Source organism: Lissotriton vulgaris, chromosome 8 (assembly GCF_964263255.1).
Source record: "Lissotriton vulgaris chromosome 8, aLisVul1.2, whole genome shotgun sequence".
Lineage (NCBI taxonomy): Eukaryota > Metazoa > Chordata > Amphibia > Caudata > Salamandridae > Lissotriton > Lissotriton vulgaris.
Genome location: NC_141696.1, coordinates 170,339,409 through 170,411,497, shown reverse-complemented (window position 1 = coordinate 170,411,497; position 72,089 = coordinate 170,339,409). Strand labels below are relative to the sequence as shown.

At 44.5% G+C, this 72,089-nt stretch overlaps 1 protein-coding gene across 1 annotated transcript; it reads left to right on the top strand.

The window, feature by feature from the left end:
- The first annotated feature begins 42,267 nt into the window (after positions 1-42,267).
- Positions 42,268-67,449, top strand: KCTD14 (potassium channel tetramerization domain containing 14). The gene is made up of 2 exons (XM_086933902.1): positions 42,268-42,462; positions 63,312-67,449. The coding sequence occupies exons 1-2, from the start codon at positions 42,403-42,405 to the stop codon at positions 63,981-63,983; spliced, it is 732 nt and encodes a 243-aa protein (XP_086790028.1). The 5' UTR covers positions 42,268-42,402; the 3' UTR covers positions 63,984-67,449.
- The last annotated feature ends 4,640 nt before the right edge of the window (positions 67,450-72,089 follow it).

Sequence of the window (72,089 nt, the reverse complement as noted above, 5' to 3'; positions counted from 1 at the left end):
TAAGTACTGGCTGGGATGGAAGTCGGAGAGGCAAAATGGTTGGAATAGAGTAACTACTCAGGCATTTAAAATTAGAATTTATTATTGGTATTTTAACGACGCAGCTTGAATCTGGACTACTGGCTCATTAATGTTCTTAATGTTAGCACAAAATAAATTGGCAATTTAATATAAAATTCCTTTTGAGATCTGAAGTCTTGAAGGTCACGAGTACTAGTCCTAATGAATTTGATCAGTTGGTTATTCATCTGTTGCAAGGACTTGCAAGTAACCTGCAAAGCAAATGTGGAAGGTCGTGTGTTCTTGAGAGTATGTTAAAATTAGTTCGGTTTAATATTTCATGCTTGGTGTAGGTGAGTACGTAAATGGTAATTGTTTGATTAAATTGCACACACGGACGGGCGTGGTTTATTTTTTTAAAGTGCAGGGATAGTAAAACACTAAAATTTGCCTCCTTGGGTGATGGGAGGCCAGGTGGGAACCTGGATCCAAGGGATGGGGGAATGTGAGGGGGTGGGCTCGCGGGTTGGGAGAGGACTGTTACCATTCCGTTGACATCTGATTTCCTATGATTACTTTGATGTATGAGATATACCGTCCTCTCACTGCTACCTGATGTGTCTCATGATGGAATTGTTTTCTTTCAATAAAAAGATTTAAAAAAAATAATTTGCCTCCTTTCTTGGTTAACTGTTGAAGTTAAGCACAGGCTGTACTTGGAATTAATTCCCATAATAGGCGACTGAATCTGACGATATTGCTTTACAGTGCAGCTCTGGTTTATTGTGACTGATGACAGACTGGGTAGAACTGTGGCAGAAGCAACCCATGAAAGTGGCATTTGCAACTTGGTCACAAATCCTCCTCTATGCTGCTATGCTCCATAGACCAACAAGAGCCCGGTGAAGTAATGGGGAGGAGGGGTGTGTGTGTGTGCCTGCGCCTGCGTGTGTGTGTGTATGTGTGCTTCCGTGAGCGTTTGATTTCGTAGAGTGGTGTTACCTTTTCACTGTGTTGCAAAGGATGGGCTTCCCACCTATATTTCTCGTGGGGTGCAACTATCTATACTACTATTATAAAGAACTGTGTCCTTTGAGCCAGGTAAACTCAAAAAGTACACCACCAATCGCAACACCCAATACAGCGTTGGAAAGGGGAGGTCCAGGAGATGGACATAGGCTATATAAAAAAAAACGTAATTAAAAAAATTTACCATAAATAAAGTAGTCCCTTGAAAGTAGCGCCGGCCGCAAGGTGCGTCATGACATCAGGAGCGAGGGTAGGAGCGGCGTACGCTGACGTCCGAGCATTGATTGCAAAGAGCGGAGACTGGAGGACTGGTGAGACACGATTGGAGCAACCAACGCTGACATCCGAGCATTGATTGCAAAGAGCGGAGACTGGAGGACTGGTGAGACGTGATTGGAGCAACCGAGAGGCGAAGAAAGGAGAACCCGATAAACGAGAGACGTGTGGCGAGTAGCAGAGAGGGTCAGGAAAGGGGTCACTCACTTGTGTGATAGTCACAAGACAACAGCGCTAGGAAGGGGGCAGAGTGACGTGATGCTGAGGCGGCCAGGGAGCAGGTATTTAGGTACAAAGACCGAGCGCACGGGAAGGGGTGCTGTGACAAGGTGTAGTAGATGCCGCGTGGGAAGGGAACAGGTGACAAGGTGTAGTAGATGCTGCGTGGGAAGGGAACAGGTATGATGTATACAGCCAGCTGGAGCGCAAGGGATATGGCAGAAGGCTTGAGAGGGCTGGTATGCGTAGAGAGAACCAAATAGCGGCTTTTGCAGTACGATCATCCTTCAGCACAGTCAGAAAGTCAGTGAGCAAATTAACAAGAGTGGATATGATGCAGATGTGTCTACAGAAGTCGAAAGAATGCTGCCCTAGCATCTAAAAAGGTGACCAGGAGGTGGAAAAGTGGGCTCTTATGCAAACCCAAAACAGGGTCTGAAAGAAAAGGTTTATATACACCCAGAGCCTAACCGATCCCTTTTTCTACGTGCAGGCGGGGCTCTGGAGCCTAATTGCTCCCGGACAACATCGGGACGGGCTCCTAGTTATATAATAAACCGACTGCCAGAATACTGTTGAATGGTCGCCTCTCAACCACGGTGTCTATAACCAGAGGCACTTGGCAGGGGTGCCCGCTATCCCCCCTTCTCTTCGCCATTGCAATAGAACCTCTGGCCTGCAGAATACAGCAATTACATAGGGACAGTGCATTCCGATGCCTCCAACGACAGGTCTCGATCTCGCTATACGCGGATGACGTGATGCTGTATGTCACTAATCCGCAACACAGACTGAACGCCTTATTGAGGGAATTCTTAGTTTTTGGCAGACTGTCAGGCATCACTGTGAATTGGAGCAAATTGCAGATTTTTCCACTGACTCCAGCAGTGTCCGAATTTCCATTAGATTATCCTATTGAATGGTGCCATTCCGACCTTAAATACCTGGGGATCCGGGTTTCAAGAGACAAGAATGAGACGTTACGGATGAACTATGGCACGGCTATGATGAAGCTTAAGGACACCATTACCCACTGGAATGCGCTACCCTTATCTATGTCAGGAAGAGCCTTGCTAATTAAAATGGTTTTGCTAACTAGGTTCTTGTACTTTTTCCTTAATATACCGTACCACCCCGGGCTTTCTTTTTCAAAACTACGAAATCAGAATTGATCAGGCTGGTCTGGGGAGGGAAGCAACCGAGGCTCCAATGGGCGGTTATGGCACAGCCGTATAGCAAAGGGGGCTTTGATATCCCTGATTTTGAGGCATATTATCTGAGCGCATTATCTCTATCACTGGGTCAAGCCCACGCGGTATATGCCGCAATTAGCAGCTGAAGACTGGATTGTACAACCTTTGCCACTAAGCGGGATCGTTCACGACCCACCAATGTGCTTGAGACACCGCCAACCACTGTGTCGTGCACTATCGAGGCTTGGCAGAGGATATTGCACAAGTTGCGGATTCTCCTGCTGTATGCGCCGCGTATGCCATTGACGTATCACCCCAAAGTGACTGTGATACAAGAAACTGGCTTCCAAAAAATGTGCAAACGTCTTCGATGGTCAACATGGGGAGACTTGTTTGTAAATGTAGAGCTTCGGACTAAGGAACAATTCTTTTGAGATAATGTTCATAGTCCCCCTAGACCTCTTTTATTATATAGAGTTACGGGAGGGCATGAAGACTCTCCTCTCCAATGACCCACGGGAGCCGGACGGTATACCGCCCCTGAACGTCCTGTTGGGTAGCACTGATGGCACGCACCTTGTCTCTGGAATATATGGTAGTCTCCATACTCACACCCCAGAGGTGACGGGTTCGGCCAGGCGACACTGGAGTGAACACCTGGGGCGAGAGATAACGGATGACCAATGGGAGTACTGGTGTGAAATAACGGGACGTATCACTTCCAGAAGTCGATTTAAGATTATACATTATAAATTCTTGCACAGAGTTTATTACACGCCAGCCAGGAAGAATAGATTCAAGCTATCTGACACAGATCATTGTGAAAGATGCAAACGGCCGGGGGCTGGATTTTATCACCTAACCTGGGAGTGTCCACTGATATGGCAATACTGGGAGCAGATACATGAAGCACTGACGAACATGTTGAATGTTTGCTTTGAGAAAGCCCCTCTCATTATGCTCCTAGGCTACATGGCACATACACCAACAGGCAGCAGGAAATTCATGGATGTCGCTCTACTGTTAGCTAAACGAAAAATTGCATGCAGATGGGGGAGGGGGAGAGCCCCTAAGTTCAAGGAATGGTTACGGGATATGACACATTGTCAGAAACAGGTTGGAATACATGCTGAAACACAACCAGTGAACTCGAGGCCCAAAGACATATGGGGGCCACTACAGGCCTACATGCTACAACAGGGACACGCTGACGAAAAGGGAGGGGGAGGGGAAGGTGAAGCTGGGGATGCCAATGATTTGCACTGCAGAGTACCTGATCATCGTTCTGATTGTTAAAGTTAGGGATGAGCGCTAGGGCTGATACCTGATGATCTTTTATGTTGGAAAAGAATGAGCCAATACATTGTGCATAATGTGATATTATTTGCAGCACGTCTCCAATTCAAGGACCCTGTAGGAATTGCTTATGATATAAGTATGTAACTACCATGTATAACGAATTACCACTCTGCTCACAATCAGTTGAGAAAGTACCAGATATTGTACTGAGATTTCTATGTGTTGATCGCGCTGTTATTTTGTAATGTAACTGAAAAAGTTCGAAAATAATGTTTAAAAAAAAAAAGTATGGTATGGTGTGATGCGCTGTGGAGTTTTGTTTTTATACATATATGATATAATGGAATGTAAAGTAATGCAGAGTACCCTTTGCTTCCATTTCCTTTTAACCTATTGATAAATTCGTTTTTATAAGATACTGGAACTCCCAGAACCATTTTATGCTTAAAATATGCAAATCTACCAATCTATCAGCAGCCCCCCAGGTGCATGTTACCAAATGGTTTGAGATTCTGGAGGAGCTGATGACATGGAAGAACCCCCTAAACATGAAGGGCTCTGAAACACATCTTATTGTTGGGCCCAAACCAAATTCTATCATTATTTGGCAAAGTGGGATCTCACCCTAATACATTTGGTATTCTTACTACATTGCCCTAAATAGACTCAGTACTTGGGATCAATTTGAAATTATGAAGTAAGTTGTGATGTCTATATTTAGTGAGTGGTTGAGTCCAGGTTCTTTCATCCATGTCTCCTAAAAACGGGATTATTCACAGGCCAACATAATTTTGTGTTGAGAACTCTGCAAAAGATCTGTTTGGGGGCTGTCAGAGCATCAGTGAATAGGCATGTACAAAACTCTACATGTCTCATCTCTGATGGTGAAACATGATAATGTCTCCTACTTACACTGGCATCCTATGATGATGAGAAGTATCTCTAACACGTTAGTTTGACATTTAACTGTCTACATGGATGATCACCAATAAACTACAGGCTAGCATTCCAGTTTGGGCTACCTGAGATCAGTGCTCGCTTCTTCAATTCTTGAAGTTCAAAAAGAGCAGAGGAGCTTTCAAAAATGCAGCTTTTTAGCTTAAAGATTATGAAACATTATTTCTCATGAAAGCAGATGGATCCCTAATCTTTTATCCTTTCATCGAGGAGTTAAGACTGTTAGTTCTCAGGAATAGTCAACCTCTCCTCTAACTGGACTCATTCCACCAGCTCTGTCTCTTTGTCAGCCTTCTTCTCATACCGAGAGAGAATTTAATTTACAGTAATGTCTTATACATATAGAGGGATATGTTGTGGTGTGATGTTGAATGGTGAGGTGTGTTGTCTGAACTAGCATGTGTTTGGATGATGTGTTGGTACACTGTATCCAAGAAAGTGGCGTGGCACAATGTGATGCTAAGGCAATGTGTTGTGGCGTTGTTGCTGAGATGGTTCCAGTCTAGCAACAAAAAATCAGTGGGGGTTCACCGTTTGCAGCGCATCCATTTTAGGAGTTCTGTAGATTTTAGTACTTGCTCCATGTGCTCAGGGCTGTTTGATTTTATTTTTAATCCAACAATGACGAGCAGTTTATGTTGATCATGTATTTACTTACTTATATACTATTGCGTGACCTCCTCTGACGTGTCTGTAAAACGTACCTTTTGTCCGGAATTTTTGTCCTGAATTTTGACTTTCTGTCCTGAATTTTGTCCTGAATTTTGACCCTTTGTCCTGAATTTTTACACTCACCGTCCTGAATTTGCACCCATGCCAGTTGGTCACCCTACGGTGGGCCCCACCTGCAACTGCCGACTCTAATTAAGCACTCCTTGCGGAGCTGTACCAAACAGTGAAATCCCAGTATTGATAACTTGGGGGAAATTGGTGGTAGTGATATGACCTGATCATGTTGTGAAAAACTGTTCACCTGTAGTTTACAAGTTAAATCCCAATACAGTAGTTCAAGGGGTTTAATATCCAGGGAAAGAGATGTAGGTAAAACCTGCATGCGAGAGGCTGCATTAAAGAATAAAACAGCTTGTGCAGTTAATGTGTGTACTGCTGAAATGCCTGTGTCCACAGCGTACAGACGCATACACAAGGAACTTTATGTTGCCCTCTCACAAGAGTCACTCAAACCCGTTGAAGCAGATCGGAAAACATGGCAGTCGGCGAGTAGCGGGTCATGGGAGAGTACCCAGAGCGTTGATGGCTTACAACGAAAATGAGTGAAGGAACTCCTATTTTCTAAATATATCGTCTAAAGGCGCAGACACATGGATGGAAATTGAACTGCTGTGCCTCAGTAATTCAGTTTGCCAACACTTTTTGTTCGTGGTGTGGAGGCAGTCAGAGGCAAGACGGCGACAGAGCAGGCGTGGAGCAGAGCAGCCCTGGAGCTCCGCAGGGGGAAAGGTGTGGCCGCATGAATTCCCTTTTGGGGGAAAAGAGGACGTGGAAGCTGCAGCGGTGAGATTGCTGCCAAGAGCATTTCCAGGAAGGAGGAGTAGCTGGACGAGATCAGGACCAGCTAGAAGACAGGCAAAGTCGAGTCTTCCACCTGAAAGGAAAGAAAGGAGAGCTTGGTCAAGTGGACAGCCCCGATTTGGAAACCAGCGGTGAGACTGATAAAGGTAGGAGGAAGGTGGCTAGGGGGAGTGCTTTAGCAGAGGGGATTTCGAAATACGCGCTTCAGAGCTTGGGGAAGGGAAAAAATTGGGTGGCCCTGGAACCTTCAACCCCTTGGGAGTTTGTTTTGAAAGGAGAGAATAGGGTGAAGGAGGAGGAAGAGGATGGGGTCTCTGAGGGTCCAGGCACTACTTTTGAAAAATTAAACAAAATGGTGAAGCGATTATCACCTTTTCAGCCTAAAGTCAAGCAAAATAAGAAGATATTGATAAAAAAGCATACTCCGGAGCTAAAGGTTAAAATTACTCAATCTCTTAAGACTTATATCAAAGTATTACCTAAAACGCTGATTTTGGGTGATCGTAAAATGGCTGGGACAAATAGTCGCCAAGAGAAAGATATAAAAATGGTGATAACTCCCGACGGATCAGACGTGTTGGACAAGACGGATTGTGGGAAAGATATGTCCCCAAATAGGTATCAAATCTTACCTACACGCCCCCCTGATGATTGTGCGGGTAAGCAACAAACTCTAGGAAAGGCAAAAGGCCTAGATTCTAACACAAAGGACCCAGAGCAGAACTTAAAGCATTTTGAGAAGGAGAACCCATCAGTCGGATCACTCCTAGTAGCCTTAACCGCTGAAATTTAAAATAGATTTGAGATATCAGAGGTAAATAAGATGGAGATAAGGAATGCTTGTGAAGTACTGGAAAGGAAGATGAACAATCTCAGTAATAGAACAACAAGGTTAGAAAGCGAGGTTAAAGAGCTTCGGGAAACTGTACAGGCAAATTGCGCTGAAATAGACAAATTAAAATCAGTAGAAAGGGAGCAGCAAGACAGAGTCGAAAGATTGGAAAACTTGCGGAGATGGAACAATTTGAATATCTTGAAAGTTCCGGAAGGCAGAGAGGGGGACAACATAAAAGCTTACGTAGTCACACTGATCAAGAATGAGCTACAGATGGAAGAGTCAGAAGAAGAGATTGAGAAAGACATATAGCGGGTTCATAGAGATACTTTCAGACTATATACTAATAGGTCGAAGCCCAGGAAAATCATACTCAATTTTCTAACATATGTGCTAAAAGAGAAAATTCTGTCCAAAGCTTTGGGTATGAAATCAATTGAGGTAGATGGAATTTAATATGAGTTCAGGCCAGATGTCTCTATTGCTACCTCCAACAGTCAATGGGAGCTGGGGCAAAGGATTGATACACTGACAAGATTGGGCGCACCAGTCCAGCTGAGATTTCCGGTATTTCTGAAAGTGATGTTAAATAACGAGATGCACATCTTCCACTCAGGTGAAAAGGTAGATGACTTTATCAAGAGCCTGCAACCTCGAGGCTAGTCACTTGTTAATAGGATTGAGGGCATTCCTTCTTTACTATTACTATCACAATTAATACTACATTACTACTGATTGGGCATGGAAAAGCTACCCTAATTTTAGGGTGTTTAATAAAAGTAAACAATTGTGTTAAAAACATTTCTTAGGGCATTTCACTCATGTACAAATATACATTAGGTTTACACATTTCCTCTGGGGGGGGGGGACACCATTATGGCCTTGAGCCATGAAGAGTTAGGGAAGAGTTTTTCGTGGGAGGGGGGCAGTGGTTAGAAAAAAGAAAAACAAGATCCTCTAAAACCTCTAAAGCCTCAGTAATGCAGTTGTGGAGCCTATTTTTAGTCCCTAAATGGTATGGGTAAGAAGCGAGAGAATATAATAAAAATCCTCTCGTGGAATGTTAATGGCCTTAGGGAATGTGGAAGACGGATAAGAATATTACAATATTTAAAGGACTGTACGGCCCAGATTATTATTGGGCAGGAAACGCACTTGACAGAGAAGGAAGGTTTGGAACTATTTAAGGCCAAAAAGTGGATTGCCCAAGCAGTATGCACAACCCAATCAGCCGTAACAAAGGGGTGGAGATTTTAGTGAAGAGAAGGACACAAATTAGTATAGAAGACTATGTCTCAGATAAAGCTGGAAGATGGCTAGTGGCTAAACTAAAGCTATTAGGTCGTGGTTTTACTTTAGCTGGATATTATGCATGGGATTGAGCCAGCTTTTCACAGTCATTACAGTAAAGTCCACCAAGAAGAGCTAAAACCTACTGAGGAAGAGGTGGGAGTATGGCTAGGGCAAGGCTGCACTAACCCCCTTTCATCAGATAAGAGTAGGCAGCTGAACGGGGAGATTAATGCGAAGGAAGTTGATCTCGCTATAAGAGAGGCTAAGAGGGAGAAGGCTCCCGGACCCGATGGCTTGCCCCATGAAGTATACAAAGCTTTGGCATATGTAATAATACCTAATATAGTAAACATTTTAACAGCTTGTATGTTGAAGGGGCCAAGATGCTGGTCTCTTGGATGGATGCTACTATCTCGCTAATTTTGAAGCCAGAAAAGTGTCCCAAAAGTTGCGATTCCTATCGGCCAATATCGCTTTTAAATTGGGACTACAAGATCTTCGAAAAAGTCTTGGCTGATAGGATAAATGGGTCAATGACTGAGCTGGTGCATGAAGACCAAAAAGGGTTTATACTCGGTAGATCCCTGAAAGAACTGACCTATACATTGATAGGCTCCATAGACCTGGCGACTGTTTATGAGCTCCCGCTTGCCATGGTGGCACTGGATGCCACTAAGGCATTTGACTGGGTTAACTGGGTCTCCCTACAAGGAGTGGTAAAGTCTCTAAATCTTGGGCTAGATTTCTGTAGGGCTTTGGCGGGTTTCTATGCGGCACCAGAAGCTACAGTCCTGGTCAATGGCTCTTTGACTGATCCTGTCCTTATCATTAAGGGAACGAGACAGGGTTGTCCCTTATCACCGCTCTTATTCAATCTTTATATTCAGCCCCTTGAGGTAATATAAATTTCTATAGTCAATTGTGTCCCCTAACGTGAACCCCACCGTCTCCATGTACGAGCTTAAAGTGCATGTAACTTCCCTCCTCGACCTGCTATGAAGACGCAAATACATTTGCGTCCAACGTTAACATGTCCTCTTTCAGATCCACCATGAATGGATCGATAATTCAGTTCCTAAGTATGCCTTGCCAACGTCTTTTTATGGTGCACTTCCACGTTTTTCCTAGCCCTGCAGAACTAGGCCCTGATTTCTGCCGTCAAGCCCTTTCTGTTCTCTGCCTCCTGAAAAGCTGCAACGTGGGATGCCTCCCTGACCTCTGTCCTACTCCCTGCGCGGCGAGCGGTGCCCGGCTCGGCCTGCTTGCCTGCCAAAGACAGTATTTTGCCTTCAAGTTATCAGTATAGCCGAGTTCAGCTCCTCGAAAACACATTCCAGTCTAGCAGAATAGATAAACATTTCCCCGGCTGCGGAGCAAAGGGCCCGGCCTCTCTGTCTCCATGCAAGTAATTCATTGCTCCTGTTACCATGGTCGGCCCATGGCCCCTCGCATTACACGTAGACACGTAGTCACATATACACGCATTAATAGTCAGTATAGAGTAGCCTCTGCCCAAGAGACCTTTCCTTCTAGATAATATAGTTCCCCAAACACAAGATATCAGATATGATTTAGGAACGAGTTGATCTGACATGCCAGACTTCTGTCTCTTTCCTCTAGTGCTAAATGTCAAGTCCCCTGCACCCTCCAGCCTCACGTCAGTCACAGGTCATGCTGCTGCGCGCGCATCCTTGCTATAGATTTCTGCTGACACTGCAAGATTCCACTAGGTATCCACCCACCTGTGACACCTTCATGTGACGTTTCTAGCACACACCTCTGTGTACGCCCTAGTGCACGCCTTCTGATTACGTATTGCTACGCACATGTGTTCTTATCTCGTTTCTCTCAGCTGTTACGCCTTCTGTAATTCATCGCCATTCTATGCATTAACTATAAAAGTTGTACTCTGTCAATAAAGTATGCTCTATCCCTTCCTGATCCTGCATGGTGAAAGGAACATGATATCCTGGTTCGAACCATTCCATTTTATGGAATAAAACCCATTTTGAAACTCAGCTGCCACAGACTTTGTCTTTTTATTTTCGATTGAGTTATTTATATTGAACTTTACCGCATAGAAATTCCGACGGTAAATTACTATTTACCACATTAATTTGGCGCCCGAATAGGGACCCCTCCCCCACCCCACGCGCCGGTAGGTGCGTTGCAGGCTTTGCCCCCTGCCCCAGCCAAGACGGACAATTACGCGTACCCGCAGGATTTCCTGTATCTCCCTCAGGCCTACGGAGGTGACGGAGACTACGATCAGCACCCAGACGAGGCGGTGAGGAGTGTGGAGGATCCCGACCAGAGCCCAGCCAAAGAGAACAAGGTCCGAGGTATCTAGAGGCCCACCAGTTCCGAATTATCTACGTCACGAGTCGAGTCCAGTCCGGTCCAGTCCAGTCGAGTTTCCGAGGCCTTCCGTTCCGTGCTTCCCGGTGAGTACCGTTGCTGGGGACGCATCTAGACGGGTGCATTACTATGTATCCAGTAAAGACGGGTTTGGGTACACAAGCCCGGTCTGCACTGTTTTAGCAGTGTATCTGTACTGTTTAGCAGTATATCAAGACATTCAAGGGTTCGATTTTTTTTTTGTTCTCGTTTTAGAATTCAAGGGTAGTCAATATGTGTTCAAAATGTTTTTATGTGATTAATGTCGTGGTATGAGTGACTGTTTGATATACATTACTGTGTTTCTGTGTTAAAAGTGTGTTCAGGTTCAAGTAAGTATCAAGTACCGAATAACAAGATGCCATTATTCAGCAAATTAAGACAGATAGGAACTAGGAAAGGGATACTAGAGGAAGCAATTCCTGTCCCACCTAGGGACACTCCCGGAAATTTTATGTACCATAAACATGGCTTCGAGGCCATACTGTACCTAGATTTATGGGCCGATTATACTAAGAACCTAGAAGAGAAATATAGATGGCCCGTTACAGGGACATGGGATGCAGATTGCATCATGAGAGTAGAAGAAGCGCTATGGAAAAAGAAAGCCAGACAATCTCAGAAAGATGCCATAGAATTGTGGCGTAAAGAATCGCATAAAAGAACAGAAAAAGAATTCAGAAAAGCAGAAAAACATAGGGAAGACTCAGAAAAAGCCAGAGAAAATGAATTAGTCGAGGAAGGTATACGAGTCAAAGCAGAGCAAGTAGACCGACAGCGGAATACTCTTGCGAATGGTATGTATCCTCTTTTGGCCGAGGGTTTACCTAAGGCCACCCCGGAAGTACCAAAAGATCTGCCCCCTCCATTAGTTCCGACTAAATTACGCCACAAGACCGCAAAGGACATATTCCTTTCTTCCTATTTAGACGACGTATGTCCCGCATATACAAATCCACGTGTCCATGCACCACCTGCTGACGGCACCCCGCCCCGAAATAATCTACCACTTCCGCAACAACAAACTCCTCCTCCCGTTCCACATCCTGCGCCTATTCCCCCAGCCCTTCCTGCACCTATTATTCCTGGCATTAATCCACTAAATCCTTTCAGACCTGGCACCTCAGGAGGTGCGACAGGAGGTTTTCAAACGCCGCCACAAACACATCGATTGACTTATAGGGATTTAGCACAACAACGTACACCTCAAACGGCGAGTTACAACATACTTAAAGAACCTCTCACAGACTGTAGATATGATCCAGTACCCGGTAAAGACGACAGAATGATGCTAGCGTCAGTACGTTTACGACGAGTTGCAAACTATTTAATGTTACTACCAGGAATGATTGATCATCTAGACAGAATATATCATTTTGTCCAAACGGGGGAAGGTCCTGAAAGTATTGGCGAGGCCATGGCATACCAGAAAGTTGACACTCAAAGTATGATATTACGTTTCTTCATAAACTGCTTGATAAGAGATCAAGATAGGCCCGGTGTAGACAAGGAAGAAATGAACGCACTTAATAAATGGGGTCAGAATATAGCAGACGGAAAGCATGATAAACAGAATTGTATAGAAAACATGTACAGAAGGATCCGAAAGGTAGTAGTAAAAATACACGAAAGAAGACAGCTTGAAAGAGAATTAGATACAGACAAGAATGAATCCTCGGAGGAGGACGATCAACCAGAAACAACAGCAGAAACATTGCAATTACCAGCTAAAGAAACGATAGCATATGTAGGTAAGGGAAGACCCTTTAATAATATAATGCGTCCGGTACGTCCAGAAAGTAAGAGACTTTTTCAAGCAGCCATGTCAAATCCGAGGACTCCTGAACATTTGTTTCAGGCTACCGATAAAATACTTCAAGATCGAATGGGGTACCATGTACTCAATTCCATGGATGAACAAGAACTAGCCCGGTCCGCCGTACAATGGGCTGACAATTCTAGTACGTATAATGATGATGCGGTAGCTCAGACGTTTTTTAGCCTTTCCCCTGATGAACAAAAATTAGCTAGTGTATACATGATTCAGCATCTCATTACGTTGTTTAAGAGCCAACATTCTGATCCAGGTCCCTTACCGGATATATTAATAGAACTGCTCTCTAATAGATGGAGAGGCCTAGGTACTGATTTAATTAAAGAAATTCTAGAACATAGACACAAGTATAATACTTTTCTGAAACCACAGTTTATGTCAGCTCCACCACCCCCAGAAAGAAAAATGTTTTATTTCGACAGACAGAATCCCTTACGAGAAGTACATCCAGTAAGAAAAGAAGATGACACACTAGAACGTGTATATGTATATACACCCCTCACTAAAATAGAATTGCTAGAAATTAAGAAACTAGTACCCTGTCACGATAAAGACCCTGCAGGTTTTCACCGAGAAATTAAAGATATGCTACTCATGGGTGATTACACGTACTCAGATATTATGAAAATGTTAAAAGTACTGTTGCCAGCTGGCATTTACGAGAAACTCAAAGAGAAAGAATGGGAGGTGGGAGATAAAAAGATTAATTGGACCGAAATAGAAGACGAGGAAAATGGTCGTACTCCAGGGTTAGGCCTTGGGGAAAAAGCTAAAGCATTACCAGGATTAATTGTGCAGGTTTTACCAAGATTATTGACAACGAAAAAGGAAGTCTGGGACGCAATCTCAGCCTGTAAACAGAAACACGATGAAGACACTAGTGATTATTATTCTAGATTCGAGAAATGTTTTATTATTAATAGTGGCCTGAAACCAAGTAGTGAGTCATACCCGCACCTTTTTGTAACCAAATTAGTCGAGAATTCCCTGCCCCAGGTTAAGAACCGTGTATATAAAGTCGAGAGTACTTGGCAAGCAAACTCACCATCCCAAATGTTACAAATGTTGCAGTACCACCAGAACAGAATTAGAGAAGAACAAGATCACGAACAAAGGCGTATGAAAGATACGAAAATGAAAATGTTAGTAGCTCAGTCAGTCCCAGCTGACGGTCAGAAAAGGGGTATGACACAGTCTAATAATTCGGCGGCTCCCGTTAAAGGGACATGCAACTACTGTAAACAGCCAGGTCACTATGTAAATGAATGTGCTGTCCTGAAACACAACATATCCACAGGTAAAACTAAAGAGAGACCCCGTCAGCCTAGACAGGACCAGATTCAACATCAGGTCCAGCAACATGTTCCACAGAACACCCAGCCAATGCATGCTCCACAACAGACAGTACAGACAGTAGCGGCACCACAGCCACAGCCTATTGCCGCGGCACAGCAAGTTTCACAACAGATGTACCAGTATGCACAATCTGATTACCCCGATTATCAGCGATACACATGAAACAGCCTAGAGAGGGAAGTTGGCTTGCCTCTTATTGAAATTCCTGTAGATCAAGAGGGTCCTTATGTACATAGTCAAGTATTAGGAAAGGATAGAAAGTTTCTGATTGACACAGGGGCAAGTCGAACAACAATAAGTCACAATGAGGTTCCAGGGGCACCCCTCTCAGGCTCACAGAATGTTTCCCTTGGTTTTTCAGGACAGCCTATTGTTAATGAAGTATCGAAACCTGTTCCCCTAGCAGTTGGTCCATTGTCACGCACTACAGACTTACTACTCACGAAGTCATGTCCAGAAAACTTGTTAGGTATCAAGACACTGAAAGCTCTAGGAGCAGTGATATGTTGTTCTCCGGAAGGAGTTAGACTATTTCTACGTGACTTTAAAGGTCACTATGTGTTACGAGATTTTGATGACAGATTGAAAAATGTACCAAAGCATTTGTGGGCGAAAGGCCCAACTGATGTAGGTTGTATGCACATTACACCATACCGTGTTACACTCAAGCCAGGAGTTGTACTGCCCCGAATCAGACAATACAAATTACCACCCGATGCTGTAGTGGCTTTACTGGAAATCATTGAAGAGCTCATTGCACAGGGAGTGGTTGTCGAAACCGACTCCAATCTATGTAATTCCCCTATCATTCCGATTCTTAAACGTACTGACCCAAATGCACCACCAGTTTATCGGTTGGTGATTGATCTGCGAGAGCTAAATAAATGCATTGTGCCACAGTACCCTGTGGTCCCCGACATCTCATCCTTATTGACTGCTATTGATTCAGAGGCGACGTTCTTTACTGTAATTGACCTCAAGAACGCCTTCTTCAGTGTCCCCATTGATCCGGAAAGCCAATATCTCTTCGGCTTCTGTTTAAATGGCCGAAGCTTCAAATTTGCACGCGCACCTCAAGGATTCACAGAAAGCCCCAGCATCTACAGCCAAGCATTGAAAAGACAACTTGACAGTATTCAAATGCCAGTTAACACTGCCCTGCTGCAGTACGTCGATGATCTGCTGATCACCGCTCGTAGCGAACCTGAATGTGAACACGCATCACTGACAGTCTTGCATTTTCTGGCTGACAAGGGACACAAGGTTTCCCCTTCAAAGTTACAATTCTGTGTTCAGCAAGTGGTGTACCTTGGGCACTTGCTGTCCAAGAGGGGGAGACAGCTAACACCTGACCGCATCGAGTTAATTGCACACTTACCGCAACCTACGACACAAAAGGAAGTGCGGGCCTTCATTGGCCTCACCTCTTACTGCAGGCAATGGATTCCCCAGTACGCATTTCTAGCCAAGCCACTTATACAGTTGACAACACAGGAGGCAGCGACTTCGACTGTCCTCCCTTGGACTCAGGAACACACACAGGCTTTTGATGAATTAAAGAAAGCATTATGTCAAGCACCAGTTTTAGCAACACCATGTTACAGCAAACCTTTTACACTCTTTGTTACAGAACGTGATGTTACAGCATTGTCTGTCCTCACACAAGATCAAGCAGGTTCACATAAGCCTTGTGCTTATTTTTCAAGTACATTAGACCCAGTAGCCCAGGCTCTGCCTGCGTGCTTAAAATCAGTTGCAGCAACAGCCTTAGCAATCCGACAAAGTGATTCCATAGTGTTAGGACATCCCCTGACAGTACAAGTTCCACACTCTGGGGAATTTCTTTTAAACCGAACACAGACTCAACACTTGACTATAGCACGATTGACAGGTTATGAATTGACATTGTTCCAGCCACACATAGAAATCAGACGCTGTAACATACTCAATCCTGCCACATTGTTACCCTCGAACATTACAGATCCAGCTCCACATGACTGTATAGAGATCATTAATGCAGTAACAAAGCCCCGACGAGACTTGACAGATGTTGCACTGACAAACCCAGACCTGACACTTTACGTGGATGGTTCATGTATGAGAACAAGCACAGGCAAATTAGTGGCCGCATATGCAGTGACCACTGAAACTGAAGTCAAAGAAACACACCGTATTGATACACTGTCTGCTCAAGCTGCAGAGCTCATCGCTCTGACCCGAGCCTGTATAATAGCCAAAAACAGGAATGTTAACATATACACAGATTCACGTTATGCATTTGGAGTCGTACACGACTTCGGTGTACTCTGGCAGGAAAGAGGTTTCTTGACCTCTCACGGAGCCAAAATACAACATGGTCCCCTCATTCAAGCACTGTTAGAAGCAATACATCTGCCTTCAGCCATAGCCATCATGAAGTGTAAAGCACATACTAAAGTTACCGATACCATTTCCCAGGGTAACGACCTGGCAGATCAAACCGCGAAACACACAGCTTTGACTCATATACCTGCAGCTGACATGACAAAGACAATAGTTCCGACACCGACACATTGCATGACAGTTAAGGATCCCACACTAGATGTACTTGACATACAGACACATGCTACTCCAGACGAAATAAAGAAATGGACTGAACTAGGAGGGGTCCAGACAGATCAGGGATGTAGTTGTTTGTGCACTTTCCCGTTGGACAGAAGCATATCCAGTCCCAGATTACACTGCTCCGACCACTGCCAAGCAGCTGGTTCGTGAATTCTTCCCACGGTACGGTTTGCCTCGTGTCGTGTACTCAGATAACGGCCAACCATTCTCGTCCGAATTAATGAAGCAGGTTTCACTCTTGCTAGGATATCAGTGGAAATTCCACTGAGTCCGACATCCTGAGGCAGCAGGTCTCGTGGAACGCCACAATCAGACACTGAAAACACGTCTTGCTAAAATTTGTGCCGAGAAAGGGGTCGACTGGATAGTCGCTTTACCAGTTGCATTGTTTTACATGAGAATGGTTGCACACTCCAGAACAGGGCTATCCCGCACGAGGTGGTCTTTGGTAGGCCACCGAATATGTGGGGGACGCCTCTGCCTCGTAAAATTACAGATGTTGATAGTAACATGTTGACAGATTACCTTGCCTCCTTGATGTCTGCACTACAATCTTGTCGTTCACAGGTAGCTGCAGCCTTTCCCGACAACACCGAGGTGAAGCCGCACGAGATTACACCAGGAAACTTCGTTTTTGTGCGCAATTTCGACAGGAGAAGTCCGCTGGAGCCCCGCTGGCAGGAGCCGAAGCTCGTCTTATTGACCACGAGGACGGCAGTTAAGTTGGAGGGCCGAAAAGGATGGGTCCACATGAGTCATGTTAAAAAACTTTACGGATCGCCGCCAGAGACTGACTCTTCCTCCCCCTCTAAGGACTGCCCAGATTCCAGTGACTCTAAACTTCCCCTGGTAGAGAAAACTCCTCAACAAGAGTATAAATTAAAGCTGAGGTCTAGCAAGTCAGACAGTTTAATTGTTTAAGTCCTCCCCTAGGTGAATCGGTTAGACAGTTTCTGACATGTACCCGTTAGACCCCAATAGAGAGAGAGATAGACAGAAACAGCTCAAGAAACGAGAATATTGTAAATCTCTTCGTAGTCACTGTATTGTGACATTATTGATTATGTTTTTTCTGAGTCTTACGATTATTGCTGCAAGTATTCTGCTCCACATGTATTTCCCTCTCTCTATACATGCACATTTCTTTTCAAACAGTACTGTCGAGCATACCTTCAGTGAACTACCCCCGCATGAGTTAGCTTACCGACTTGCGCTGCGCAACAATACTTTTATCAGTATGTTACATCATTCTCATCAGACCAGCAATGCTACCAATTGTTGGATATGTGGCCGACTTCCTCCCTATCAGAAATACAAGGGAGTCTTGCCCCTCTTCCCGTATCCGTTCACACATAATGGTTCCTGTGGTGCCTGGTTTAGTTTAATAAATTCTTTAGACTCTGAGTCCATAGTCTACAAAGGCAGTTGGATATGGGGAAATCTGAACACAGTTCTGCATAAAGCATGTTACCCTAACAAGGAGGGTCTTCCACAAAGGACAGGGACCGATCTAGAAAATGAAGTATATGGATTAGGTAATTATACACTCAACCTCATGATTCTGAATGTTCAGTCTGATACAGGACCAGACTTACCCTCTATGTCAGTATTACCCGTTAAAGGCGAATTATGTGTCAGAAAGAATGGTTCAGTACCTCTAGGTCATAGTAAATGTACTACTGTGATCGAATTCAGTGATAAAGGCAAGTCTACATTCAAAGCTACCCGCCATTCCTATTTCATTTGTGGTCATACAGCCTATATACGTTTGCCACTAGATTGGGATGGGACATGTTACATTGCATTCCTTCTATCACCTGTTTTCCTAGCTCCACCTGATTATCATAGAAACTCTCATCTAGTTCACAGACCCAAGAGAGATCTCCCGCTTGTCGACTATACTGAAACGGCATGGGAACGATACACAGATTTCAATAAAGGTTTCTTTCCCTATTTAGGTGCTGTCTTTAATAGTAAATCTATACGTCACTTAACCAGAACCCTCGAAGCAGTAGTGAATGAAACTACTTCCGCCCTAGGTAACTTGACCGAGGAACAGTCTGCTATGAGACTTGTCGTTCTTCAAAATCGTCTCGTCCTTGACGTCATCCTGGCCGATAGGGGCGGGGCCTGTAAAGTCCTCGGATCGAGCTGCTGTGTTTTCATTCCAAATAATGCACCGTCAGTATATAAAGCTATTACACGTCTCCATAAGATTGCAAGTCAGATGCACCAGAATCCAGGTACCTGGACTTGGTCCGGTTGGTTCTGGAACGTGTTATCAGCCTGGGGTTGGAAAGTCCTATCCTTCCTCGGAATAGCCCTTCTCATAGTATTCAGTTGTTGCCTATGTATCCAATGTGGGCCGGCGATTTACGGCTTGTGCGCCACATCCTGTTTTCCTCATCCAAGTCCACGTTCTAAATCCCGTCTGAAAAAGGAAGAGCAAATGATGTTATATGAACAAATAGATGGACTAATGAGGATTGATGTATCATGAAGGGTCCGTAGGGGACAAGGAGGGAATGAGGTAATATAAATTTCTATAGTCAATTGTGTCCCCTAACGTGAACCCCACCGTCTCCATGTACGAGCTTAAAGTGCATGTAACTTCCCTCCTCGACCTGCTATGAAGACGCAAATACATTTGCGTCCAACGTTAACATGTCCTCTTTCAGATCCACAATGAATGGATCGATAATTCAGTTCCTAAGTATGCCTTGCCAACGTCTTTTTATGGTGCACTTCCACGTTTTTCCTAGCCCTGCAGAACTAGGCCCTGATTTCTGCCGTCAAGCCCTTTCTGTTCTCTGCCTCCTGAAAAGCTGCAACGTGGGATGCCTCCCTGACCTCTGTCCTACTCCCTGCGCGGCGAGCGGTGCCCGGCTCGGCCTGCTTGCCTGCCAAAGACAGTATTTTACCTTCAAGTTATCAGTATAGCCGAGTTCAGCTCCTCGAAAACACATTCCAGTCTAGCAGAATAGATAAACATTTCCCCGGCTGCGGAGCAAAGGGCCCGGCCTCTCTGTCTCCATGCAAGTAATTCATTGCTCCTGTTACCATGGTAGGCCCATGGCCCCTCGCATTACACGTAGACACGTAGTCACATATACACGCATTAATAGTCAGTATAGAGTAGCCTCTGCCCAAGAGACCTTTCCTTCTAGATAATATAGTTCCCCAAACACAAGATATCAGATATGATTTAGGAACGAGTTCATCTGACATGCCAGACTTCTGTCTCTTTCCTCTAGTGCTAAATGTCAAGTCCCCTGCACCCTCCAGCCTCACGTCAGTCACACGTCATGCTGCTGCGCGCGCATCCTTGCTATAGATTTCTGCTGACACTGCAAGATTCCACTAGGTATCCACCAACCTGTGACACCTTCATGTGACGTTTCTAGCACACACCTCTGTGTACGCCCTAGTGCACGCCTTCTGATTACGTATTGCTACGCACATGTGTTCTTATCTCGTTTCTCTCAGCTGTTACGCCTTCTGTAATTCATCGCCATTCTATGCATTAACTATAAAAGTTGTACTCTGTCAATAAAGTATGCTCTATCCCTTCCTGATCCTTTATGGTGAAAGGAACATGATATCCTGGTTCGAACCATTCCATTTTATGGAATAAAACCCATTTTGAAACTCAGCTGCCACGGACTTTGTCTTTTTATTTTCGATTGAGTTATTTATATTGAACTTTACCGCATAGAAATTCCGACGGTAAATTACTATTTACCACACCCTAGCTAGAAAAATTAGGTAGGATCCGGACATTGTACCTTTTCAATATGATGGCTGGAGTAAGAAGTTGGGCCTATACGCTGATGACATCCTCATTTACACAACCAACCTACAAAAGACCTTGAGTCGTATCATGACCTTGACGGCGGACTTTGGGAAGATTTCGGGTTATGGTATTAATAATAATAAGACGGAGACTATGTCTTGGAATTTGGAGGTAGGAGATGCCGCTAGTAGAAGTAAATGAGATATCTAGGAGTCATGATATCACAGGATATTACCAAAACAACTAAAGTAAACTTTGAAAAAGTAAAGAAAGAAGTCAGTGGACTTCTAAAAATCTGGTCTCATCTTCAGCTCACTCTGTTGGGTCGTGTAAATTTAGTGAAAATGATAATCCTTCCAAAACTCACTTTTTTATTTGACGCAATTCCCCTCCCCTTTGAAAAGGAATGGCTTAAAAAGATGCAAAGTCAGATTAGTAGTTTTATTTGGTCAAGTAAAGGCCCTAGAATGGGAAAATGTTGTTAAAAATACCCACACCATCCGAGATTGGGAGACTATTGGGAGTGATGTCGAGGCAGGAGTCAAGGGGCAAATGTGGCTTTTTGTTTAAATACAAAAACAACAGTTGATGGACAGAATGCAGAACAATGCTATACATTCACCCCAGTACAGAGATCTGGGCCTAAATCCATCGTTTTTTTGCACTCCACACCACCCCAGTTCAGACATGGCCATATGCAAATCAGCCTTGACCCTGTGCCTCATGTGAACGGTCCAGCCCGAACTGCCAAACCATGTCTTTCCTGGACCGGAATCAAGCATCCTAGGACCGGTTTCTGGCTATCAGCCGTCTTTAGCCAGGATAGCTTGACTCCAGTGGCGTGGAGAGCATGTGACTCACGTCTGAGCATACCCATTCCACTCGGGGTGACAAATGCAAAAACAACAGTTGATGGACAGAATGCAGAACAATGTCATACATTCAACCCCAGTACAGAGATCTGGGCCTAAATCCATCGTTTTTTGCACTCCACACCACCCCAGTTGAGACATGGCCATATGCAAATCAGCCTTGACTCTATGCCTCATGGGAACCGTCCAGCCTGAACTGCCAAGCCATGTCTTTCCTGGACCGGAATCAAGCATCCTAGGACCGGTTTCTGGCTATCAGCCGTCTTCAGCTAGGATAGCTTGACTCCAGTGGTGTGGAGAACATGGGACTCACGTCTGAGCATACCCATCCCACTCGGGGTGACAAATGCAAAAACAACAGTTGATGGACAGAATGCAGAACAATGTCATGCATTCACCCCAGTACAGAGATCTGGGCCTAAATCCATCGTTTTTTTGCACTCCACACCACCCCAGTTCAGACATGGCCATATGCAAATCAGCCTTGACCCTGTGCCTCATTGGAACAGTCCAGCCCGAACTGTCAAACCACGTCTTTCCTGGACCGTAATCAAGCATCCTAGGACCGGTTTCTGGCTATCAGCCGTCTTCAGCCAGGATAGCTTGACTCCAGTGGTGTGGAGAGCATGGGACTCACGTCTGAGCATACCCATCCCACTCGGAGTGACAAATGCAAACACAACAGTTGATGGACAGAATGCAGAACAATGTCATACATTCACCCCAGTGCAGAGATCTGGGCCTAAATCCATCTTTTTTTGCACTCCACACCACCCCAGTTCAGACATAGCCATATGCAAATCAGCCTTGGCCCTGTGCCTCATGGGAAAAGTCCAGCCCGAACTGCCAAGCCATGTCTTTCCTTGACCGGAATCAAGCATCCTAGGACCGGTTTCTGGCTATCAGCCGTCTTCAGCCAGGATAGCTTGACTCCAGTGTATGACATTGTTCTGCATTCTGTCCATCACCTGTTGTTAGGTCTCGTCCTATTAATCCCGCAAGGGATAATAGGACGAGAGTATTGAGGGCAAACCAAGCTCTGAAACCACCAGGCGGATTACGTCGAGTGCATGTGCTCGTGCACGCGCTAGCCATTTGCCCCCCCCCCCCCGAGCCGCCTGCCTCCGAGAGCTTCACTTCAAAGGCCCATGCAATGCCGAGAGCCAGTGCTTCCCTCCCACTCGCTCACTCCCCTTCTCCCCCGCCCCCCACCCCATCCGACTTGTCTTCCCTCAAGCTCCTCTTGCTTCCTCCAGCGTGTCCTTATTTTCCCTTCCTCCCCACCAGCTACTCCCACACCCATGTCTGTTGCCCTCTCCCTCTCCCTCTCCCACTCTCCCAGCTGTGTTACTCTCGCTTCCGTTGTCCACCTAATTCTTGATGGCTTTCTAGCATTATGGTACCATATGTCATTTTATGGTGCTTTTATTTACACCTAAATACACTCCGATTCTCCTTATAAGCATCTGCGGGATCACAATGTTTTTACGTTTTTGTGTAAATAGTGCGTAAGCTGGTGTGGCAAAGCGATTTTTCTGCCTTTTACAAAATAAGCGCTAGCGTTTGCCCCTTTGTCTCCTACAAGTTGTTTTCCACCACTTGCCCTTCTCCATTCTTTTTCGTGTGTGTCTTCCCTTGAGCTCGTCCTTATTTTCCCTTCCTCCCCACCCGCTACTCCCACACCCGTCTGTTGCCCCCTCCTGCTCCCACTCCCCCTAGTTGTGTTACTCTCGCTTCCGTCGTCCACCTAATTCTTGTTGTGCCTTTCTGCCCCCTGTTAGACTCGTTTTTTGTGCCTTCTGTTATTTTCCCTTGTTTTTCTGCCCTTCTGCCCTCTCTTAGACTCGTTTTTTGTGCCTTTCTGCCCTCTGCATCACCACATCATCACTCAGCGCTACCCCAGCATCACTCAGCACCACCACAGTATCACTCAGCACCACCACATTATCACTCAGCACCACCACATTATCACTCAGCACCACTACAGCACCACCCAGCGCCACCCCAGCATCACTCAGCGCCACCCCAGCATCACTCAGGGCCACCACAGCATCACACAGCACCACCACAGCATCACTCAGCGCCACCCCAGCATCACTCAGCGCCACCACATCATCACTCAGCACCACCACAGCATCACTCGGCACCACCACATTATCACTCAGCACCACCACAGCACCACTCAGCACCTCCACAGCACCACTCAGCACCACTACAGCCCCACTCAGCACCACCACAGCATCACTCAGTGCAACCCCAGGTTATAGGTGTCACATTTGCGAAACTATTGGCATTGTAAATGACAAAGCTATTAATTTAGCTATTTTCAAAACCAACACATAAATATAAAAAATGTCATTTACAAGACCAATAGCTCAAACTTTCCTAATGCGAGACCTATTGAAATGCAAATGCTTGTTTTGCGTTTATGTTTAAATATGCAGACCCCAAGTACTTTAAAAAAGTCAAGTTAAAGATCTTGAAGGGGCTGGCCGAGACTTGGTATAAGGTTAAAAAAGCTCTGAAAATATCATATTATATCCTACTGGCCTCTATTTGAGATTCTCCTGGTTCACCAGAATGGACAAAAGATATATTAGCAGTACCATTGAAAGAGGCAGGTTTAACAAGATGGGAGCATATAATTCAAGATGGACACTTGGGGCCCAATTCACAAAATTAACTTAAGACAAAATCCTAAACGTACTACTTTTGGTATTCACAGAATGCACTTACTACTTTTGGTATTGACAGAATGGATTTACAACTACTAACTTTACGTCCGCACTCGGGCTGGAAATTCCCGGCTTGGAGGCGGAGCTTCCGACTCAGAGGCGGAGCTTCTGGCTCAGAGGTGGGACTTCCGGCCCAGAGGTGGGGATTTAGCCATGGCCGAAATCTCTACCTCTGGGCTGGAAGTCCTACCTCTGGGCTGGAAGCTCCGCCTCTGGGCCGGAAGCTCCGCCTCTGGGACAGAAGCTCTGCCTCCGGGCCGGAATTTCCAGCCTGAGTGCGGATGTAAATTTAGTAGTTGTAAATCCATTCTGTGAATACCAAAAGTAGTAAGTGCATTCTGTGAATACCAAAACTAGTAAGTTTAGGATTTTGTCTTAAGTTAGTTCTGTGAATCGGGCCCTTGATAACTTGGGAACTATGTAAACAACAATCAGATCACAAGGTATCCAGGTTCAAATATCTACAAATGCAGAGCTGGTTCCAAGCTCCTGGTACAATAACAGGAGAATCTAATGAACTTGAAGGCAGACTAATGCATGAAACAGTACTTAAGAATGAGCTTGCAGTAATCTACTGGTTGATGGTTGAACTGGAGGATGGAGCCTTCATTTTGCCAACCGAATTGTGGGGAAGATGCTTGCCAGAGTCATCGCTGGAACATCAATGGCAAGCGTCTATGGGCCCGATGTAGGTGCCCTAATACCGGTCGGAAACGGAAGAATTCAGCCGTTTCCGACCGGTATTACGTTTTTCAGATGTAGGGCATGCATTTACAGAATCGGTATTTTACTGATTCTGTATTTACAGATTCGGTAAAATTACCGAATCGGTAAATACAGATTCGGTAAAATACCGATTCTGTAAATGCAGATGTAGCGGGCACATGTCAGAGTGCCACAGGGCTTTAAGAATCAATATTTTACCACCCAATCCTATTGGGTGGTAAAATACCGAATACAGGTGTGCATGCACACCTGTGCAATGTGACACACAGACATGCCCTTAGGGCATGTCTGTGTGCCACATGGCACACAAGTCCGGAATTGGGGTGCTAGAGGGTGTCAAAGTGACACCCCCTGCACCCTTGCAACAATCGGAATTTACCGAATCGGTAAATACCGATTCGGTATTCCACATTGATTCCTATGGGCTTCAAGGCCCATAGGAATCAATGGGGGATACTGATTCGGTATTTACAGAATCGGTAAATACCGAATCTTACCGATTCGGTATATACTGATTCTGAATTACCTACATTTCCCCCCCTCTAATTTACCACTTCTTAAATACCGAATCGGTATGAAGTGGTAAATTAGATTTACCTACATCGGGCCCTATGCCCATGTTGTTTAAAATAGTTAAACCTGCATACCTGAGAAGAAATCTTTTTGTCTCCATTCACAGAGCTTACTGGACTCCTCAGAGATTATCAAAGTTTGGGAGAAGAGGCGAAGTAGTTTGCCCAAAGTGTGGCAGTATGGGAGAGGACGATGTACACATGTTCGTGGTTTGCCCAGAGATCCAGACATTTTTGAAAGATGTGAATAGGGCCTTGTCTAGCATGTTGAAGATCGACATTAAGGTTAGCGTCTTACTTGTTATCTTTGGATGTGTGGATTCTCTGGTAAAAACTACAAAAAAACAGGCAAGGTTGATTTTTAGGTCGAGCAGACCTACCCTCAATGCGTGAGCATTGATGGTGTCTGCTTCAGACCTAATGTTACCCGTATTTGGGAATGTAGACACGAGAGGGTGCACGAGCGCAGATTTGCTCAGATTTGACCTCGTGAGCGCGCCCGTCGCCGTGCCCCTCTCGTGCCTTACATTCCCGTGCGCACACAGCCAGCCCCCACACCCCTGCACACAGGCACACGTACACACAGGCAGGCACACACACAGGTACAACACACGCAGGCACATACAAGGCACCGTCAATGTGCCCCGAAGCCCCCCCTCACCGGGTCTGCTATACTCTTCCCCGTCCCACAGCCTCACAGCACTCCTCAAGTACAGTGGGCGAAGACTGCAGTCGCCGCCACTGTCACGAGCCGCAGAGAACGCCAACGTGCACGCTCACGGCGTCACGCTCCTGCCCTCTCGCGTCTCTTCTGCGCTCCAGGCTGACGTGCGCCAAATACAGTAAAACAACAGAACCACCCGCGTAGCTAGGGGGGGGGGCGGTCCGCCCCAGGCGGCACTGTTTTCGGGGCGGCGGCCACGTAGCACAAATGACCCATGATGGCGGCCTTTATAATTTATTTGGGGACACTGACAGACTGTCAGTGTCCCCAAATAAATTATAAAGGCCGCAGTCATGGGTCATTAGTGCCCCTACAGTGAGCGATGTACACTGCACCCCCACACACACTTGCGGCTGTGACTTGCGCAAAAAACACGAGATGGGCGCAGTCCGCTGCGTCCCCCACGTAATGCTTTTCAGGCGGCAAATAGTGGATTGGCTGGCTGTGTGCGGCTGAGACGACGGCGTTGCCTCTCTGCAGCCAGTGATCGAGTTGCCGAGGCCGGGAGGCCTAGCTGTTTGTTCATTGCGATGATGGGGCCAGCGAGATGGAAGCAGGTGGCAGACCCTGGTGAGGCATCCTGCTCTGCGGTGGGAGATCCGGAGTGGGTGCGGAGGCAGTGCCGCTGCCTAGCCAGTGAGGTGAGTGAGGCTAAGAGGGTCATGCCGTAGTGGGGCCCCAGGGATCTGGCGTCAGTGCCTGTGTGCAGCTGCGCGCCTGGAAGATCGTGGCAAATTACTTCAAAAAAGTTTTAATTATAAAATGTGCAAATTACGAGCACCGCAATCAAGCCTACGTAAGAGCCGCACCACCGGCTGGTGGTGCAACGGCTCTGGGTCTGACTGTGCTGTCTGGCTGCCCGCCCGGGCCTGGATTGCCCTGGGAGGGAGGGAGGGAGGGGGGGCGAGGGAGGGGGGCTGCTGTGATGTGAACACACGGTGCCGCAGCGGCGACGTATTCCCGGGGGGTGTGAGAAGGTGCAGTGATTTGCCACATGCATTGAAGTGTGGGAAAGTGTGTGTCTGAGGCCTTCTACCTGAGGATGCATATTTTTTTCCTGCCGTCTAAGTGTGCATGTGGGCAGACTATCTCTCTACTCTGCAGGGGCTGGAGTCAGCGCATGCTGCGATAGCAGGATGTGTTTTCAGTATCCTGCCAAGTTCCAACAGACTTGGGCCCCCAGGAAATGCTGCCGCCAGCCGAGCTTGACTGTGCCCACTAACCTCAACACCAGGACATTTCAGGGCAGCCCTGGCCATCAGGCCACCGCTTTGCTGACTCCCCCCCCACACACAGATTCCCCCCCACACAGACACCCCCTCACACAGACTCCCCCCACACAGACTCCCCCCACACAGACTCCCCCCACACAGACTCCCCTCCCCCCACATAGACTCCCCTCCCCCCACACAGACTCCCCTCCCCCCCACACAGACTCCCCTCCCACCACGCACACTCCCCTCCCACACACACACACTCCCCTCCCCCACACCCACACTCCCCTCCCCCACACCCACACTCCCCTCCCCCCACACACACACACTCCCCTCCCCCCCACACACACACACTCCCCTCCCCCCACACACACACTCCCCTCCCCCCCACACACACACTCCCCTCCCCCCCACAAACACACTCCCCTCCCCCCCACACACACACTGCCTTCCCCCACACACACTCCCCTCCCCCCACACACTCCCCTCCCCCCCACACACACTCCCCTCCCCCCACACACACACTTCCCCTCCCCCCACACACACACTTTTCCTCCCCCCCCCACACACACACTTTTCCTCCCCCACACACTCCCCTCCCCCCACACACACTCCCCTCCCCCACACACACACACTCCCCTCCCCCACACACACACTTTTCCTCCCCCCACACACACTCCCCTCCCCCCACACACACTCCCCTCCCCCCCACACACACTCCCCTCCCCCCACACACACTCCCCTCCCCCACTCACTCCCCTCCCCCACTCACTCCCCTCCCCCACTCACACTCCCCGCCCACTCAACTCCCCCCCACTCACACTCCCCCCTCACTCACACTTCCCCCAACTCACACTCCTCCCCAATCACACTCCTCCCCACTCACACTCCTCCCCACTCACACTCCCCCCCACTCACACACCCCCACTCACACTCCCCCCCACTCACACTCCCCCCCACTCACACTCCCCCCCACTCACACTCCCTCCCTTCAAACACCCCCTCACACACCCCCCTCACACCCACACACACAAATACCACCTCCACCCACACACTTACACTGCACTCAAGCAAACATACTCTCCAAATACCACTCAGTGCCACATAATTACACTACACATAATTACACTGCACTCAAGGAAACATACACTCCTAATACCACTCAGTGCCACATAATTACACTCCACATAATTACACTGCACTCAAGGAAACATACACTCCTAATACCACTCAGTGCCACATAATTACACGCTAAATAATTACACTGCACTCAATGCAACATGCACTCCTAATACCACTCAGTGCCAGATAATTACACACCACACAATTACACTCTACTGAATACAACATACACTCCACATAATACCACTCAGTGCCACATAATTATATTCTACATAATTACACTGCACTTAATGCAACATACACTCCAAATACCACTCAGTGCCACATAATTACATGCTAAATAATCACACTGCACTCAATGCAACATACACTCCTAATACCACTCAGTGCCAGATAATTACACACCACACAATTACTCTCCTAAATACAACATACACTCCACACAATACCACTCAGTGCCACATAATTATATTCTACATAATTACACTGCACTCAATGCAACATACACTCCAAATACCACTCAGTGCCACATAATTACACGCTAAATAATTACACTGCACTCAATGCAACGTACACTTCAAATACCACTAAGTGCCAGATAATTACACACCACATAATTACGCTCTACGGAATACAACATACACTCCCCATATTACCACTCAGTGCCACATAATTACACGCCACATACTTACACTCTTCTCAATGCAACGTAAATACACTCCACATAATACAACTCTGTGCCATATAATTACACACCTTATACTTACACTCTACTCAATGCAACATAAATACACTCTATCTGTCTATCTATTGCCCTCACTATCGCCCTCCCACCCTCCCTCACTCTATCTATCGCACTCACTCTATCGCACCACCACAGCATCAATCGTCGCCACCAAAACATCACTCTGCGCCACCACAGCATCAATCTGCGCAACCATTCAACAACTGGTTCAAATGTTCTCTCAATGTTTCAAGCTTGATTACAAATGTCACAAAAATATGTTAATATTTCACTTCTGTTCCTGGATTTTTGTCACAATAAAATACAATGAACAGAATCTTCACAAAAGTTATTTACAAAAGTTTAAGCTACTGTCATTATAAATTACAATAACTTTTATTTAAGTATTAATTATTAAATTGTTTGTAAAACTATTGCTATTTGTAATATCAATATATATAAGTCACCTAAATAAAACACATATTGCGTTACAAATGCTATAGGTGTCACATTTACAAAAGTTAAAACTAATGGCATTGTAAATGACAAAGCTATTAAATTCGCTATTTTCAAAACCAACACATAAATAAAAAATGTGTCATTTACAATACCAATAGCTCAAACTTTCCTAATGCGAGACCTATTGCATTGCAAATGCTTGTTTTCTCTATACTGCTGGCACGTAGGAAAATATGTAAACAAATGGTGGCCGTGGTCCCTCCCAGTTTTGATGATTGGATACGTTCTGTCAAGTATGTTGCCAGGCTGGATATGATGCGGTGTAGAAAGCATGACTTTTGGTTTCCCATGCTGAATTGGTGCCAGCAACAAACAAATGAAGTCCAATGATTAAGCCTTCCCTGCCTCGTCTGGCACTTCTATTCTCTTTTCCTCCTCTCTAAGTAAGGAGAGACTGGAGAGATAGAAAGAGAATTCAAAATTTGCAAACATTCGTGACAAGAATTTTCAATTCTATTAAGGACTAGGAGGCGAGGATTATGCTTAGTCTCATTTCTTTATTGAAATGCTCAGCAGCCAAGTAAAAAACCACATTACCCAGAAACACTTGTGTAATAACCATAGAGTCTCGTTAGCATAAATAGGTGAACAGACAATCCCACTTCCTCTTTCTTTGGTGAGGAGAATCCAGGAAACATGAAACAATCCAAAAGTTAATGCAACAGCAAATATCAGTCCAATGAAGGCAACAAAGGGAGACATCCCAAACAGCCGAAGGCAGACAACAGGAGACTTCTTTAGAGAAGATAACAGGCGCTCCTACGAGGAACTGGAGGCACATCACTTGGGATCAGAACCTGAAAAAAGACACAAAGCCGTAATAGCCATTCCAACAAAATCAGACATATTCCGAAGTAAGGGTGGGAAAAGAAGACAATGCAATATATACTGTTGTAACAGATTAATGCAAAACAATTGTCAGTAACATAATGTACAATCTATGGGTGGGATAATCCTCGCCTCCTAGTCCTTAATAGAATTGAAAATTCTTGTCACGAATGTTTGCAAATTTTGAATTCTATTGCAGGACAGGAGGCTCCGATTATGCTTGTTCAAAGCTAATCCAACACCACAGACGCAACCGTAGGTACAGGTTTAAAGTATAAAGTCTTAAACACTGAATCTGTTGACCAATCAGCAGCCTTCATAAGGTCCCCCAAGGTGACCCCCAATGAAAAAGCCTTAGAGGCCATGGCTCCCCGAGCTGAATGAGCCCCAAAAACAGAAACATCGATCCCTGCCTCTCCCATAAGCCACCGTACCCAGCGAGCCAACGTAGCTGGAGTAACGGGGCGGAAAGGCTTCAGCAATGCAATTAACAGTTGACCATGCATATCAGAACGAATAAGAGAAGTACTTACCTCATAAGCTTTCAGGCATTGGACTACACAAAGGTTGGGACGAGCCGGAAAAGAAGGGTAAGAGATAATCTCAGTATCAGTCTTGGTGCGCCGGGAAAGGCGAAATGTAACCCCTTCAGGAGTAAAACTCCGACCAGCAAGATCCAAAGCGTGAACATCAGAAATCCTTTCGCAAGAAAGCAAACATAGCAACATGGTAAGTTTGGCTGAAAGTTGCTTGCGCGAAAGCAAGGAATTAACCGGCCAGGCTTCCAAAAATCGCAAAACAACCGAAACGTCCCATAAGGCCACATATTTGGGGCGCGGAGGAACAGCCACACGAACGCCCTTAAGGACCTTGGACACCAAAGGATGTTCTCCTACAGGTTTACCATCAATCGGGACATTTATTGATAGTACGGTATGCCAGACCAGAAGCTGAATACAGGGAGGCCAGAATATTGACAACTAAAGAAACATCCGCTGATTTTGGATCAGCTTGCCGTTGAGCACACCAGTCACTCCAGCGTTTCCAGGAACCCCTGTAGCGCTTGTGGGTATTTGGTGCCCAGGCGTTATCGAGGAGTCTGGTAGCGTCCTAAGAAAGGCCCGACACAGCCCATCGTTCCCCGAAATCCGCCACGCCAGGAGAAGGAGAGAGCCTGACTGAACTAGGGGATGCGGATTCTGAAGCGGATCTTATAGGAGATTCTGCTTCTGAGGCAGAAGAAATGGCAATGCGCAAGTCATTTCCAAGAGAACGGGGAACCAAGGTTGAGCCCGCCACAGAGGAGTGATCAGAATCAGCTCCGCCTGAAAACGTTTCACATATGCCAGAACCCTGGGGATCATCATGAACGGGGGAAGCGCATAACACAGGGAGGTCGGCCACGGTTGAAGGAAGGCATCCGTTGCCAGAGCCTCCGGGTCCGGTCTCCAGCTGAAGAACCGGGGAAGCTGAGTATTGAGCCGGGACGCAAAGAGGTCGATCTGACAAGGGTCCCAGGTCCGTAGAAGTTGTCGAAATACACGCGGATGGAGTCTCCAGTCGCTGAAATCCCTCAGGTACCTGGAATTCCAATCCGCTACCACATTGCGACAACCCGGAAGGTATTCCGCAATAACTGTGATCCCGTTGTGTAGACAGTAATGCCAAAACTCCTTGGCGATCTCCGCCAACAACCTCGAACGAGTCCCTCCGAGCTTGTTGATATAACGGACTGCTGATACGTTGTCCATTCGGAGAAGGATACAGCAGCGGGACTGAAGTGGAGACAGACATTTGATCGCGAACGATCCCACCAGTAACTCCAAACAATTGATGTGGAGACAGCGCTCCTGGGGGGACCATCGGCCCCCCGTCGTGACTGAACCGCAGCGGGCTCCCCAGCCCGATTGACTGGCATCCGACTCGATCACAATCTCCGGAGTAGATCCGAAGAGGGCCCTGCCGTTCCAGGCCTCCATGTGATTCAACCACCACGTCATTTCCGACTTCGCCTCCTCCGACAGAGGGATGTGATCGGAATAGCGAAGGCCCCTCTGAAGATGTTGAATCTTCAAACGCTGCAACGCACGGTAATGCAGCGGAGCCGGAAATATCGCCTGCAGAGAAGACGCTAAAAGCCCTACAACTCGAGCTAATGATCTCAACGACACCGTCGGACTCGAAACAACAGACTTCAATTCCCGTTTGATGTGACGAACTTTCTGATGAGGTAGCAGAAGTTGACAAGAAAGGGAATTGATTTGAAACCCCAAGAAATCTATCACCTGTGTAGGTTGAAGTACCGATTTGGGAACATTCACCAAAAACCCCAGACTCTGGAGCAGATCTATGGTCCACGTCAGATGAGACATAAGCTTGATCGGACAATCCGCCAACAAGAGGATGTCGTCCAAATAGATGATCAAGCGAACTCCGCGACTGCGGAGAGATTCCACGACCGGACGCAACAGTTTCGTGAAGCACCACGGTGCTGACGAAAGGCCGAATGGAAGAACCTGATACTGATACCACATCCCCAGCCATTGGAATTGAAGAAAGCGGCAATGGGGCGGAAAAATCGGAACCGAGAGGTATGCATCCTTGAGATCTAGACGGACCATCCAATCCCGTTCCCTCAGGAGATCCCTCAACAGATGGATTCCCTCCATCTTGAAGTGGCGGTAAACCACTCCCGCATTGAAGTCCTTCAGGTTGAGGACCAACCTCGATCCCCCTCCCTTCTTCTCCACAAGGAAGATTGAGCTGGCAAAGCCCTGAGGATGGCGCACCGTCGGCACAATCGCCCCCTTGGCCTCCAGAGACCTGAGTTCCTCTGTGATGAACTCTCGACTTTGGTTTGAGAAATGGAGAGGATAAGGAAGACGGGACTGACAGACAGGATGATAAAACTCTAGCTTGAAGCCCTGAACTGTCTCCAGCACCCATGCATCGCTGGAGATTGATCGCCAGTTCTCTAGGAAAAGGCGAATCCTGCCCCCCAGAACAACACTGCATGCAGGAAGAATGCTCACCTGAAGTGGCGGAATCGTGGTAGCCGCCGGCGGATCCACCAGCACGTCCTTTTTTTAACTGGCCGCTGCCTTTTCTTGAGGGGTAGAAGTTTGAACGAGGGGTATAACCCGAGTCCTGCTGACCACCACGCTGGGACTGGTAGCCTCTCTGGGAGGGCTGCTGCTGACCACGACCGGAGGAACGCCCCCTACTTCTTCCGGCCCTGTTGAAAACCGGACGAAGGGTCTGGCGAAGAGACGCCTGAGCCTTATCCAGGCCGTTGAATGTATTCACAAAGTTGGTCAGCTCCTTCAAAAATGGTTGCCCAAAAAGAAGACCTTGAGCCGCAGGACCCGACTCGGAAGTAGCCAACTCTTGCAGTTTAGGATCAAGTTTTAGCAGAATGGACCTGCGCCTCTCAGCAGAGAGCGCACAGTTGGCATTACCCAACTGGCAAATGGCACGCTGAGCCCAATTAATCAGCTCATCCGGATCCACCATCCGGTTAGTACTTTTAGCCAGGAATCCGAGGTCCAACATTTTGGTGAGAGGGCCCAGGAGATCCAAAACCTTGTCCTGGCAAGCCATCCAGGACCTATCCAGAGCCTTTTTGGGATCTTTCGCAAATTTGCGGAGGTACGTCGTCATAGTGGGATCCACCTCAGGTGTCTCCGCCAAATGATCAGCCAAGTCTGGTCGCGGGCACTCAGACCGGAGACGGGCACGTACCTCCTTTTCAAAGGGCTGGCGTATGTGCTGCTGGACGTATTCTGTCACAGCCTGAGAAGGAAGCCAAGCCGTGGACTGGGGGTGGACAATGTCCGCCGGCTCAAAAGTCAGGACAGGTGGATGCGAAGACGCATCAACAAAATGCTCTTTGCATTTCTTTTTCTTGGGAGGGGGAGGAGCGGGATCCGAAGAAGAGGATGATTGCAGGTCATCACTCTCATCTTCCTCAACAACAGCGTCAGGTTTGGAAGAGGACAAGGACAGCGCCAATTTCTTGAAGACAGAAGAATGTGGAGCAGCAGGAGAAGATGACGACTTCTTAGCCGCAGGGACCCAACCCTGCTGTTCAGCATATTTAGTCAAGTGCCTTTTGAGAGGCGTAATAGCACGCACTAGTGCCTTATTCATTGAATGTTGGACTCCACGGTCCAAAGCCTCTACCAAATGTTGCTCCATGGTGTCTGGAGCCTCCTCATCGTACTCTTCCTCATCCTCATAGAAGTAATCACTCATGGTTCACCAGTAATGTGAAAATATATAGGCCCACAAATGAGGAATTCCAGTTATAAACAAGCCAAAGGCTCAAATAAAGGGGGGTGAAAAAACCCTCACAGCAAGCCCAAAGCTGCAGATACTACAGGTCAATATATATGTAGAGAGTGGAGGGGGGGCTCACTGTGACCAAAAAACGTCACCCTAGGCAAAGCCTATGCCAAATTTTACAACCAGTATCTCAGTTCAGACACTGGCGTCGACAGGGTCAATCCTGGAGGCTTGTGGGCGGTAACGCCGCAGGGGACGTCCTTCAGTGAAGCTCCGGTGAAGAAAACAACACGGAGCGCCGGAAACAACTAAACGCGCATGCGCGTCAATCCGGCCGCCTGAACAGGAAGGAGAGCAGCTCGCGCACACCGCGCGAGGCAGCCCAGACCCAAGAAAACCACTCCACAAATAAACAGAACTCAGGCACAAAGCGCCCGACTTCAGGGCGGAGATGCCTCGCACCCAGCCGCGCCGTCACCAAAACGCAACGCGAACGGGACGGCGAAGGCAAATACAATCAGCGTGACACGCGCGGCGAAAGGCAAACACAGTCAGCGCGACACGCGCGGAGCACAAAGCGGCAGGAATGCAAAATAGAAGCCGCGCAATTCACACACAGTGCAAGGCAAAGAAAAATAATAAGGTAAGAAGCACTTAACTGGCTGCGGAGCAGCAAAGAAAGAGGAAGTGGGATTGTCTGTTCACCTATTTATGCTAACGAGACTCTATGGTTATTACACAAGTGTTTCTGGGTAATGTGGTTTTTTACTTGGCTGCTGAGCATTTCAATAAAGAAATGAGACTAAGCATAATCGGAGCCTCCTGTCCTGCAATAGAATTTCGAAGAAGAGGGAGTTTTCAAAAAAACGAGGGCGGCAAAGTGTAAAAATCCCAATATTTTCTTCTTCCTTGTTTCCAGCAAATAAGGGCACAATACTCCATTCGAAGGTGCAAGTGGAATGGTGTTTTTAGAGGCAAATGAGGACAAAAGAAGAAAAAAAAAGGGAACTTTATGTTGCAGTTGCATTAACCTTTCCAACAGTATTACTGGTATTATAGCCTTAGTGCTGCAAGTCAAACATAGTAGCTTTGTACTGTGGGACAGCTCTATGAATGTTTCAGTACTAGCATATCGGACAACCTATAAGTTGAGTTTGACGTGCTTTATAAAAATGTTGGGATACTGTGGTGTTCTTCAAATCAAGAAAGATCTGTGTCATTAGAGCTCTGTGGGTGTTTCTGTCCTGACATATTTGTGTAGGGTGGAATCAGGATTGAGGTGTTTTTTAGGAGCCATCTACTATATTTCATACTAGGACACCAGGGTGCCCCAAAAATTCAGAATGCAGCTGCACTGAGAGAGCCCTAATAAGATCTAAATATTTTACTAGAAATATGTACTCTGGGCCACAATACAGATGTTAAAACTCATCAGGTGTCAGCATTTTGAAACCAGAGCACAGCGCAAAGCCAGATGGATGCATTACAAGAGTTCTGCAGAAGTCTTGCACTGTTGAACTAATCTGTCATGCATGTCAGGATTGAGGTGCATTGCAAGAACTCTCTGATGCTTCCATTGTAGGAAAGTTTCAACTAGCTGTGCATTATATATAATAGGTCGAATCAGTGGAAATGAATGCATGATGCAAGTCAAAGTGTGTTGAGTGTGTCTGGGCATGATTGTTGTGCTTGGGCATTCCGAGCGTGCCTGGAAACCGTAATTTGGCATGCTTGAACACCTGAGGCTGTAACGAGGCATATGATTGTTCATCCTGGACATTTGAGAATTAATTTATGCATGTCTGGTTCTAATTAACCATTTAAGTTTTGACTTGTGCATTTGATCATTGTGAAGAATTTTACATATAAACATTGCTATGTTAATGTTTAACCCATAGCACATCTTTGCATCTCCCTGTGTAATGTTTAAGTGACAACTTAAGTACTCCTTTGTCTGTTTTAGTTTGCTTTTTTGTTATTAAATATTTAATTGATGTGGAATGTATTGTACTTTGCGTCCGTTATGTAGCTTCCTATGTTGCCTACACAGACAAACGGCATATGTCATCAGAGTAAAAAATGGGTGAGGTCATTCTGTGATATCATCAGGTTTAAAGGGCATGTGATTTTACTTCGCCTACCCCTGGTATATTGGTGAATTGACATCTATGAAGGAGTTCAGGAAAGACACAACAACACTGGCAAGCAACACCAAGTCAAAGACTGCCTTGCATCAATTGACCGTGCTCCACAAAGTGAAACTATTCCTTTAAAAAAAATTAGTTCAGAATATTCTTGCCACCATTGTTGAGAAAAAAATACTTGTTTTTGATTACTGTTATAGCCGTTGCGAAATTTCTTAGCTGGGCATGGGCACTGCAAAGGAAAAAATCCCTCCTCCAGAAATCATCATTATAAAACAAGTTGGCCAGTGGTTCCTTCTTGTAGATTTCTGATGAAATGTTCTACATGAAAATGTTCTTAAAAGTTATTTTATTGAAATATTGATAGGGTCTTTCGATAATGCTTGTATTCAATTTTGTAAGATTGCATGTTTTAGGGTCTTACCCTTTTAATGACATTTTTATGATGTATTGTGTCTTTTATGATCGGAAAATGATCGAATAAAGACTGACTGAACTGATTACTGTTACTCTTATATGGTGCCATTTTCCTCTTTCTACCAATCTAACGTTGCTAGCAGTTGCTGCTGTGGTTCAGGTGAAGCCCTCAACGGCACCCGAGACTTAAATTACACCGGAAAATATCAAGAGAGAAGTTCAAGTTCACGTTCGGAATTTGTATAGCGCACTACTCACCCAGAGGGTCTCAAGGCGCTTGAGGGAGGGTGTGTGCATTATTTATCGAATAGCCAGGTTTTTAGCTGTTTTCTGAAGGAGAGGTGGTTCTGTGTAAGGCGGAGGTGAGAGGGGAGAGAATTCCAGGTTTTGGCCGCTAAGTAGGAGAAGGATCTTTCTCCCATGGTGGATCTATGGATGCGCGGAATTGCGGCGAGGGCTTGATTGGATGAACGTAGTTGGCGGGTGGGTGTGTAGAAGGACAGTCGTGTGTTGAGGCATTCGGGTCCTTGTGTGCGTGGGTGAGGAGACGGAACGTTATTCTCTTGTTGACTGGGAGCCAGTGGAGGTCTTTCAGGTGACCAGAAATGTGAGCTTGATGGGGGATGTCCAATATGAGTCTGGCTGAGGCGTTTTGGATGCGTTGGAGTTTTTTCTGTAGTTTGGCTGTGGTACCTGCGTAGAGGGTGTTTCCATAATCCAGTCTGCTAGTGACCAGTGTGTGGGTGACTGTCTTTCTTGTTTCGGAGGGGTTCCAACGGAAGATTTTTTCGAGCATGCGAAGGACGTTGAAGCATGAAGATGAGTCTGCGTTGACTTGTCTGGTCATCGAGAGGGAGGAGTCTAGGATGAAGCCCAGGTTACGTGCATGATCTGTGGGTATGGATGCTGTACCCAGGGCCAGTGGCCACCATGAGTCGTCCCAGGCAGAGGGGGATGATCCTAAGATGAGGACTTCCGTTTTGTCCGAGTTTAGTTTTAAACGGCTGTTCTTCATCCATTCGGCTACTTCTTTCATTCCTTCGTGTAGATTGGTTTTGGCGGTGTTTGGGTCTTTGGTGAGGGAGAGGATCAGTTGGGTGTCGTCTGCGTAGCAGATGATGTTGAGGTTGTGTTGTCGCGCGAGGGGACTCATGTAAACGTTGAAGAGGGTGGGGCTGAGTGAAGATCCTTGTGGTACGCCGCAGATGACTTTGGTGGCCTCTGATTTGAATGGGGGGAGGCGGACTCTTTGGGTTCTCCCGACGAGGAACGAGATGATCCAGTCCAAGGCTTTTCCTTGTATACCGACGTTGCTGAGGCGTTGTATGAGGGTGTTATGACAGACTGTGTCGAAGGCGGCGGAGAGGTCAAGTAGGATGAGGGCAACTGTTTCTCCGTTGTCCAATAGAGTTCGAATGTCGTCTGTTGCTGCAATGAGGGCGGTCTCGGTGCTGTGTTTGGCACGGAAGCCGGACTGTGAGGGGTCGAGGGAATTGTTGGATTCAAGGAAGGCGGCGAGCTGACTATTGACGGCTTTCTCGATGACTTTGGCAGGGAAAGGGAGGAGTGAGATGGGGCGGTAGTTCTTAAGTTCAGAGGGGTCTGCTGTGGGTTTCTTCAGAAGGGCGCTGAGTTCGGCATGTTTCCAGTTTTCTGGGAAGGTAGCGGAGTTGAAGGAACAGTTGATGACATCGCGGAGATGGGGTGCGATGATGGAGTCTGCTTTGTTGAAAATGTGGTGGGGACATGGGCCGGTTGGCGATCCTGAGTGGATGGAGTTCATCAGGCGGATGGTGTCTTCAGTGGTGATTGGGTTCCATGCGCAAAGGTTGTGAGAGTGCTGTTTTGGTTCGAGGTGGGTGGAGTGGGCTGTTCTTCGGATTGGTTTTCAAAGCTGTTATGTATGTCGGCGATTTTGTTGTGGAAGAAAGAGGATAAAGAGTCGCAGAGGTCTTGGGAGGGAGTGATGTCGTTTGTGCCGGCGGTGGGGTTAGTAAATTCTTTGACAATGTTGAATAGTTCCTTGCTGTTGTGGGCGTTGTTGTCGAGTCGATCCTTGAATGCTGATTTCTTGGTGGATCTGATCAATTGGTGGTGTTTGCGGGTGGCGTCCTTGAAGGTGGTCAGGTTGTCAGTGGTTGGGTTTTTTCTCCAGGATTTCTCGAGAGTACGACATGACTTCTTGGATTTCTTAAGGTCATCGTTGAACCAGGGGGCCTTCTTGCTACCTAGTTTGATCTGTTGTTTTTTCAGGGGTGCTAATTCGTCAGCGCTGTGGGTGATCCATTGTGTGAGTTTGGTGCAGCTTGGTTTGGGTCCGATGATATGGCAGGAGGGTTTTGGTTAAGCGATGTGAAGAGTTGGTCGGTGGTGATTTTGTTCCAGTTTCTTCGAGGAATAGGTTATGGGGGGTTGTGGGTCGAGGTCTTTTTGTAGCTGAAGTGAAAAGCAGCTGTGGTCCGTCCAATGGATAGCTTTGGTGTGGTCGAAGGAGATGTGTTTGCTGGAGGTGAAGATAGGGTCGAGCGTGTGTCCGGCGAGGTGGGTGGGGGTGTTAACAAGTTGTTTGAGTCCGAGATTGGCCAGGTTGTCCAGAAGGGTGGTGGTGTTGCTGTTGTTTTTCTTTTCCAGGTGGAAGTTGAGGTCTCCCAGTAGAATGTAGTTCTCGGAGGTGAGGGCATGTGGGCTGATGAAGTCAGTGATGTCTTCGTTGAATTGTGTGCGGGTACCTGGTGGTCTTTAGATGAGGGTGCCTCTAAGTGTGGTCCTGGGATCGGTGTGGATCTGGAAGTGAAGATGTTCGGCGGTCGCAAGGTTATCGTCGGAGCTGGTCGTACTTCGGATGGTGTTCTTATGGATGATGGCGATGCCTCCTCCTGTTTGGTTGGTGCGGTCTTTTCGGATGATCTTGTAAACGTCTGGGGTGGCTATGGCGATGTCGGGCGCTGATGAGGCGTTCATCCAGGTTTCTGTAAGGAAGGCGACGTCCGGAGATGTAGTGTCGAGTAGGTTCCAGAGTTCAATGGAGTGTCTGTGGACCGAGCGGGTGTTCAGCAGGATGCATTTCAGGTGGTTGGAGTCGGAGCTGTGTTTGGAGTTCGTGGAATTGGTGTGGGTCCTGATGCAGGCGAATTTGCAGGAGTGGCAGGCGAAGGGTCCATGGGTGCGTCCTGGGGCAGCTTCGCAGCATTGTGGTGTGCGTCCGGGGTTAAGGGCCAAGAGGGTATCGGCGCCATACGTTATCCGGGAGGAGAGGGTTTTGCGAGGACCAGGGGGTCTGGTGCTGGGCGCGGTCCAGGCGCGGACCGGCGTAGACGGGCTCACCTTTGGCGCACCTTCGGCGAGCATGGGGCGCGACCGCTGCACGCAAAAGCATCTGTCATATGTGGATAGAGGAGGGGGAGGGGCGAGGGAGGGTCAGCTGGGAGGCGGGATGCACTGCAGTCCCATACCACTTAGTGCACACATCTCATATGTGACATCTGAACAAGTCCTGAGATTTTGCTCAACTTTCCGTTTCCGCTTACTAGGTTTAGCAGTTTTATTGTGGGTTCAAAAATCTAAACACAGAAAGTGCTGTTGACTAAAAAGCCATGATGACATCATAGCTTTTGGCAGCAATGAGGCTGTGTTTAGTTTAGCTGCTGCTGTCACAAGTTCACTCTGAAGTGGCTGCACCGGATGTTTTATTTTATTTAGGTTGGAATGCAGGTAAAGGGTAACCCGAACCACGCCAGGCAAAAAAATAAAAACAGGTTAACCGAAGTGTGGTTTTTTTTAATATATCACACAAATTTTGAGACCATTGAGTATAGGCAGCTAGATCTCATCTCCCTGTTCATATGGACACCTAAAAGAGAATCCAGTAAGAATCAGAAAATTAGGCGGTCTGATTTAATCTGAGGTACACATCTGAGAACAACTATTTTGCCTTTCTTGACGGCCCGGGGGAAATCACTTTTTAAAGTGCTACTCATAAGAAATGATCCCAGTTTCTCGATCTCATGTTGCATTTAAGCCATTTTATCAGTATCTGTAGTTTATCTCTCCTTTTCTGCACATCAAATGTGACTGGTCTGCGTTTATTAATTCTGTTTGCACGAGGTTAGAGCGATAAAAGCTCCGCTCGTTTTGGGCTCGAGCTTGCTACTCGCCAACGCAAATACATGGCACGAGTCCACTACAGCTATGTCATGAAGAGCCGTTGCTGTAGCTGGGTTTCCAGTACACAAACACACGGACGTTTCTCTCCTGACAAAGCACACAGCTCCACCTCGTATAGTTGTGACGCAGAGCCAGCAGCATCCATGACGGAGCCTAGGTCAGCCACTGCCAGGTGAACGCCTACCTCGCCCTGGCCGAACCGTGAAGGAATGTCTAAGAGTGGTGGTGCGCGCACCGTTTTCATACACAAGACGCTTTCAAGAGGTGTTTCCGTTGTGCTTTCGGCCATCTTGAAGTGGGTTATTGGCCAATAATAAACAAAGGTAACAAAACCCTAAGCCTGAAAAAAAGTTATTTTTGTAATCAATAAGTAACTATTTTTTGCTTAAAAGACATTGTACCATCCTTACTAAATATTTAAAATAGTGGTTAATCGTTTAGAATATAAATATTAATAGTGAATACAAATAATTGTGTTTTTTAGTTGTGATAATGTTAATAAATTCGTGTGATTTCTAGCTTCCTTTCAAGTAGATCTTATCTACTTGCGGCCGACCTGGGGGAGGAGTTCCCTTTTGGTCTTCTACACCCTTCTACGTAGACTGACTCCGCCTCCTGTAAATACCTGTTACCTGCGCCCAGCCCTGGCTGAGTGCAGCGCAGACAGCTCAGGGACCCAAGTAAGAAGCAACAATAAAGGAGGGCTTGGATAACCTGGAGGGGCGAAGCTCCAGCCACCATGAGCATCTCATCATCAGATTACAAGTCCAGCGGCAAGCAGATCACAGTCGGAAACACGGTCAGTACTACTCATCTGAATACATAGTCTAGTGATTCCTTGTTTGTGTCCAGCATTTATATGAATATTTATTTTTTACGTTAAAGGGGGCAAGAGGCTCATTAAATATTCAAGTTCGAATGCACTATCACCGAAGTTGCATGGTAACTTTTACTGTAAACCCTGTTAGGAAGAGATAAAAGCAATTTAATCGGAGTTAAACGTCATGTTTCGCCAATTTGTATTGATTATTGTATTTTGGGAGCAACATGACATTCTCATTCATTAGGACCGAGTTTCGTACCTAGTAAAATTAGATAAAGGTTCCTCTTACACTTTGGGGTATGTACAGTTTTAATCAACTGGATGTGAGTTTAACACAATGACACCTGGCGCACAGCCATACTAACTGAATGCGAGTCTCACTCACGCCTTTGAGCACCACCTCGCTAGTTGGGTGTGGAGTCTCGTCCATAGGGTGTGAAGTTTTAATTTTGGAGCTCAGTGCAGCACCGTCTTTTCTATTCAAAGCCTCTGAACGCTTTTGAATGAGCTGTGAATAGTGAGAAAGAAGTGCCTAGTGTGAGAATGCATAACGTGAGTGTTTACTATGAGTGAACGTAATTCGGTGTGGGCGGGGGTTACCTGTAATTTGCACACCTCAAAAATGTACCTCAACACTACAGAACGACCACTATTTGATGACTCGGAGACTGTGATAAACCACAATTTCATTGGGCAATGTGTCCCCGATTTAAGGCACCTCCCAATACATACGACTATCGGAAAACAGTCAATTTGATAAAAGGGTCCACATAATAACTAGTTCTAGATCAGTGGAATTGTTAAACGGTTTTATTACAAATTGAAAAGTAAGACAATATTCAGCAAATGGTGTAGAGATAGGGTTTCAGAAGCACCGTGATGACTGCCTCATACGTCTCAAAGGAGTTATTCTTTTTTTCATGAGGTGGTAAAGATTGCATGTAACGGTTGTGAGAGGCATCTGAAACAATTTTAATAAAACTCTCTTAAAACCCATCGGGCCAGTCTTTTCTGTGATTCTTGAGCAGTAGCTTCAGATATGTCTTGCCTTTAGATCACACATGCATTAAGCGAGTCCTTCATAAATCAATCAACTTTTTTATAAAGCTCGACTGCTCAACTGCAAGAGTCTCAAGGCGGGGGGAATCTGCTCTTCAGTTGACAAGCCAGGTCTTGAGGTCCTTCCTAAATTGTGACAGCAATGGTGATTGCCTTAGGTGCAGAGGCAGGGAGTTCCAGGTCTTCGCAGCGAGTTAGAAGGATCTTCCTCCAGCCGTGGTCTTGCAGATCTGTAGGATGGTGTCCAGGGCCAGTTGGGCGGAGCGTAGAAGTCTGGTGGAAATGTAGAAGGAGAAGTGGTGGTTGAGGTATGCAGGTCAGGCGTTGTCGAGGGCTTTGTAGGCGTGTGTGAGGAGTTTGAAAGTAATTCTTTTGTTGATTGGTGGCCAGTGAATGTCTCAGGTGGCCGGTGATGTGGCTGCTGTGTGGAGGTTCAGAATGTATCTGGCAGAGGCGTTCTAGATGTTCTGCAGTTTCTTTAGGAGTTTCTGGGCAGTGCCGGCGTAGAATGCATTTCCATAGTTGAGTCTGCTGCTGATGAGTGGCTGGCTTGTTGGAGCTGGCTACAAGTAAATAATCAATCAAAGGAGAGAGTTCAGCTAGAGGATTGGTTGTATTGGACCGATATCATTTTTGATGGCATGTGGCAAATTCCTGAGTTACTGCTGTCTGCTTCATCCAATCTCCCCCATATTCAGTTTCTGCCACTCTCTCCACTAGTTTACTCTCATTCTACTTCTTACTTGGTATTTTCTCCTTTCACTCTGATAACGTCTCTTTAAGTGCACTGTGAGAGATACAGAGAACATAATGTTTACTCTTTTATTTTGAATCCTCAAGTAGCCAATCGGGAAGTTACAACAAAAGCCTGCTCTATAGTGATGATTTTCAACAGGAGAATAATCAATGATAGTCTGTTAAAAGGTCCATGTGGTGAATAATGTCACACGTCCTCTCCAAATCAAAGCAGACCTTGTCAAACTAAGGAACATTTTAGAATGATAGATATTTATTTTAAACGTTTTATATAGGGCAAACATGACCCAACAGGGTATCAGAGCACTTTACAAAGAGTCCTAAAACATGAGATGGAATAAAGTGAGGCTAAATAACAAAGTTGTTGTGACAGGTACAGACGGTCAGCTCTGAGCTAATGGAGAAGGAACAGTAAAACGTAAAACCCAAAGATAAAAAATATACAATGGCATAAGTAAGCATTAGAACATGGGTGTTAAATATAGCAAAATGTTCAGGAACCACACAGGATGTAGTAACGCCAAACTGGGTGAGGAGACCCATACAGAGCCAGACTGACAAGATAATAGACCACGGCTAATTTCTAGTTCAGAAAGTATTCATCAGTAAAACTTTCACTTCTTTTTTTTTTTTTTTTTTTTTTTTTTTGAAGGATTCACTTTGGTTTCCGGAGGCAGAGAGTTCCAGATTCTCGGGGCAATACTAGAGAAGACCTGAGTATACGTCTTCTTCCTTTAATTTTTTTGGTTTTAGCAGCAGTGTGCTAGAGCTCCTAGAGTATCGTCAACCGCTGGAATGTTCCAGTTTACGAGCGAGGTACAGAGGGGTGTTGAAATGAAGGGCTTTATGAATCATGCAGGCAATATTTAGTTGTATCTTGGACTCGTATGGGTGCCAATTTAGGGATTTAAAATGTAGAGAGATGTGGTTGCTTTTTTGGATTCTGTGATTCGCCTTGCAGCCAAGTTCAGAGAGGCCATAAGTGGAGTGAATTTGTTGCCAGGTAGACTGCAAAGGGTTGCACTGCCATATTCCAAACTTGAGATGACTAAGGCTTGAACAGCAGACTTGAAGTCTTGAGGCGGGGAGGAAGGGTTTTATTTTTCTTAGGATGCTCAGTTAGTTCGCTCCTTTGGTAGTTGAGCTGACCTCCTGCATGTTCAAGTTCTTATCTAGTATTCTGCCCAGAGATATTGTAGAGTCTATGATGTGTAGTATGCAGTTGAGATAGAAGAAAAAGGAGGACCCCACAAAGAGTTATAAGGGACTGGGGGGAAGACAGTAGTCAAACAACAAAAGTGTCCCAGACAGATGGACAATAGAAGATTGTCCTATTTTAGTGTTGGTAGTAAGGATATAATAATTGAATGGGCATGCCAAGAAATCGGCGGGAAAGGCAAAGGTACACAAATGTGTTTAAATATACATCAATTACGCACTGAAACGTTAAGGACAAACATAGGTTATAACAGATTCCATATAATTATTCCTAATACTTTCAAAAAGGTTGAGGATTTAAATATTGAGACTTGTCACAATGTATGTTTGGTAAAACTATGTTTTAGTTTTATTGCACTTCATCAGTTTATAGTTCACAGTTCATATCAAAGCAGTGTTAAAAACATATCACAATGGACATTTTAATAAATTTTTTTTATAAAATACATAAATAAAACAAGAAGAATCAAAAAGGTCGACGCAGCGTTTCGGCTTTCTTTTAGTACACCTTCCTCAGGACTGATTCTAAATAAGTGAAAACATTGAAAAGCACAGAGTTACCATACATTTTACTTGAAACTGTTTTTTCATCTCCATAGGAACACATTTCCTATTCCCAGTTTGTCACAGTGTTCTTTCACAAGTTGATGTGGTAATGTTCGTTTTTTTGCACATATATCAACTAGGTATATAGTTAAGGTCATCCTTACATAGTCTTCTTCTACATTTATTTTTTAACATTTCTATACACCCATTATTAAAACTTTGTTTGCCTCTCCCTTAGAACTGAATCCAATGCCATCAGACCCCATAGTACCAACACTAAAAAAAGAGAGAAGCTGGCGTGTAATCTCATGCATGCATACCTCATTCCAAATGGAGTTCATTGCCCATATGGAGAATGTTGGTTGGCGAAAAGTCCTTTGTGATTTTGGACGATTAGCAAATCACAAGATGCTATTATCAATTTGCAAAATGTGCTGTCTCTAAATAAAGACATAGGATTTATTAGTGACTTCACATATTGTTACCCCCTCATTAGTTTATGCTAGATGGGCGATAGTGTTGCTACATACCTAATACGAGAAGAATGAGTTAAATTTTCTTTTAATCTCGTTCACATATGCTTATATATCTCCATTAGTGGACATAGCGTCCGCTTTGTTCGTGTCTGTTAATATAAAGAATGATAGAGGATTATTTTAATTTTCATTACCCATCTTCACCTACTCTTCGTAAGTTTGTTATGGTCAGCCTTATACCTGTAGATATGCACTTGCCGGATATAGCTGCCAGGAGGAGCCACCATTTTTATGAAGATTGTCGGCAATGTTCTTCCTGCAGGGTTAGAATTGACTCCCTTATTACGATTGAAAGTAGATTATGTAAAGCTGGTCTAATTTAATACCAATGTTTCACTCACCATAGGAGCTTGGTGATTAATCGCTGCAGTCGGGGACCCCTTTCAATTTAGTCAGCCTTAGCGGAGGAACGATCAAAACACTAGGGGTTGGCCTCACGGGGTTGTCGTTCTCTGTAGAAATATTGGGTAAATTAGTTTATCTGATATATAATATTAACCTACACCCTATTTTACTCCTTGCGTTTTGTCATACACGTTTTATCTTGCTTGCCTCATGAGACTAAGTTAAGGGAACTCCAATTTAAGTATCCACTGTTCTATAAGTACATCTGGGGCGTATAATACTTTTCTGTAAGTACATCTGGGGCGTATGATACTTTAACTCCATGGTCTAATATCGTTTTGTTTCGGCTCGCCCCGCCTCTCTCTATGTCAGTATCTCATTTCACCGTAGTTACACCGCTATTCTACAACATTTGTTGCATTGGGAACAACTCACGATGAGAGCCCTAGCTTCTAATCGCAAACCTTACCCCTCGACAAATACGTTAAGTTATCACGTGTTAAGATACTGCTCACTATGATTAAATTACGAGGCTACTTGTCGGAGAAAAGCTCCGGTCTCACTCTGTTGCTCACCTTCGTCATTTGTTCCGGCCTCCCTGCTCCTATTTCCTGGCAGCCTGTCCTCGTCTCGTTAAACGGCATACAAAAAGAAATAACGGAGTGTGCTATTCGTAGCCTTTATGCATCACGCTAAGGGATTTGGCGCCTGTCTTCTGAAACCTGATTGGTCCAAAAAATAACCAATACGGGCAGAAACGCCGAGGCGACTGTCGCCTATTAAGCCTGCTCCCATTGGCCAATTGTGTTTCCATCAATTAACCCGATTGGTTCATGAAACAAAAGCGTTTCTATAGCGATATTCCTGTTTATCATGAGAGATTCTCTCGTGACTTTAGCGAGTCCCTATCTCGTGTTAGAAAACAAGGTCCCGATTCTAAATTGTTATGTAAAATTTCTCGTATAGCCCCTTAGGTTGCTTTAAACAAAGTACTCTCTCATTTTTGTGGGTGATTATTTTGTAAGACGCTTCAAACTACCTTCTGGGATACACTATTAACCCTGCGGTATCGCGTTCTCCATGCCTGTTATGGCTCTATGTAGTTATCTTGTAATTGTTTCAATCGTTACCTTTGATTATACTGGTACAATTACTACAACCCAAACAAGGGTATGTACCCGTTGGCAACGCGGTGTCATTAATGGTTGGTTGGGAATTTTTGGTATTTTCTCTGTACGTGTGTACAAGAGAAGGCAGCAAAAGAGGAGGCAATTTGGACAACAAGAGAAAGAGAAGGGAACAATTCTATATGTCCACTTTTAATAGTGTAAGATGTGGTTTGAACTCTAGAGAGGATTGGGAGAAACTGATCAAGGAATAGACATACTTCAGGATAGATAGGTTGTCTTTCTAATTCATCACCAGTATAAAATGGCCCTTATAACCTCAGAAGAACTAAAAGCAAGGGGATCATACAATCTATATTAAAACATACACCCCTTATGTAAATGTAACAATACAATATATATAACATACGAGATAGCGGACGATTGAAACAATTACAAGATAACTACATAGAGCCATAACAGGCATGGAGAACGCGATACCGCAGGGTTAATAGTGTATCCCAGAAGGTAGTTTGAAGCGTCTTACATAAATCACCCACAATAATGAGAGAGTACTTTGTTTAAAGCAACCTAAGGGGCTATACGAGAAATTTTACATAACAATTTAGAATCGGGACCTTGTTTACTAACACGAGATAGGGACTCGCTAAAGTCACGAGAGAATCTCTCATGATAAACAAGAATATCGCTATAGAAACGCTTTTGTTTCATGAACCAATGGGGTTAATTGATGGAAACACAATTGGCCAATGGGAGCTGGCTTGATAGGCGACAGTCGCCTCGGCGTTTCTGCCCGTATTGGTTATTTTTTGGACCAATCAGGTTTCAGAAGACAGGCGCCAAATCCCTTATTATTATTATTATTATTATTATTAGGGGCATTTGTAAAGCGCCTGGTGTACGCCTACAGGCGTGTCCCCGCGCTATAAAAGTGGGGTACTTAGCGTGATGCATAAAGGCTACGAATAGCACACTCCGTTATTTCTTTTTGTATGCCGTTTAACGAGACGAGGACAGGCTGCCAGGAAACAGGAGCAGGGAGGCCGGAACAAATAACGAAGGTGAGCAACAGAGTGAGACCGGAGCTTTTCTCCGACAAGTAGCCTCGTAATTTAAGCTTAGTGAGCAGTATCTTAACACTTAATAACTTAACGTATTTGTCGAGGGGTACGGTTTGCGATTAGAAGCTAGGGCTCTCATCGTGAGTTGTTCCCAGTGCAACAAATGTTGTAGAATAGCGGTGTAACTACGGTGAAATGAGATACTGACATAGAGAGAGGCGGGGTCAGCCGAAACAAAACAATATTAGACCATGGAGTTAAAGTATCATACGCCCCAGATGTACTTACAGAAAAGTATTATACGCCCCAGATGTACTTATAGAACAGTGGATACTTAAATTGGAGTTCCCTTAACTTAGTCTCATGAGGCAAGCGAGATAAAACGTGTATGACAAAACGCACGGAGTAAAATAGGGTGTAGGTTAATATTATATATCAAACAAACTAATTTACCCAATATTTCTACAGAGAACGACAACCCCGTGAGGCCAACCCCTAGTGTTTTGATTGTTCCTCCGCTAAGGCTGACCCAATTGAAAGGGGTCCCCGACTGCAGCGATTAATCACCCAGCTCCTATGGTGAGTGAAACATTGGTATTAAATTAGACCAGCTTTACATAATCTACTTTCAATCGTAATAAGGGAGTCCATTCTAACCCCGCAGGAAGAACATTGCCGACAATCTTCATAAAAACGGTGGCTCCTCCTGGCAGCTATATCCGGCAAGTGCATATCTACAGGTGTAAGGCTGACCATAACAAACTTACGAAGAGTAGGTGAAGATGGGTAATGAAAATTAAAATAATCCTCTATCATTCTTTATATTAACAGACACGAACAAAGCGGACGCTGTGTCCACTAATGGAGATATATAAGCATATGTGGACGAGATTAAAAGAAAATTGAACTCATTCTTCTCGTATTAGGTATGTAGCAACACTATCGCCCATCTAGCATAAACTAATGAGGGGGTAACAATATGTGAAGTCACTAATAAATCCTATGTCTTTATTTAGAGACAGCACATTTTGCAAATTGATAATAGCATCTTGTGATTTGCTAATCGTCCAAAATCACAAAGGACTTTTCGCCAACCAACATTCTCCATATGGGCAATGAACTCCATTTGGAATGAGGTATGCATGCATGAGATGACACGCCAGCTTCTCTCTTGTTGGTACTATGGGGTCTGATGGCATTGGATTCAGTTCGAAGGGAGAGGCAAACAAAGTTTTAATAATGGGTGTATAGAAATGTTAAAAAATAAATGTAGAAGAAGACGATGTAAGAAGGACCTTAACTATATACCTAGTTGATATATGTGCAAAAAAACGAACATTACCACATCAACTTGTGAAAGAACACTGTGACAAACTGGGAATAGGAAATGTGTTCCTATGGAGATGAAAAAACTGTTTCAAGTAAAATGTATGGTAACTCTGTGCTTTTCAATGTTTACACTTATTTAGAATCAGTCCTGAGGAAGGTGTACTAAAAGAAAGCCGAAACGCCGCGTCGACCTTTTTGATTCTTCTTGTTTTATTTATGTATTTTATAATTTTTTTTTATTAAAATGTCCATTGTGATATGTTTTTAACACTGCTTTGATATGAACTATAAACTGATAAAGTGCAATAAAACTAAAACATAGTTTTACCAAACATACATTGTGACAAGTCTCAATATTTAAATCCTCAACCTTTTTGAAAGTATTAGGAATAATTATATGGAATCTGTTATAACCTATGTTTGTCCTTAACGTTTCAGTGCGTAATTGATGTATATTTAAACACATTTTTGTACCTTTGCCTTTCCCGCCGATTTCTTGGCATGCCCATTCAATTATTATATCCTTACTACCAACACTAAAATAGGACAATCTTCTATTGTCCATCTGTCTGGGACACTTTTGTTGTTTGACTACGTATGCAGTTGAGAGCCATTAGATGTTTCAAATATTCTTCAATAGTGGGACATTGCTTGGGTGGGGAGATAAGGAGGAATTCTGTTTTTAGGGAGTTAAGTTTGAGATGGTTGGAGGTTAGCCAGTTTTGGGTTTTGTGTAGGGTTGTGTTGAGTGACTTGATATCATCCGGGAATAGATTTTCAGGTACACTTGGGTGTCGTCAGCATACATGTGATAGTGGATGTTAGATGCTTTGAGGATTTCAGTTAGAAGCTCCATAAACCAGTTAGTGTGTGGGTGAAAGCGAGGACCCATGAGGAACCCCGAGTGAGAATGGAGTGAAATTGGAAAGGGACTGATTGACTTAAATTCTTTGTGTTCCGCTGTGGAGAAACGAGGCAACCATTTTAACTCTCCCAGATAGACCCATCCTGCATTCCATTAGGTTAAGGAGATTGTCACCTTTGAGAGTATCAAAAGCTGACTAGAGGTTGAGGAGGATTAGAAGGCAGGACTCGTTCTAAGGAATCATTGTAAACACATCATCGACAATGTGAGTAAGGGCTGTTTCGGTGCTGTGACCCTGATGAAATCCAGATTGGAATTGATCAAGTAGCTGGTATTCATCTATGTGGTTACATCGTTGGACATGTTCACATTTCTCAAGGAGCTTCAATAGAGTTGGAATGTTAGTGATTGGTCGGAAGTTATTAAAGTCCTCTGGATCTGCAGTGGTTTTTTTAAGAATGGACAAAACCTGCCCCGACTTTAGGTAGTCCAGGATCTCACCTTGTAGTAGGAAGGCATTTACTATCTTGGTGCAGAAGGGGACTAAGGACCTCTTCATCTCATTAAAGAAATTAGAGGGAGCGGGATCACTGAAGTGATTTGAGGGTTTCAGTGTTGAAAGAATGGGTATGGAGATTTCGTCAAAGATTGTGAATTGACTCCAATAGGCACAGTTTTTTGGGGGTGTGAACAATTGCAGGATGAGGCTGTGAGGGAAGGGGTGAGGAGGAGTTGAAAGAGGGTAGGACAGTGATACAGGACTTGGTATAGGATCCAGTTTTCTTCATTTCACTGGATGGCTACTTAAAAGCGGATTTTTCACAGAACCCTCACCTGCCCTCCACATAATCCTTCTGCCACACAGTTTCTCGGTCTTTATTTAATTTTCTGATATTTAAAAAGCAAGTTCTTCTCCGCCTTAAATTATTGAAGAACAGCCCCTCTACATCCCTGTTCACTGCCTTGAAGGGTACTCCTCCTTTCTGAGGATGCATCTATGATATAGGGTACGGGACACATTTTGGAGAACTTGGGAAATTGATATGTAGCAAATTGAGTAGCCCACCAAACGAGGCCCTGCATTTTATTCAGGAGCATTGACTAATCCTCATCATAGGTTTATGTGACGTGTTTTTGTTTTAGCACTGTTCATTTTTGTCCGCCTCTCCGAAGGTTAGTGAGTGATCTAGGGATCCTCCTTGTTGTGTTTTTTTTTTTTTTTTTTTTTTTTTTTTTACAACAGCTGAATTTGGTTGATATTTGTCTGGCTGTAATATCCTTTATGCAACAGGCACTTGTGGTAATGTGGTAGAAGGTTCCTAGCAAATGTATGTTCTAGAAATGGAATCTGATGGATTTCAGGGAGGAATGGAATGGTTGGCTTGGGACAGGTGTAGCAGTTGCCAGACTGAGGAAAGAGTGGAGGTCCGTGGATGCTGCGGTGGCATTCTGTGACGAGCATATTTTCTCAGATATCACCTACACTGCGAGTTTGGAAATAAACCACTTACAAATTTGCTGCTGCCGCCTATGGTGCTTTCTTCAGCACTAAAGATCAAGGAAAGGTTTCAGAATGAGATGTTTAATATTACATACAGTTTTCAAGTCGTTTTTATTGGTGAACCGTTTGTTTTATTAATTGGATTGTATGAATGATATTTTAATATATGAACTGTCTTTTATTATATATAACTACTAGTGATATGTTCTGTTATTTTTTATGGTTTGTATAACCAAATAAAGATTCTATAGCATTGAATCGAGTAGCCCAGTCAGTAAGCATAAAGATAGGGCAGATAAGTGGGAGGTTTAAGGTTTGAAAAGTGAAGGATTGAATGCAAAATAGACAGTGTGTTATCAGTTTTTCCTGGTGTCTACGTTCTAGAGCATGAGTTGATCTTTGTACTCTTGTGCTACAAACAGCACATTTTTGATCCTGGGTATTGTTGCTTTTTTTAAATTAAATATTGGTGAAGGTTAGGCAGCTCCCCCAAAACTAAAGTTTTATAGAAACTATGAGGACAAAACAGCCAATGACAGCCAAACGTTGGCAGCCTTCTCCAGAACTATTGACTTCGCCAGTACTTGTTTTGCATGAAACGCAAGCTACAAGTAGATCTTTGTGTTTGATCATGTATAATCTGAATATGTTTTCATCTTGGGTGTTTAGGTCAGGTAGGGTCATTTCTACTTCCTTGGAGTTTTGAGAGATCGGGGTGAGGTGTAGGTAGAGAAGATTCTGAGTCATAACCAAAGAAATTTAGCCAATGTAAAACTATTTCAATGTAATTACAAGTCTGCTGTCCTTTTACTTCAGGGTTTGAAATATTTTGAAGCTTAATGCATTCCAGTGGTTTATGCAAAGTCAAGATAATGACTCACTAAGAGAGTGTCTACTGAATAGCATTATGTCTTGTAGTTCCTGTTGGAATTACTTTGAAGATTTTGTAGTGCTTTATTTAGGCTCTACCAAACTGCAGCACATACTACAGCTTCTGGTATTTTAAGGTGAGAGTTTCTGCACTCTTGTGTTAAAATGAATTTCTGCACGTCCCTTTCACTGTCAAAGTCTAGTGGACCAGCAGATTCACACTGTTGGCAAATAATTGCTCGCTTGAATCATTTTGTAAATATTTAGTGAGTACTGTCCGTTTTTTGTTTGAATGCTTCTAGAGACTTCTTAGAGCAGCGTTTCACAATTATTAGTGTTTGCAAATTTTTCTTTTGTAGTTGAAAATTTATAATTTTGAAAAACTCATACTTCCAATTCTGCTCTTGCAATTGGTTACGACCTAATATTGGTTGCTCTAGGCCCACCAAAGCTATCCCGCGTCTCCCATCGCAACTTTCTGCTGACTCCGCTCGGATTCTTTGGCCCCTGTTTCTGAAATCCTGAAATGTGGCTTTTTTAGTGTGGGCGACAACGTTAAAAAAATACCATATTTCTAAATACTCCCTCAGTGTTTCTGCAATAAAAAGATGTGCTTAACAACACATATACATTTAAAAAGTGCCCTCTCCCTGTTCTGTGCTAGGCCTGTCTCCGACTGTGACAGGATCTGACTCTGCCCTGTGACCTGGGGGCAGCACCACACATGCCTTCGTTACTGATAGTGGACTAGTGTCCCTAGTTTGGATTTAGAACATAGAGCGGTGGTCGCAGCATTTAGTGGTTAACAGAATCAGTAGTGTGACCAGACCTTTTTTTTTATCTGGGTTGCTCAGGTTTTCTCACATCTTTAAAGGTCTGCTTCTAACTTTTGCCCAGATCCTTGCACTGACATCCAGAGTGCATGGTTGTGTGTGTGTGTGTGTATGTAGCCAGTGTAGCACATACATGGTGTGCGAATGAGTCAGAGTATTAAGCGGAATTAATTTTGGATACCCCTGGCCTGGCCTAACACAAGATGGAGGTTGAGGACTGTGCTCCTAGTCTGGAAGTGTACTGCTTGCATTCCTGCAGCTGGTCGGAGGAACCCCAGACACTGAAGTGAGGGAAATGGAGACAGGGTTCCTGAGAGGCAGTTTGTTTGGAAGGAGTTTGTTTAGTCTCTCCGAGCTCTGCCATTTGGTGGTCTGTAAGAGTGAGTGGTGAACTGCAGTCTCAGTTGTGAAAGGTGACGAAGTGTCTAGGTGAAACCTGCTCTTTTTTTCTTTCACTGAATGCTCTTTTTAGCTGGTGTGGTATTGGCTAGGTGCAGAAACCTCTGTGCCTCTATTGTAGATGTTCTAGGATAGAGACCGCCCCAGTGGGGGTGGGACAGGGTGTGGGGCGTGTGGTGTGTGTAATCTCTAGGTACACAAAGGCTGGGTCTGGAGAACAGCTTGGAAAGGAGAATTGAGAGAAGAATCCCCTTAAACCAGTTATACAGTGGATCCCTTGTCTGGAATCTGTGTATAAGTGGGATACAAACCACCCCACTTGGTTCCAGTTCCAAGTTCTCTAAGACTAAGGAAGGGAGTACTCTGCAGAGTACTCACAAGACTGCTGTGTCAACACGGCTGGTGTCTATCTTACAGCCAGACTGCCAGAGGTGGCTGGACAGCACTAAAATCTGGATTCCCTGCAGGAGGAGCTGTGTCCCTGCCCTTGAATGCCTAGAAGTGTGCCTGCCTGAGAGTGAAGGGCCTGCTTGCCCTGGAAAAGGAGCAACTGTTTACAAAAGAGCTAGGTTCAGCCTCTCCCACGTGAATGAGTGAGAAGCGATCTGCCTGAGAGCGATATTGGAGGACCCTGGTGCCTGTGGGTCTCCACAGGCTCGAATTCCTGTTGTTCGTGGGAACGCAAATTAGCTTCCCGGAGCTTCAGGCAGGGGAAAGATAATTTTGTAAAAGTTACTTTTCTTTTTTTTTTTTTATTGCAACTCAGAAAAACATTTACATTTACAAAACGACCATAACATATACAAAAATCATACAGCGATAGCAGAATGAACATTGCAAAAATAGCATTATCAAAGTGATTCAAAGCATAATGCATGGTAAATTTATATAACATGAATCATTGCAGGTAAAGAGTTTTTCCGGATTAAAAAAAGGAGGGGAAATAAAAAAAAAAAAGGAAAATGAAATACAGGAGAGAAAAGAAAAAGGGGACGAGGGGGCAAGTTCTGACAAACAGATAACCATCAGATATTAAGAGGTCCCCAGATCCATTCAAACCTCAGTATTGACTTTGTGCCCCTAAGTCTAGCCAAAGAAGGTTCCATACGGAGAATATCGTTGAGCAGAGCCCACCACTCCATGATTATCGGAGGGTTTGGGGAGATCCAGGCACGTGCGATAGTAAGTTTGGTGCAGGACAGCATAATAGTGATAATAGCCTTGTGTGGGGTGTTAGTGGTATTTAATATCTAGTAAGACTGAGGAAGCTGTAAGTGGAAAGAGACCATTCAGTTTTTGATTAATTATTTTACCCAATGCTCTCCAGCATTCTACTAACATAGGGCATGAGTACAGCATATGTACCAAATCCGCTGCTACTAGCGCGCACTTGGGGCATTTAGTTTGGTCATTATAATATGAGTTCCCAGTTCATTTGGAAATTCTTTCTGGAGTATGATAGAGCATACAAGTCGTTCTAAATTGCTGGAGTCTTAGATTAGCTGAAGAGACGGCGTTATTAATGTTACGCAACGACGTGTTAATCATCGCAGTAGTAATGTTACTATCTAATATTTTGCTCCATTTTTCCGCTATTTTATTACATGCAGTATTTTGGTAAGTATTGAAGCATTTATATCCAACACTGATTAATCCCTTATTTTTATGTAAATATATACATTCCCAAATATCCGAATCCGAAATATTAAGGAGTTTCATCTTTCGAATGAGGAAGTCGCGTATCTGTATATATTTGTTTCTCGTGCAGTCGGTTGCTTTATAAAGAGTTTTTAATGTGTCAAAACTCAGAAATCCGTGTGCTCCATAAAGGTCCCCAAGTGTCCTTATGCCGTGTACTGACCAAGTAATTATTGTGCCAGTACTAAAGATTTCCGGGAGTCCCGGATTGCCCCATAATAGTAATTTAGGTTGAAAAAAAGAGGTGTGACAGAAATCCAGGATATTCCGCCATATTTTAACTAAGTCCCTAGCGGTCTTAAACCTGACCCTTTTAAAGTAATTGGGATCGTTAACCCTCCATAGAAACATATTAGAGTCCATGTCTAACATAAAGGTAAGAAAATAAAATTGGTTATCTGCAGACACCATATTAATTAGGCGTTGGAGACGTTCTATAAAAGTTGACCAAAAATATAACTTAAAGTCCAGAAAGTTTAACCCCCCTACATCTAGAGGCCTTTTTAATAAAGCCATTGAGCGCCTAGCTTTCCGATACCCCCAAATAAAGCTGCTAAATATGCCATCCAATTTTTAAAAAAAACAATTATTGAGGGCCAGAGGGATAGAGCGGAACAAATATAGAAATTTTAGCAATATAATCATTCGGATCAGATTGATTCTGCCTATGATGTTTAAGGGAATCTTGTGCCACTTTTTAATAGACCCGTGGTTTTGGCTAGGGCGTCATAGTTTATTTTAATTATGCTCTTTATTTTATCAGAAATTTGAACCCCCAAATAAGTTGCAGTCTGGCATAATCCTACGGTTGGCAATACAGGTTTGTAATTCGAGACTATTTGAGTTTTGTTTAAATTCAATTTGTACCCGGAGATATCTCCGAATCGATTAGCCTCCTCTGTAAAACCCTTCAATGCTTCAATGATGTCGGTTGAATAGATAGCTATAGCATCGGCATAAGCCGTAATTTTTAATGTATGGGGGCCAAACTTAAAAAGAGAGATACAAGGTTGGGATTGCAAAGCAAAAAGGAATGGTTCCATTGACAGGGCAAACAATAACGGTGAAAGGGGGCATCCTTGTTGGGTGCCCCGGGCTATAGAAAACTGAGTTATGATACCAGCGTAACTGATTTTAGCTGTGGGGTTATCATATAGGGATTGGGTCCATTTCAGAAATTTACTGCTGAAGCCAAGATTAGTCATCACCTGCCAAATGTAACCCCACCCCACTCGGTCAAAGGCTTTTTCTGCGTCAAGCAAAATCATGCCGAGTGGGGTGGATTCCTTGTCTGCAATGTCGAAGGCAGTTATTGCCATATTGATGTGTGCCGTGGTGTCTCTGCCCATTACGAAGCCATGTTGATGCGGGTTGACAATTTTCGGTATATATGGGGCCAACCGATTGGCCAGCACCTTGGCAAATATTTTGGCGTCAGCATTGACCAATGAAATAGGGCGGTAAGAGCCACAATTATCAGGTGGTTTCCCTTTTTTCAAAAAGAACACAAGATTTACTCTATTCCAAGAGAAGGGGGCTTTCCAGTGGTTACCGATATAGTTGATAACTTGTTGGAAAAGGGGATCAGTTCATTCAGGCATATTTTATAGACCTCTATTGGTATTGCGTCTTCACCGGAGGCTTTTCCGGATGGTAAGGAGGAGATCGCCAGTCTAATCTCCTGTTGGCTGATATTATTAGACAATTGTTCCAATTCGAGGGGCTCAGATGCTCCTACAAAAAAATCCAGATATTTTTGAATGGCTACCAAGGTGGGACATACTGCAGGGGTATACCGTTTTTCATAAAACATTGCGAATTGCTCCAGGATTTGAGCTGGTTGATCACATATTGTGTTGTTAGGGCCGCTTATATATTTTATCAAAGTACTAGCTTTTTCATCCGCTATTTTATAGGCCAGCAATTTTCCGACCTTGTCCCCGCTCTCGTATTGCGAGAGACGTGTTTTGCGTAGATTTAAACAGCTCCTTTCCCAGAAAATAGTTCTCAGTCTAGCCTTCAAACACCCTAGTTGTAACCCTAGTGTAGTCACGTTTTCGGGGCATGAGCGAATTGCATCAGCCAGTTGCAGTTCTACAGTCAGAAAATCGTTAAGACATAATTTATTTCTCCTGCGACGTTCAGCGTTTTGTCTGTAGAGAAACTGCTGCGTGAACCTCCGAACGCTTGCTTTACAAGCATCCCACACAGTAAGGCATATGGTGGAATTAAGATTAAGCTAGATAAAGTCTATAATATGCAGTTTAAGTTGGGAAATGAATAAAGTGTTTGTACACAAGTGCCTGGGGAAAGAGAAGGCACAGGGCGCTGTGCGGTTCTGTTTGGTGCCAAAAGAAAATAAGATGGGGTTATGGTCGGAATTAATTCGTGGGCAGAGTTCTATAGCACTATACTTCAGTAGGTTATCTGCTGCCCAAACCATATCAATCCATGAACAGAGTTTATGGGGAGCAGAGTAGTATTTGTAACCTGGCACGTTGGGGAAAACACTGCGCCACACATCCTTGATATTGTGAATGCGGCCTAACTCTAATATGGCGGCACAGGTTCTCCGCATACGTTGGAATGAATTGTGCCTGGTGGTATCAATCTGGTAATTCATTATACAGTTAAAGTCATCCATAATGACTAATTCCCCTTCCCACTGTAATAGTTCCATATTTAATTGGTCAAAAATAAATGCTTTGTCAAAATTTGACCCATAAACCACACAGAAGACAAATTTTAATTTTTCAATTAGTATTTGCACTAAAGCCCATCTGCCATTCTTACCACAAGCAGTTCTACGTATCTCAATCTTAGAGCATTTGTCTTTTAGAATGGTGACCCCTCTTATTGAAGCATTAATAGTAGAGCAAACAATCTCATCATAGCCCAATTGACCAAGTAACTTCCTGTCTTTATAAGCTATGTGCGACTCGGACAGAAAAACAAAATTCGGGTTGTGGAGAGCTAATTCTTCCCGAACCAACCTTCTCTTATTTTTACTATTTAAACCTGCAACATTCCATGCAAGGCATTTTATGCGCACCATTTGAAAAGAAAAATCTGATAAATCTTGTCATTCTGTAAGGCTGAAATGAAAGACAATGTACTCTTGAAATGATACCAGAATTCTGCTACCTGAGTTGCTTTTCCCAGCGCCTTATGTTTTGACAAAGTAAATTATGCTCACAGTTAGTTTCTATAGTGTTCGTAGTCGTAGTCTAAATAAGTCTTTAATGTCCTTGCAGTCGTAATCGCCGCTCCCTCCGTTCGCTCTGTGAAAACCTCCGTCAGTTTCCCTCCAGCCTAGTTTGTAGTCACTTCACTTCGCTTCACCGGAGACACAATGTAGCTGCTGCCTCCGCGAGTAACGAGAAATTGCTTCTTTGTTAATTTTCATACGCGCTCAGAATCCCGGAATGGTTGAGGGACCATAGTATATCTTGAAAGTAAGAAATCACGCAATCTCGGGTAGGAACGGGGAGCTCCCACTAGCCACTTCTACTCAGCGGTGTCTTCAGTCCGCCATCTTGGAAAAGAGTTACTTTTCATCAATATTTATTAAAAGTCCAACTTCACCATTGAATTGGATTTTTAATAACTATTACAAATAGGTGTCCAATTATTTTTCTAATTGATCCGTTTCCCGAGACACAGTATTAGTATTGTAATCTGTACTCTAGTTTTCTACATAGGACAGCTAGGCCTACCACAGTGAAAATAACTTTTGAGTGCTGTAACGACTGGTAAATCAGATATGCCAATCATGAGATCACTAATCCATAACAACAATTTACAAAGGGAGCACGTGCACTTTGTCACTGAACAGCTGTGGCAAAGTGCCCAAAGCATTTAGACCAGCAAAACGAGTCCAATACACAGCAAAAACACAGGAGGAAAATGCAAAAAATGCAGGGGAGACCCACACCAATGGTGCCAGGTCTAACACTATTTAATAAGCGGTCATACGTGTAAAGGGTTTCATGGCACTAATCCACACTTATGGTCTATAAATCCTTTGTCGATGTTATATGCCCTGTTTTCTAGTCTGTGATCACCTAACTTCCTCTTTGGTCTCTCTTGGTGAAACCTTGGCATCCAGTTTCTTTGTCTAGAACTTCCTGTTGTCTCTGCTTTGCATAAATTCTACATATCTCCTCCCAATCCAACTTGACACGCTTGGACACTCCTTTTCTCCCACTTGTTTCCTGCTTCGAACAGATAACCACCCCTGTTCCAACCTGTCTTTTGTGCCTCTTTTGGCGAACCCGTCCGAATATGCACTATGGACCACCTGCCCCATCTCGCTACGCACTTTTCAGGCATGCTGTACAAACACACTGCCCTGCTAACTTGAAGCATATTATACCATCCAGCCCTCAGCACATTTTCTCTTGAGCGGGTTTATTTCTAACTGGAGAGCTAAGAAATGGGTGCAACACCCACTTAGCTGAAATAGTTTTACCCCTTTCCCCATTGTGCTGTGGGCTAGTGGATGCTGCAGGACATATTTCCGAGTAAAACTTGTTTGAGCCTTCACTGTTTTCAAGTCCTTTTTTAAAATGTATATGTGCCCGCTTGCACTTAGAACATGTACTGTTTACTTTTTAAACCATCATTCTTAATGCAATAGGTCTCGCATTACTGAAAGTTAGAGTTATTTGCGTTTCAAATAATTATGCAACACGAGTAGCTCAACCTTTCAGTAATGCAAGAGCTATTGCATTGCAAATACTTGTTACTACTGAACCCGAGTGAAAGGGGTTTCTTGTTTGCACTATCGCCCACAGCGCCCTTGCTATACCACTGGCTCAAGGCATACATTGGGTGCATGCGCATCACAGCATACAACAGCAAATCGATGAACACAGATCTGCACAGCCCAAATGTCCTTTCTTATCAGCTTTCCCCTTCATTGCAACCACTGCCTGGTAAAGGAACAGGGTTCACAATACCATTTAAAGGTGCTCATTGTGAGGCTCGCATTGATGGTAATGATGGATGAAAACAAAGACAACACACCTCCAACCACACACCCTATATGGTGTAGCATGCTACCCATCAAGGCAAGTGCTTCAGCGCCCACAAGGGGTAATAAGCACGATATAAATATTGCAATACATTACGAGTACACAAAAAGATGTGGTGTTTCGTTATTGAACTGATTGCTATAATTTCCCCTCAGTAACCAGCTGTAAATACATTAGACTTGTCTGTTCATCATATACATTCTCCTGCTGTTTGAATTCTGTTACTTCTCAATGTAGTAGACAACATTCCAGTTGCTTGTCTAGACTTTTAACCTACAAATTTACAATAGAATTTCCTATCCATTCAGACAAGTGATCTGTGGCTCTTTCAAAAATGCACTTTCCCAACAACCTGCTCGGGAATAAAGCCATGCGCCATTTGAAAACACAAGAGGGTGGTGGGGTCTCCCCTTTACAGAGATCAAAGAAAATCTCCTCACATGCCAATTGAAGTCTGAAACGGTTTATTGACAAAAGAAAAATTGGTGTTTTGTGATTCACAAAGTTAATCAGCCAGGTGTTCCCCGGCAAAGGTCAATAGAGGTAAACTTGTGGAAAGAAGACCGTACTCGCATTTATGTTCTACTCTCCAAAAATTTCTAGTAGTAGTCTCTTTGTAATTGCTTAAAATGAACACAAGTTACCAAGTTGAGCTCATGAGAACTAGAGAGAGCGGTCTTCAAATAGTTCAGTTTTTGGTTGAGCAATCTCGTCTCAAACGTTCATACCTCAGGATCCGACATGAGGCTCCATCTCAGAGATAGGCTCTTTGCGTGGTCAATGTTAGCCCTTGCAACAACTAGTGATGGTTGAACTAATTAATACAGGTTAGTTAATTTTTGGTTTTCACACAGGCTATGAGCAGGTCCTACCTTATAAAAAGAAAACCGCAAAGGGACTAGGAGGTCGTGCGGTGCTAGAGTTCTAACACAGATGATGCTACTCAAGTTTTGCCAAAATACATCCCCCCCCCCCACCCCCCACTTTATATGCATTAACCAAAACAAATGTTCTTCTTAAAAACGGTGTCATTCTAGTTTGTTCCCACTTTGCCTCCAGTAAAAAAAGTGCACCATAGGTGTGAACTGAAATGGGTTAGGTGGGTTGGTGAAAATGCAGATTAATCGGTGTGGTTTGTTATCACAGTCCAGAAATATTACACAACCTATGTCTCTTGTTTCAGGATTTGATGCTGTTTTTGATGCTAAAGTGCAACATTTCAAGTAACACACCTGGAGAAATCAGAGTGTGCTGTGGGACCATTAAAATAAATACATCCTCAACCTCTCTTCTCCCGACTTGGAACCTCCCCTTCTGTCCATGTGATGTTTAACCCCTTAAGTGCTACTGACGGCCAATGGTCGTCAGCAGCGCTACCTCCCCAGTGCTGCGCACGACCATTGAACGTCCATTCAGCACTAGTTCTAATGGACAGCGCAGCACTGGGGAGAAATGTTTACACGCAGCTAAGGTGTTAAGCACTGCCTGTCTGCTGGCGGAGTAGTATAATAGCGGATGTTCATGTATTGTTGAAGCAACAATGTTTGTATTTAGAATTGTCCTTGTCCCAAAGATATGCAACTAATTAAGCTTTCAGATTTGCTGTGTAGAAGAAAATAAACGTTTGTTTTTTGTCTCTTTCCTAGACCTCAGCCATTGTGCAGCTAAATGTCGGGGGAGAAATCTTCACCACCACCATCAGCACACTGAAGAAATGCCAGGGCTCTAAACTCTATGATCTGTTCAGCGGACAGCCCAAGTTGAGAGTGGATTCCGAGGGAAGATTCTTCATAGACCGAGATGGCACATATTTTAGGTATATCCTCGAATTCCTTCGCAGCAACGTGGTCCCCACCCAGTTTGTGCAAGATGTTTATAGGGAGGCCTTGTTTTATGAGATTGACCCTTTGGTGAAGCAGCTTGAGGACTCTCCGTTGATCTTTGGCGAACAAGTTGGCAGGAAGCAGTTCTTGGCTCGGGTACCCAACTATCGTGAGAACATTGAAGTGATGATCCGTATCGCCAGGGCTGAGGCAGTGGCCTCGCGACACTCCAACGTGATTGTGTGCATTGTCAGGACTGAGGAGGACGCCAACAAATGTCACGATGCCCTGAATACCCTTGACACAGATAAAGATTCTGTGGTGAAGTTTGGACCCTGGAAGGCATCCCCGTCCGTTTTAGACCTATTGGACTGTATTAAAATTGACATTGAGGCAAAGGGCTACAAAACGTTGTACCAACCTCATGTTGCTGACAAAGGCTTCCGTTTTAAATCCTATGACTTCTTTTACAAGTTCCTGTTTACATGGTGGTAACAGGCAAACAAAGGACTATAAGAAGCAGCAGAAAAGCTAATTTCAAAAACATTTCCCACAGAAGAGGCACACTATATAGCAAATTTTACTGTGCATGTTTGCATTGTCACTGGAGGAATACCTGTGACCAGCCAGTTTACGTATCACAAGGACTTTGTTCCATCACATACTTTGCAGACCAAGCATTAAGCAACAGTGGTTGTCCCTGTTGAACTAACTCTGAGTCCATAAGTTGTCTTTTTTTAAAATCCATAATATCCTTTTAAAAGGCATACAGGACCTCCATAAGTTTAAGGTTGTGCTAAACTGTTGTGACTTTGCAAAAGAAGGATATAGAAATTGTGCAATTCTAATATTGCAACTGATTTAGGAAATTCTATGCTGAAGGATGGAGGCTGTATTGACACGAGTAGCGTAGCCCAAAAATTAGAGCGTTATGGAATCCTAAACAAAGGTTATTCCTGTCAGAGGTTTCAAACGTTTTGTACTGGAATTTTAAGTAGAAGTCACCAGGACAAAGTGATTACGATGTGAGTGCTGTAACTGCCATGTAATCAGTATTGCTTAGAAGTTTAACACAAAACCTTGTGTGTGTACATACTTTATATTCCTATGGATGTGGTATGTAGAGAAGTGCCTTGTCCACCACTATTTATACTCTGTAGCTATGAAATTAGAATTTTGCATCAATTGGAACCACTCGCAGTTCTGCAAAGCGAATTTGGGCCAAACCTTTTACTATCAGTTGGGAAACTTGGCCACAAATAAAAATAAGCACAAGTAGGCCGAACCCTATTTCTGGTATTTTAAGCCGCACACTGGTTAAAGTTTTTAAAGTATTACCTTCTTTCAAAGATTAGATAGTCATCTATGCCCATTTACCAGGAGGATACAGGACATGCAGTTGTCCAAATGATGGACAAGATAAACTGCTAAACATCCTTTTCTTTAAACCGGGAGAAAAGCCCCAAACATTTCTGGACTACCTACTCCTGTTACATGGTCATGTTTTGTGAAGAAAATGACTACTAATCTCCAATGGTGGCAACTAACCTGCAAAGGGTTCAAAATGGACATAGAATCGTTTTTATTATCTGAGCTGCTGCTTTCTCTCTGTCATGAAAATTTGGATGTGTCATGTGTGCTCTCTACCTCTCAAGGTGCCAAAACTTAATTAGAAAGAAATGCAGACTGTGTTGTCGTGTTTGCTAGTTGATTTCGTACTCCTACATTGTTAGGTTACCTGGAATCAAGCATTGCCTCAAACGATGACATGCATGGTTGATATTCTGTTGTAAGCGAGGGTAGAAATGGAGTTTACATTTGTTGTATGTAGTAGTAAGTGAAGCATTCTTGAAAAATAAGCCACAGAGGTTTCTGTAGCAAGAAACTGTGCACATGAAAAATATTGAACTGGAAACGGAGGCACACCTTAAAAACAAATAATTGAGGAAGAGGTTTGTTTACTCGTAGGTTCAGCTGCAGAAAAATGTACTTCTGGGAGGAAGAAATCTTTCAAAATCTAAACGGTCTTTTGATTGAAAATGTTTTTGTGTGTTAGATTGACTTCTCCAATTTATCTATTGGTTTCTTGTTTGAGGCACACATTTGAGAAATATAATTATGTACCTTCTTAATTGTGAAAAAGGTAAGAAATTGTCCAACGCAATGCCAGCCTTTGTAGAGTGTGAGAAGTGCCTGCTCTGTCATTTGCTGCTTTATGCATTGTTGGCAAAGTATTATACCTCCTACGTGCCTTGTTTTCCCAATTGGTAATGTGTACATTTGGATGCCTTACTGTTTATTTGACAGTGTCATCTGCAACCAAGGGTGTATGGCCAATGCAAAGAGAGGCACTGAGCCTCATTAAATACACTACACTGGCCAAAAATGTATGGCCTCCAAGTGTGAATCACAATGTATTAAGCAAGTTTTGGCCAAACTGTCATGGCAGTCCAGAGATATTACAGTACCAAATATTCAGACTACCTTTTCTGTATTTGTTGAGGAGAAGGAGCGATGGCTGCCAATTTAGGCTGCTTTAGCCACAGGAGTTGGACAAATTCAATGGTGGTGGGACTGGAGGCAGCTTTCTTTCGGAATGGGTGCAACTTTTAGAATTAACCATAACGCTGTCTCTGTGTGCTCTTATAGAGCAGAGCTGGTAAGCACCGGTGAAACCAGAGGAAGAAAGACACTGGACTGCCCCATTAAATGGCATGCAGCCATGTCACACCTCACCTTCCTCTTAATGTTGGTGTCCAGCATGTGAGTGTTTTTTGGTCCAGAGTACATTTGTGACTGTTTCATATCTGGTTACAGCATTGGACTTAGGCCATCTGGTAGTGGACCAAATGCATGACCGGACAATAAAAATATGGTATACCAAATAAAAGTGACACAAACCATCTCCACCATTTACAGCTGGGTGTCTCAAACCCCCTGAGAGGAGACGCCAGAGAGGTTGATAGAAGAAAACTTTGATAGGTTTGCCAATTGAGTCCAATTCTTCCTATCAAAAATCATAATTAAATTAGTGATGTGGAAAAAGGAGGAAGCAGGCAAACATAGTTGTTACTCTTTGGTTGCAAAGAATGTGCACAGCCAGCTTGAGCGAGTTGCAGCTCATCTCTGAATTTAGCTGAATTTAGCTGTACATGACGCCTTTGCTGGTAAGGAAGATCAGAAGGTTCAGGGGTCATCTAAATTTAATGTAACCAACTTGGCCTGAAAGTGTTGTAGAAATAGTTCAGTACATCTAGTTAATGATAAGAGGTTGATGTCTTGATGATCAATGCTAAATGAACATTGTATGGAAAACACCATCATATGACCAGGACAAACCTCAGAGTTGGTCGGGGAGAAGAGCAGGATTCAGTGTCGTATTGTAATCTGTTTGTATGGTTTACAAGTAGTGGTGGCTAATGTATGGTCCAGGAAAGGTGGCTCCATGCCCAATTAAAAATAAATATCCACATCAAATAAATGTGCATACAAATCCATCTAACTAGGAGTCACTTGCATAGTTGGTGGATATTCAATGAATCTGGCCTCAATTTGACCCCCCTATATCTGCATAAGATAGAAAGAATCCTATTGGCAGCCGACATTTTGACTGTATGAACAGTGCCATTTAAAAAAGTGTCTTCTCCAAAGGAAAATGTTTGTATTCATTTTAATATTAAAAGCAACTTGATGAAGTTCACTAATTAGCATGAAGATAGGCTACTTAAATGTACTTACTTTGTGTTTGTACAGCTGACATGCCAAACAAGGACTGTGTCCGATATATGAAGTATACTGTTTATTGTTTTAATTAAAATGTACATGATCTTTTTTTTTTTTTATTAAAAAGTTGCCTTCCAACCTTGGCCAAACCTTATGGTGCTTAAAAAGTATTTGGAGCTTTTGTACAGGTTTTTTGTTCAGGAAAATGAAGCAAATAAAATAAGTAGTTTTGAACGTTCTCCACTGTTTTGGTGCTTTATATTTGATTGGTTATGTCAGATAATGCTCATGTTGTGCTACATTCCTTCCAGGCCCCGGTTCAGACCACCGATCGAATACACATAAATCAAGAGCCAACAGGGTCAACTCCCTACTTTATTTTTTTTAAACATACATTTATTGGCATTTATAGTATACAATACATGAGTGAAGACACGTCCGTATATATGAAACATCAAGAGGAGCATGGCAAGTAAGTGGAATTCAAGAATGATACAGTGTTTAAACTCCTAGAGTCCATGGAAGCGTCTCCCCATGAGAGACAAGGATAAGAAATAACATAGCAGTCACATAGTGGGAGTGAGGCAGAGCAGTGCGGACCAACACAGATGTAATACGCAAAACTAATCGCTCCATTCCCTTCCCCCGCAGTGTCCCATCCAGAACATGGCCAGCACCTCTAATTATACAATGCCTCAAAAATTGTGACTGTCTATTCCAAAGCACAGTTTCACACAGACTAGTACTCCAGAGCAAGATAAAGGAGATTTGTAGAGGGCAACTCCATAAACTAGAAAAAAAACGTTTTGGGGATCATTCAAATAAAGCTAATACAGAGAAGGCAGAGTATCACAAAGGGAGTGGTCAGATGGTCACACAGTGGCCAACTGACGGTGGTTGTGGGGTGGGGGAGGGCAGTGGGAACAATAGGCATGAGTCCAGTGGGAAGAAGGAAGGCAAGTAGGCGCACACCCAACAGCTCTACAACCAAAAGAGGGTTGCATCCCATCCGGGGGCCACAGCTGTCTATCTCTCCTAGTGTATGCTCCTTCCCTCCTCCGTGTCCTCTGAGTGGTCAGTCGCTGTAGGTCCTGTCTGCCCCTTGGGGCCCTCCTCTGCGTCTCCCTCCGGTAGTTCTCACAACTCTAACACCTCTGTCCACAAACCCGCTATCTTATGCCTCCACACACATCAGGCGTCCTGCCTAAGTAGGGCCCTCTCCTCAGCCCTGGTCCACACAGTAAACTCCTTCACCCTAGTCCTACCCGCTGGCCTCACCATGGACTTCCAGGCCATGCCATCCTTCTCCTAAACAGGGCCAAGTCCAGGAACCTATAACCCACCATCCGTGCCTAAGGCCTAGGAAACCACCTCAATAAACAGACCTTCAAAGTGCAGGCAAGGGTGCGGGCCAGTGTGGTACTTGGTCTACGTATCACTGTCTCCCAAAATGGTTGTAAATGGGACCAGCTTTGGGTCATCTGGCTGAAATCTGCGTCTAAATCTACGGCAGCCACACGGTTCCCCGCTGTAGATGACCTAGATTCTGGGGGTTGACAAGTAAGTCATATGTGTTTAAACAAAGGAAGAGTGTCCAAAAGTCAATCAGAAATAACAAAAGGAGCAACAGCATAAAGTAGATACACAACCCCACTCAGGTGTGTATAAAAAGCCCTCACTCACCTACCTGGTAGGTGACATGCTTCATCATCAGGCCCCACTGGAGAGGCGGAGTGCCTCCCCAGTGTGCTTCAACGCCAGAACTACTGCGGAGCAGGTATTTTGTGGATAGACGTGAGAGTGAGTGATTAAAGGTGATAGTGCTATTAAAAATGTCTACAGTGTATCAAAAAAAGGATTTAATGTTTGATCACTTGGACATATTAAACATGTTGACTGACTACTAATATAGTGGAAATAACCAATCAATATATTTGGCCGAATTTCCCACACCTTAACTTTTAATATGTCCAAGTGATCAAACATTAAATCCTTTTTTTACACATGTATTTTTCACAACTACAAGCACGTGTTTTTCCTGCAGCGAGTCCAAGAAGCATTCCAGCATATTAACGGAATCACATCTTGATTTAAATGGAGTGTTTTAGGGCTCGCATACCTGCGTTGCAGCCCGCATGCGTTGCTCGCTCTGTGAGGCTTCTTGTAATCGGGATATTTTAGAAGTGGAGTTGAAGCCCCGTCCATCATTTTGATTGGCTGGCGTCACCGTTTATGCTAACCGCTGGCTCGTGATTCAGAATGAGGCTTATTTGTTACCGCCCTGTCTCCTTTTCGGACGACCCATCTGGACTGGATCTTTTACGTGCGGCGTTATACAGTCTCCTTTAACTAATGGGTAAGCACTATTTTTTTTTTTTTATCATTTGCGTAATGGCGACCGCTCGTTTATATTTGTATTGTGCTTTCATTTAAAGTGAAATCGCGATGCAAATATAAACAAGCGGCTGTTCGCCTAATGGCGACAGCTTGTTTTTAGCCAGAGTTGCAACTTGCTCCTCATTGCAATGTCTTGGCGTCGCGCTCTACGCTTTGAACATTAGCAACCACAAGGGCGCCAGGCGTAGTATTTTAGCAGGTACCCACTTAACTTTCTGACCTTGCAAATGCTCGTTTCAAATTTCAGGCGTTCATTTGAAATTTCCCACATTTCAAGCGTTTATTTCTCTCAGCGCAGCTCCCATTGCAGTCGCCTCACAGGTAACTAACGCCCCCCCCCCCCAAGTCCCATCCCCCCACATTGCAGGCATTCATTTAGCTGTGCGCTCACTTGCGTAATCTAAATTCCAAACTCACAAAATCGTAGCCGAACGGTGATCCAATGGCTTGTGTGCGCGTGCATCGCCAGGTGTGCCAGCAGAATCATTAACATTTATTAAATGTGTGTAGATTTACATACAAATTAGAAATTCATCAGTTAAAAGAACGTATAATCAGAGCCCGGGGCTGCCTGGCTCTCGGAGGCAGACTGAGGCCTTTGTTTTTGTGTAGCGTTTGTGATAATAGAATGCTTTCCTCCCCAGTCCTGTGTACAAGCTGCAGCCATAGCAACACATATGGCATCGCACATGATGTTTGTGTCACAGTGCCTGCTTCCTGCTTTTTTGGGAGACCTTGACTTAAATGCATATTTTTATTCTGTAACAAAATAAACTTTTGGACGGAATCATGTCGTTTGCATGGCTGGGGGAGAGCAGTTTCTATCATCTCCAATTGGGGGCTCACAGCCAGTTGCCGCCCATGCAGATAATCCATCAGCTGGTGAGTTACAGCCTGTCCTGGATCTGACCTGTTACTGTCCGTACGATGCGCCGTGATGTGGATTCACGAGTCCTTAATCTGCCGGGATCTATGAGGTATATTAAAGACAGCCCCGTAGCTAAATATGGCGCACTCGTTAGGTGCATGATGTTGGACTGATAATGCAATGTCCAAGTTACCGAAAGACGATAAAGCAAGCTTTTTTCAACTAGCCGGCATGAATGGCTCGCAGCGAACGTCTTCAGGTGAATTTATTTCACGTGGTCTGAGACTGGTCAAAGCTATTGATCGTGCAGTGGAATCCAAATGTGTATTTAGTTAAAAAAATATCCAATTGTCAATTTTTCGAAATAGTTTTAAAATAGCTGATAGGGCATTTGTTACGTCCCGTTGAAAAACGGTTTAGAATTATGAGCACCTTGGAGTATCCTAACAAAAGGAGCTCTGTAAGGCATGGAACATTTCCATGGGACCTAAAATACCCCTGTACCCCAAAACCCAAACCTAGCCCTGAACCCTTAAAATACCCCTGTACCCCAAAACCCAAACCTAACCCTGAACCCTAAAAATACCCCTATACCCCAAAACCCAAACCTAGCCCTGAACCCTAAAAATACCCCTGTACCCCAAAACCCATACCTATCCCTAAACCCTAATACTACCCCTGTACCCCATAACCCAAAACTATATTTGAACCCTTAAAATACCCAAACACCCCAAAACATATACTCCTATACCCATACTTACCTTATCCAAACAAAAAAAAATGAATTTGTTGTAAATGTATGCGTGGTAAAAGCATATAAAATGTAATTCCATGCGTTATAATGGAATTGCGAAGTCATGGTACTTTCGTAATGAAAGTATGGAGAGTGATGGTATACAGAAAGAAAGTTGCGGAATCCCCCCCCCCCCCCCTTCCCCCTGTAAATACATTGGTGGCACGGCGGCCCACATCTCCAGCAACATACTCATATTTTTTCACCACCCATTTGAAAAATGCGTAGGTCTCTCTCATTGATGGCCAGCACCGACATACACTTTTAGACACACCTCCCGCCACAAGTTCTAGAATTGCGAACTTTAGAGCTGGGGAGCTACGTTCGAATCTCGGCATCAGCTCAACATCCTGTGATTCCAGGCAAATCGCTTTGTCTCCCCGTGCCTACCACAAATGAATGTGTTCTTCTGTAATGTAAAATGTGCTCATGCCATGTTGTAGAGTTCGCGCTATATAATGTTGCAAGATAAAATAATGTAGGGAAACTCGAGTTCACTCACTACTGAACGCGCACTCGTAAGTGCAACAGCAGTGCACTGTGAATCGGAGAGTTTCACAGGCAGAGCCGGACTGGGAACCAAAACCGGCCCTGGCAAAGTGCTCGACCGGCCCTCCCACCCCCCCAGGGGGGATTGGGGGAGCCGCCGAGCTCTTTGCCGAGCTCTTTGCAACGCTGCAAAAACGGCCCTGTAACAAAAACGGCCTCCAGGGGCCCAAAACCGCCCCCCACCCTTGCGGCGCACCGGGGGATTGCCCGGTGCCCGCAACGGCCAGTCAGGGCCTGTTCACAGGCCTGTCACAGATAAGAAATGCTATCA

Excerpts from the sequence above, each read along its gene's own strand:
- KCTD14 (XM_086933902.1), top strand. The coding sequence starts at position 42,403 with ATGAGCATCTCATCATCAGATTACAAGTCCAGCGGCAAGCAGATCACA. Across the intron at positions 42,463-63,311 it reads AGATCACAGTCGGAAACACG|ACCTCAGCCATTGTGCAGCT; the intron begins GTCAGTACTACT and ends TCTCTTTCCTAG.